Source organism: Pituophis catenifer, unplaced genomic scaffold (assembly GCF_029215685.1).
Source record: "Pituophis catenifer annectens isolate HBS135680 unplaced genomic scaffold, rPitCat1.0.hap2 SCAF_3, whole genome shotgun sequence".
In the NCBI taxonomy this organism is placed as follows: Eukaryota; Metazoa; Chordata; class Lepidosauria; order Squamata; family Colubridae; genus Pituophis; species Pituophis catenifer.
Window position 1 is genome coordinate 159,044,648 of NW_027256883.1, and position 55,057 is coordinate 159,099,704.

Genomic DNA, 55,057 nt, shown 5'->3' on the forward strand with positions numbered 1-55,057 from the left:
ACCTTATGAACATTAGGATGATGGTGCAAGGTAATCCATGTAAAAAAGCTTTTCCACAGTTCCCTTGGTTAAAAATAAAGCATTTCTCTGAATGGTTAAAGCATGATTTTTGGGAAAGTTTACAAGGCTGCTTGAAAACTGATGCCAGCTGTCTTCTCATAAATGCATTGCCATTCCCCAAGAGGCATTGTGTGAGTATGAACACACAAAGTTGTGCACCAGCCTTGTAAAAGAAAGTGCTTTTTTAAGCATTTGGGGGGAAAAAAGTGCATCTACAGTGTAAAGGTTCTATCCCCAAAGGGAAAATTTAATACGTACATAATTTTTACAAACATTTAAAAATAAATCCATAATCCATTCAGGCTGCTGCACATATTCTATCATGTCTCATTAATGTCTCTAGCAGCTCTGGTTTGAGTATTGTGGCTTCAAGAAAACGATAGTAGTAGCATTATCTGTGATCCTGAGCAGTATGGTATTTATTTCTAACTACTGTCCCATACCAATTTCATCTTTTGGTTGTGGGCTTTGGAAGATTTAGAAAACAAACTTTTCACAATCTGAAGAGGCACAGACTTTCCACTAAGGTACAATTTGTTGTGGCAGTCTGGTAACCAAGGCCCATCATTTGAGTCACTCTGTTTATCATTCTTGAGCATCTGGATGTATGCTATTATGTAGCCTGTCATGAAGGCATCAAACCCAGCCCGGTGAATACTCCCTCGTGAACAATTAGATGGTGTTACGTTATCTGTGACAGGCAAAGAGGTCACTGCAGAATCACTCTGTAACTGGGCTTTTGGCTCTGCTCCTTCCCTTCCCATTGCCTTTTCCTGCTGGAAGTCTTTGAATGGTGAAGAAATGATATTCTCATTGTCTGTGGCAATGGCAGCGTTCCCATCAACACTGGTATCAACTGCACTATCGGAAACTAGTTCTTGTTCCACATCCATTGAAGTGTCCCCATTACCAGACACTCTTTCTGCATCTGCACTATCTATAATAGGAGCAATCACGTTACTAGGGCAAGACTGTTTGGAAGGGGAACCTTTTTCCTTATCCCAAGCCAACTTTACATCATTCATGGGGCTGCTCAGTTCAACTTTTGTCGACTCTGCTAAGTTCTTCCGCCGTTTCCATTTCTGTTTTCTTGTCTTCCGCTTCGCTTCTTTCTGATTCTCATCCTCATTAATTATTAGATCAATATTGTGAGATTGTGTACATTTCAACCCATCTGGGCACCAGCCATAAGCCTGTGAAGGAGAATGAGAACTATTAGGATAGATTTAAAAAAATTCTGAGAATTTTGCAATGATTGGAATCCAGTCAACCTTTCCTAGGCAGCAGTACTATGATCACTGATGCTAAATGTCCTCACTTGGATCCCAAGGTAGCTCTTTCCTGAATGAAGCAAAAACTCCAGTTTTGTTCTTTTTTTAAAAAAAAAATAACCTATTTAATTAAAAGAAATCTGACTTCCTTGTAACATATTTTAATGGCCAAAATAACACCGGAAAGTTAGATTGCTGATCTAACAAGATAGACTTCTTTTATCTGGGATAGCTTGTCCTCATAGTCTGCATCTAACATTTGAGGCACTAAAACTGTTATTTCCAATTTGGTTTTATAGATAATATTTAAGATCCTAAAATGTAGCTGAAACACCCAATAAATAATACTTAACCGAAAATGGCTGGCAGATGACAATTTTGTTAGCAATGTCAGTTTGAGCCTGGCTGACATCAGCCACAGAGCAAAACCGGTATTCAACATAGGCATCTATGCTGGCAGGATAGCTGCAGAATTCTATGCTGAGATATGGTTTCTTGGAGTCTTTCAACCTGAAGTTTTCTCGTTTGCTGAAATTCAAGAGCAGTATAATAATAGCAAATGTATGGGGATAATTGGTAATTTTTCAGGATTCACTTTTCTTTTACACAATCATACAAAAAGTTAAGAGAATTGAGAAAAAGAGGTATGGTGGGGAAAAAAATCAATTCAAAACAAATACAGAATTGCCACTGAGATGAAAATAAATACAGAAGGGCTATTGTACAGAAGAATACAGAAGTACAGAACTGCACTATTTGTCTACGGGTAGTTTTACAAATGCTATTGCCAGCTAATTCTCACTAGCATTTTTCCTAATGATCCTTGCCTTTAGTTAGTCAACCAAAAGAAAAAGTTCTTATCGTTCCTATTTCATTGTACCATGCTAAGCACAATTATTCCCGTCTCCTCCTCCCATGTTTTCTAGGACACATGGAAAACACAGAAAGCAGATAGATCTGCAATTCCTGCCATATCTTAGTGTTATTCTGAATCAGTAGAGTCACCAGAGCAGAGAGTGAAAAAAGATTTTAAATTTCAGTTCAGAAGAGTAATAAAGCCAGTGGTAATCATAATTAATGGCTAGTTAATCAACCAAAAATCTAATGTTTTTCCTCCCATATTTTCACAAAAGAAGAAAAACAGTTCTTGAAGAGTTAAAAGCACTACATTCAATTTAAATATTTGCATAAATATTTAAATAGAACATATATATAAATGGAATGATCTGTAAGCTGCTTGAAGACTGATCAATCAGAATAAGGATAATTATCTTCTTAACCTTCAGACTACTTGGTCATATGGATATCAGAAGCTTTTTATATGTAAACAAAAAACAGGAGAGGAGCAATGCAACTCCAACATCTGTTAGGATGTTTACAGCATTTATTTGTTAAATGAATGATACATACCATTTCTTATAGGCATACTCTAGATAAGAAGCTACAAAACGTGCCTCAAATTCTGAGGCATATTTTGTGTCATAGATGCCGGCTGGGAACATCTCTGAAAGATCAGCAGTGAAAGTGCCCAGATTGTCAGGTAAGTGGGCATAGAAGCATTGGTAGAGGAAAACTAAATCAATTAGGCCATTGTGCAGAATGATAGGTTTTCTTGCTCGAATTATTTCCAGGAAAAAAGTACGAATTGTCTGACTCCGATTTTCATTTTCCTGTGAGTAAATAAAATAGAAACAATCTTATTTAGGCATCCCATTATGGAAAGTCCTCTTCTGAGTCCTTTAGATTTGGATAGACAAATGGGATGCCAGAAGTTATCTCTTATAGATCTATTATCAAAAGAAAATACAATCTAATATAAAGTATTGCATAGGCAATGCTTACCATTTGTTAGTTACCAACTAAACCATTCATTGAACCACAACTGCATCCTCTAAATATGGCCTTATCAATCTCACAAAAAAGATTATCATCTATTAGCATCTATTATCATATGAGACCTTTTCATCAAAAAGCTTGGACCTGAGTTGGTTTCTAAACCTAATGTTGAGAATAAACTTTCACCAAGTTATGGAACAAAATATTCTGTGAAATCTACTAGGTAAGAAGTCCAGACCCATTTCCCAGTTTCTTTCTTATATTTCCATCAGATTTAGTCCTTAAATTAAGGAATCCTTATACCTTATCATTGCCCCTATGATAGGGAATGCCTTGAGAATATTGCTTGTTGAAGTCAAAGCCATGTTGCACCAGGAATTGCACTGACTGTGGTTCAATTATATAATCATCCATACACAGCAAGGTCAAGTTGTAGATCTGGGAAAGATATGTGTTCTCTATCTGCAAAATAAAAGCCAATCCAATGAAACGGAGGACCATAATTACTATTGCATTGGGAGTATGATCTGTCTCATACGTACATTTGTATACATTTATATGACATACATATTTATTGTGCAGAGAGAATCTCCAGCACTGATTTCAGCTACAGTAAGCAATCTTAACCGAGGAAGCTGAACACAAAATAAGATATTTGTTAGGTTTCTATGTTTCTGTCTACTATTTCTTTTTTGGATAATTGTCTTAAATTTGGGTTCTCTCTCTTTTATGTGAATACAATAATACTCCAAAAATGCAAACGTTTTATAAACTAATGCTAATGACACCAGGCATCATATTTAAATTTCTAAGGTTTGCCTTCAATTTTATTCTCCGTCAGAGGTAGGATTATCTTGTCCTCACAGAAATATCAACAGAAGGCTAGACACAAAACGAGCACCATACCTTGTCAGGAAGGTGTTTAAAACAAGCAACTCCAAGAGACAAAACAGAGCGTGTTTTAGCAGCATTGCAAACTGCTTTATATCGTTCTTCAATGCACCTGTGAGAAACATTAGGCAATTGAATAAGAAGCAAAGACAGAGAATTTAATCTGTAGAGTGCCTGAAAATCCCTGAAAATAGCATTAGTATTGTCTACATTGGGCTAGATAGCAGCTGCCAATACTCGATATGATTTCTAATCTGATGACAGAATCTTGTCATTAACCTGAATACATCCCCTAACTTTAAACAAGGCAAAGATCCTCCCCAATTCCAAGACTATTAGACCCATGTAGTGATGCCTATAGCTAGCATAGTCTATGTTTTCAGAAAGGCCAATTGCTTAAATTATCAAATCTTAATTCATTAATTCCATCCTATAGCTACTGAATGCTTCTATCTAAAAATCTGACAGACGTATATTCGGTAAGTATTGTGAATAAAATATTTGGCCCAACATTAAGAAATTGATCGTTCAGAATTTGGTATCACCTTGACCATAGTACTTCAGAAGAAAAAGAATGGTACAGTACTTACTGATTCAGCAAACTCTTCCTTGTTCCAAGGCCACTAAGTTCCTATGGATAAAGATAACATTTTCAGTCTTCAGTAGAAGATGCAACTACATAAAATAATTAGGGATAATTTTTACCTTACTCTCAAGGAGTCTGATGCAATTTCCCTTTTCTCTTGTTCCAAAGTTAAAACCAATAAAGAACAATTTTACTTACTGTGTCAACAGCAATAAAGCTAGAAGTTTTGATAGCCAAAAGCATGGATGGCCAGAGCTCCTTGAAATTGTCTTCCTGGACATCAATGACGGGCACCCTTAAAGAGGCCATTATAATACAGCTGTTGGGAACAAGACACATATGATCCATTTATTTTAATAATCCAGTTATTCACTTTGTTTTGGGAAAACCATGGTGAAAAAGTAAAATAAGCAAAAGGTTGCCAACCAATCAATTTAAAGAACTGGTACATTTTCTGTATCTACATCCTCTCTTCCATCAAAGCTCAAAAAAATAAAGTTAACATGTCTGAGTTGCAAGAATCCACACGACCTGCAAAAGATGGCAGAGATACAAGAAACTTTCTTTGCTGCCATCTACCGGTCGTCCGGATTTGTGCAGTACTGTTATGTTAACTAACAAAAAGGGTCATATTGCAATGGCCAATCTCTAAGCGGGAGCAGTCTGCGTTCAGCAGAGCTATCTTCTCTGCGTTCCTGGGTACTAAACTGCCTGGGAAAACCAGATAGGAGAGAAAAATAAAAATAAATCGAATCCCGGAACTTACATTCAATTGTATCAATCCCTGGAAGTTTTCAAATTTTCTATTACCCTTAAAAGCTTAGGAGAACTCATCTGCCGCCGATACCTTAAACTTCCGGCGCGTTGTGAATTCAGGGGTCCTTCCCCTGGTGATGGCGCATTTATGTAGCTGTCTATTTTAAGTGCCTTTCGTTGGATGCCAGCTCAGTTATGTAAGATTATGTAAACAGGAGTCCCATTCAAATTACTATAATTAGCAGAAACATGAGTATTCCAGCTTCCTTAAACCAGATGCTTAAAAAGTTTTTCGTACGAAATGGGGTAAACTGTGGGTCTTTCTGCAGATTTTTTAAAAAAAATTAAACCCAACTTCCGAGGCCATCAGAAATTTTCATTTTGCGGCATGTTAGGGTAAGCGCTACATCCAGCCTACTTTGCAAGCAGACCCCCCCACAAGCCGAGAATAGATGCAAGTATGCATTTTAAAACTATTTTTAGAATATCATATTCGGACTTTCACAAAAATTGCCGAGTGGGAGGAAAGATTTCCCATTGCAGTCTTATCAACAACTCGGTGTTTCTTTAAAAAAAAATAATCAGCGGTATAAGCATAAAATATGTGAACTACAAAATAATATCAAGCCAGGCAATCACACTATACGTAAGCATAAATTGGCATGCTGACAATTGGTTGTTTTTCATCAAAATAAATGAACATCGCTAGCTTAACAAGGTATTAATTCTTTTCCTAACAGGTTTTAGCTGTTAAGATCTTAGTTTTTCAATCAATCACTGGGGAAAAAGAAAAGTGACTTCCACGTAAATGAAACCTGGCGGTATGATGATTTATAAAAACGATCTGGAAAAAGAGTTACTCTCTGCTCCTCCCCAACGCTTCCGCCGAATTAAAACTTCGCGCCTCCAAATCGCAAAACCTGCAGGACAACACAAACTAAATCTCGGGTCCATTTGCTGCTTGAAAGATTAATTGCAGGGCAGCTTGCGAAGAACCCCGTCCCCTGTCTCCATTAGAAACACACCTCTTTGTACACGGAGTAAGAATTACGTTAGAAAGTGTGTTGCCTCCAGTTGTAGGAAAGAAACACGTGAGTACGGTAAAATCCTTAAATTGTCCTTTACTTTCACTTCTGCCCAAAGAGGGACATTTATCGATAAAAGAAAAAAATAACCATTGGAAAGCATAGGCTTTTGTGCTTCCTGCAGTAGAACTGTGGTTGGTGGGCGTTGTGCATCCCTTTCCTTTTCAATCTGCTGTTTGTGTAGTTCGTGGTTTGTTCTGTTTGTGTGCACGGTCAGCCGGTAGCGTTTCCGTGACGGCTCTGGGGCTACAAAGAGCCGTACAGATGAGAGGGAAAGGGGAAAAAAGAAACGTTGTATGCCTCCTTTGAAAGGACGTCTGTTTTCTAATAATTGTTCCATTTTTGAGCGTGTAAGAACAAAACAATCCTCCTACACGGATGTTGTTGGCACGTGGTGAGTGGAGCCGACGGCTTTGTTAGGCATGGAAAGCTAGAATAGTCTGCATTAATTTAGGTTATTGAAGGGAAATCGCACTCTTCGAAAAGTGGCGTTTGGTTGCCACAGGGGAAGATTGCCTGGAGGGGGGGAAAGACCTAATCTTTTATTAGCACTGTGAAGTCACTGTAAAAGCTTTGGAATTTTCACCTCTGGTAGGTGAGTCGTTTCAAGAATAAAAAAAGATTCCCATTTGTAGCCCTGATTTCTCCTTACAGCATATTTTTTGCAGATTGCCCACATTTGTAATTTGTGATTATCTGCTTGCATACTAAATTTGGTACAATCCAGAGTATTTATATAAAGCACAAATTGTTACATTTAGATTTGGAAAGAGTTTGATTTAATTTAATGATAACATACTTTATGCTCTCCTTAGCTTGGCAATGAGTAAACGCCAAACGTCAAAGTGCAGCAATCTGGGAAAATCCAAAAATCATCAAAGAAAGGTGAAAAAAGGACTTGTACTTTACAAAGGTAATAGAACTAAAAGATTTTGGTCAAGAAACAGAAGTATACCAAGAGTAGTACTGTATTTTTCCAAAGTCTTGACTTCTTTTTTGTAATGTGACCAAAACTGGATGCAGTATTCCAGGCGTGTTGTCTGGAATACTGCATCCAGTTTGAGACTTTGGAAAAAGTGCAAAGAAGAGCAACTAAGATGATTAAGGGCCTGGAGGCAAAAACATATGAAGAACGGTTATAGGAATTGGGTATGGCCAGTCTAGAGAAAAGAAGGTCTAGGGGTGACATGATAGCAGTATTCTAGTATTTGAGGGGTTTCCACAAAGAAGAGAGTCAACTTATTTCCAAAGCACCAAGAAGGCAAGAAACAATGGATGGAAACTAACTGAGGAGAGAAGCAACCTGGAATTAAGGAGAAACCTCCTAACAGTGAGGACAATTAATCAGTGGAACAGCTTGCCTTCAGAAGTTGTGAGGTCCTTCTACACTGGAAGTTTTAAAGAAAAGACTGGTTAGCTACCTATCTGAAATGGTATAGAATCTCTTGCTTGAGCAGGGCCTTGGACTAGAAGACCTCCAAAGTCCCTTCCAGCTCTATTCTGATTGATTGTATTGAATAAAATTAAATATAATTCATCTTGGGGTGATCACTCCTAACTTAATCTTTTATTTGATTGTACATTATAATAAATTGGAGAGTGAAATGGTAAAAAATTCAATTCCAGATTGATTGCCCCCTCAATGTAGCCCTAAGAAATGCTAACTTTAAAATGTTAATTTCTCTTTACTACAGAAGTGCCAAGTTCTCAGCCTTTATTTCACACATTCAGTGATGCAGTTGAAATCAGAGACTTCCAGAAGAGACTGCTATCTTGGTACAATAAATGTAAACGAGATCTGCCATGGAGGACACTGGTATGGAAAAATAAGGAATGGTTCAGAAATATTTTGTTTTCTTTAAAATAAGGAGATAATTGTTGCATTGGGTTTTCATTCTGTTGCAGGCTGCAACTGAAACTGATGATGACAAACGAGCATATGCTGGTGAGAGCAATAATTCATCTATTTCATCAAACTATATTAAATGCAAAAAAAAATGTGGTCAATTCTCATCAACAAATGAATTTATTTGTTTGGCGTTTGATTATATGTTGATTTGGGTAGCATGCATTTGATTATATATTATTTTTATTAATATAGTTATTAAGGGGCATATCTCTTTTATCAGGCTTCCTTGATCTAGGTATCTTTAATCAGCACTCTCTGATGCTGCTGTTTCCCCTTTGTGCTTGCAGTGTGGGTATCAGAGATCATGCTCCAACAAACCCAAGTGGCTTCAGTGATTAATTACTACAATCGTTGGATGCAGGTGATGCTGAGCTTCTTTCTTTGTGGCAAATTTGCATTTACATTAACCAGCATTCTGGTTTCTGAATGATTTGTGCATCTGTTCTATTTTGCAGAGCCAGTAAATAAACACCTGTTTTTCTTTGTAATGTAGAAATGGCCAACCTTGCAGGATTTAGCTGAAGCTTCGTTAGAGGTAAAAAGATTTTAAATATGTTTATGAATATGCACACATTTATTAACTGTAAGGGAAAAAGGAAATATATATGTATGACCTTATCCTTCTTGGGTTAATTTGGTTTTTTTTCTCATTTCTGTTTGAGAATAGGAAGTGAATGAACTATGGGCAGGTCTTGGCTACTATTCTCGAGGAAAAAGGCTCCAGGAAGGTGCACATAAGGTACTTTAGTTTAGACCAGGGATGGGTTCTAAATTTTTTTACTATTGGTTCTGTGGGTGTGGCTTGTTTTGTGGGCATGGCTTGATGGTCATGTGACTGGGTAGGCGTGGCCAACTCAATGTCACTCACGTCAAGTGGTGCCCCGCCTGGCCCCTCCCCTCCCAGCCATTCCTTGTCACACCCAGCCTCAACGTATCTATAGTTCTGTAAAAATGTTGTTCACCTTTTTTCAACTTTATTATCTACATACTATAGATGCACTTTCATGGACCACTGAAAGGAGGAAATGGCTCACGTGTTTTGCCCAAGAGTGTGATAGGCAACAGGCTTTTAAGGGGCTGCCAGAAAGAAAAGGGGGGGGCAATGTATTTTCGAAAGCACCAGAAGGCAAAACAAGAAGCAATGGATGGAAACCAAACAAAGAGAGAAGCAACCTAAAACTCCTTCCAGCAGCTGCTTCTTGGCTTGTCAATTTAAAGTGACGGCATCTTTTTTTTTTTTTTCCTTCTTCTTTGCCAAGTGATCTCCTGGCTGAGAAGTGAGTCCTGATTTTTTCTTTCTAGCTGATCAGCTGGGAGTCGGGAGGCAGCAAATAGATTGGGGGCAGGGCCAGGCAGAGGTATTTACCGGTTCTCCGAACTACTCAAAATTTTTACTACCGGTTCGCAAGAACGAGGAGAACCGGTAGCAAACCCTCCACTGGTTTAGACAATATTAATGAGTTACTGGTTGAATGGGTTTGGTGCTTAACTTTGGCAAGAAGATAATTCTATTTATTTGGTTTATAGTCACTTCACAAATTGAGCCTGGGTGGTTAATATAGGATTAAATCCAAGAACAAGCCAACAATAAAGAAAAAAACCCAACCCTTGATTCCACTAGAATTGCATGGCCAATAAATTTAAATAAACAAACAAGAACATCCAAGGCTAAACATTAGTCATTTTCACATTCCACTCATAAATGAGCTCATCCAACACATTGCCCTAGGTCAGGTCTTCAAGTCCCTACATAACTTCAACATGGTTGGGAACATCTTAAAGAACTATTAGTCTTCAACAGTATGTCTGAACCTCTTAGAGATGTGTTTTTTAATAAAAACATTGTATTGAAAATACTATGGATACAGCACAAGCTTCTTGTTAAGTGTATAGTAGACATTCAGTTATTTCTTTCCCTTTGCTTTGATTTCTTTATTCATTGGTCTTTTACAGGTGATGTCACAACTGGCAGGTCATATGCCAAGGACAGCAGAAGAACTGCAGAAGCAGCTGCCAGGGGTAGGGAAGTACACTGCAGGAGCTATTGCATCCATAGCATTTGGCCAGGTAATGATGCCATCATTTTGGGTACTTAACCTTGCTTTAGATGCATATGGAAGATAGCATTGGGCATCTATTTCTCTGTTTTGCAAAAATCATCATTCCCAGCTCTCCAAAGATTTTCTATCTAATTGCCCTTTTGCAGCTTTAGGCTTCTTCTATTTTGATCCCATTTATGTGTTTAGAGACCAAAAAAAAAAAGGCATCTCCCATTGCTGGAAGGGCTCAGTGAAAAGATGAAATATTTTCCAGTAGGATGAAGAAGAACCAGTAAAATGGAGGCTATTCTTGTTGCTTTTATTTTTGAGAAATAATGGCTCTATTCACATAAGTTTTATGATACACATTAGTAATTAGTAATATCGGTGACATCCAATAATTGAAATTCTTTTGACCAATCACAAAATTACTACAAAATTAAAATAATGCAACAATAAAATATAACAAGTCGAACAGGAAAGATCTATCATGAATTTTCATGCACAGACGTAAATATCAATATTTTGATTTTAGCTTGGCTCCTGATGTCTACATCAACTGTAAAATGCCTGGAAGGAAGAACAGACAGTCTTAGCCTAGTACTGAAAATATATCAGTTGCAAACAAGTGTGTTTCCCTGGGGATGGATTTGCATAACCTGGAGGCCCAACTGAAAAGGCCCTCTCCCTTGTAAACAACCTACTTCCCTTCATGGAGGTTGGAGGATTTGAACAGACATTTCTAAGATGACCAAGCAAATCTGTACACAGCCTGAGTGGTACTGTGGTCATGAGTATGTTTAGAAGACTCATTGAAATCTATCTCAAGCGTAAAAGCTTGTTGGATGATTTTTGAGCCAGATGTATCTCAGCCCATTCTCCCTCTTTGTGGGGAATCGTTGAAAGAAAGAATGCTATATGTGTTGAAGGAAGGGTGAGAGACTGATTTATCAAATCAGGGAGAGGCACTTCTTTGACATATACTCTCAAATTGTATTCATACTGTATGGTTTTGTATTTGTTTCTAATTTTAACCCTGTACAGCAGCCCTGTAAGGAAGCTCAGTACTATTATTATCCCTTGTTTTGTAAATAGAGGCCCCAAAGCTGAATGAGTTTAGTTTATTTAGGACTAGTCAAGTAATTACTTGAAAATAGGATTTTAACTGCTTTTTAGTCAATGCACTAAAATTCAGTCCCTTCAAATTCATGAAATTGATTGAAACAGGGTTGTAAGTGCCTTTTGTTATCATTCAGCGTCTGATTTTCTTTCTCATTTGTTCCTGAACACAAGTTTTCTTGTGAACTGGTAGATTTTTCTTCAAAATATACAGGTGACAGGAGTGGTAGATGGAAATGTGACTCGAGTTTTGTGTCGTACAAGAGCCATTGGTGCTGATACTGCCAATTCAGCTGCTGCAGACGCACTCTGGTAAGGAAAGACTTTCATTCCCAAAAGGCACTAAGATCTATAAAGTAATAATTAATACAGTAGAGCGGGGGTGTCAAACTCAATTTCATTGAGGGCTGTATCAGGGTTGTGTTTGACCTCGGGGTGTGTGTGGAGTGGGTGTGGCCAGGGTGGACATGGCCAGCTTGATGTCCCTCATGTCGGGGGCACCTGTGGTGGCCCGAGTGCTCTGCCAGAGAAAACAAACTCCTGAGCTCCGTTTTCAGCTGCGATAGCCTCCTGCAACCCTCTGCCAGCAAAAACTGAGCTCGGGAGGTCCACCTGCGGCCCTCCCGAGCTCCATTTTAGGTTGCAATGGTTTCCTGCAACCCTCCACCTGCAGCCCTCACAAGCTCCATTTTCATTGGCAGAAGCACTGCGGGCCAGTCCTTCTGTCAACTCACAAAAGCATTTCTAATCTGCTCTCGAGTTGCCAATAGAAGCAAGGGGGGAGTACATTCCATGTATACGTTCTTCCAACGGTGAATCTCAGATTACCAAACCCGGGGTGAGAGGCGTATCTGTACATCACACGGGAGTGCCTAGTTGGAGAATGCAATTTATGACACAGACTGAGAGGAGGGGGGAACAGTGTCAAAGGTGGGCCGTAACTTACATGAAGGCAGAGCAAACCTCAAGTGAGTAGATGCCGGCGTTCTGTTCCTAATAAATCATTGGATTCCTTTTGAAACTTGGCTCGAAATTCATGATTTAATTAGGGCATCTGTCAGAACCTTCACACCTTCGCTCTTTCCAGGGCGGCCCCGTGGGCCAGATCTAAGCACCCCACGGGTTGGATCCAGCCCTCGGGCCTTGAGTTTGACACCACTGCAATAGAGAATAAAGTGTTTTGCATGTAAGAAGTCCCTTTGAAGTCAAGAGGACTTAAAGGTCTCTGTCCAGTGTAGCTCACTGGGATTGTTGCTGGATGAGAAATCTCAATTAAAACTGCCTTGAATTCCTGCAGAAGCAGCAAGTTATAAATCACACAAAAATCATTTAGGATTGGATTAAACAGTGTGCTGAGGAATGAATAGAAGCTATAAAGAATGATGTTAGGATACCTAAATATAGTGTTTGCATTGATAGCTGAATTTTCAGGATATATTATTTCCATGTTTTTAAAATTTGTCCACAACTATGAAGTCTAAAAATTCTTATTTAAATAATGAAATGAAAGATTCTTAAAATGATGTGTTTATGTCATCAGATTCTATAGAGGAAGAGAAATTTCTCATTCATTTCTAGATAACTTTGGCTCAATGCAAATATTTGATTTTCCTATGGCTTACAGTGAGATAAATAATTGTTTCTAAACAAAATAGGCTTTTTTCTGTTCTTTATTTAACAGAGGTGCTTATTGGCACATCCTTCCCCATAGCCATTGTCGTGGGCACACCTTAAGTAGGAAGCAAAATAAATCAAGAATTTTATAGTCACAAGATATTGTTGTGATAAAATATCTAATATTTTATTCAAGTATTAGGACATTAATATCTTAGTAATAAGTTTTGTCTGTCATATTAAGATGTTAGACTTTTACAGAATGGAATAAAAAGATAAACAAGATACTTGCTGAGCAACTAGCATTCATTCAGATAGTCCCAAATTTACAACTGCAATTGGGACCAGGACTTCTGCCACTAAGACATTACAGTTGTTAAGGGAATTGTGCCCAATTTTACAAAAAAAAATTGTCATTAAGCAAATTATACAGTTGTTAAATGAATCCCGCTTCCCTCATTGACTTTACTTGTTGAAGCTGGCTGGAAAGGTCACAAATGGTGATCAGGTGACCACAAGATGATGCAACTGTTGTAAATATGTAGTAGTTACCCAAATTGCAAATTGCGACTCTGGGGATGTTGCGAAGGTCATAAGTACAACCAGTTGTAAGTCACTTTTTTCAGTGCTGTTGTAACTTCAAACAGTTGTTAAATGAATGGTTGTAAGGTGAGGACAGCCTATATCAGGTTTTTCTTATAATCCATCCTGGAGTTACTAAAATTAAAAGTGAAGTTGTATAGGATCATATTAATAATTTAGGTCCAAAGTGCTCTAAAATAGTAAACTAATGTCTGACACCAGAGGGAAGATTTGGAGAGGTTTTACAGATGATGGGTAAGGTTAATACAGGTTGTCCTTGACTTACGACCACAATTGAGCCTTAAATTGCTGTTGTTTAGCGATCTTGTTAAGTGACCTTTGCCTCAGTTTATTACCTTTCTTGCCACCATTTTTAAGTGAATTACTGCGGTTGTTAAGATGGAACACCGTTGTTAAGTGAATCTGGCTTCCCCCTTGACTTTGCTTGTCAAAAGGTCACAAAAAGTGGTCACATAACCCCAGGGACACTGCAACTGTCATAAATATGAGTCAGTTGCCAAGCGTCTGAATTTTGATCACATGACCTTAGGGATCCCTGTGATGGTTGTTAAGTGTGAAAAATGGTCTTGAATCAGTGCTGCTATAACCTTGAATGGTCACTAAATGAACTGTTACAAGTCGAGGACGACCTATACCTGCGAAGACTTACCAATGACTGTAATGAATAGAATAGAAAACAGATTACAATGTAATATTTGACACATACATGCTATAAATGATGGCATACATCCTGAAGAAAGAAATTTGGTGGTGTTTTTTGATTTGGGGATTTTGAGGGGAAATCTTGGTTATAATGGTATACTTTTGGTATACTTAAGATTCTGTATACATAACAAAATGCAGTATATAATTTCTCAGGTTTGAAGAGAAAACTAAACATAATTTTTAATGTGGTACTTGTTACTCCACATTTATTTAGTTTCTACTTCATGAAAAAAAATTAATTTAATTATCATCTCAGCCATTCCAGAGAGTGCAGGGTTGTCTCATGTTATACCAAATTGTATGCAATGCAATTTGTGTTATAGCGGGAGATCTTTTGAACAAGTGAACCATATCTTTTTCTAACTTGAATTCCTCTCCTATGGTATATAGCATTAATGAATAACAGTGCTATTGTTCTTAGGGCTTTAGCCCACACTCTGGTTGACCAGACCCATCCAGGTGACTTTAATCAAGCAATGATGGAATTGGGTGCAACTGTGTGTACTCCCAAGACCCCATTATGCATGGAATGTCCAGTGAAACAGCACTGCAGAGCTCTCCATCAAGTAAGGACACCCTGTTTGTTTGAATGCTCCACCCAGATCTGCAAGAATGATATGCGGGAGGCTTTGTTCTTTGTGGGGTGGGGTGCGCTGGCTTTGTATCTTAAACTAATTGTATCCCCTCACTCCTTCCACTTTCCCACGCTATGAAAAGCTTCAAAATTTGAGTCGTTCAGGGTGACCTACCGATTCCAAAGTCAGTCTGCTGGGCCAGTATCTCTTCCGATACAATTTATAAAATTTTGGTCCTTATCGGTGCATTTCAAACACTTTAATCCACATTTATCTTCCGTAAAATGCCCTGCGAAGTGGAGAAAACGTCCTCACACCACCACGGCCATAACCACGCCAACTCCTCTGCTTTAGTATGATTAAAGTTTGTGATGGAGGGGTCCTCAATGGACCGTAACCTTATCTCTTTTACAATCTACTAGAACAAATGAGCCTCACAATGTTCTGTCCCCATCTCACACACGCACACAGTCAGCCAGGGGTTAAATAAAACTTGCAGACAATAAATTCCTTCGATAACAGGATTGGCAGCAACCCAGTAGCTGCTTGCCAAGAACTTTACTCACAGAGAGAGGTGTTCCTCCTCCGTCAGATAAACCAAAACAAATACACAAAGTCAAAGAATTGTCAAGTTCAGTCCATATTAAATCCAAGGCAGGCAGATAATATAGTTTCAGAGATACAATACGACTCGCTAGTTGTTTAGTTTTGTCCGTCACAGAGCCTGAATGGCCACCACACCCCCTTTTATCCCCTGTGGGGTGTGGTCCAGTGACTCAGCTTAATCTCTAGCATGTCTCCTTTTCTGCTGTGTGCACTTGTCTCTCCGGCGCTGGCGTGGATCCAGCCAAGACTTATCTCCGTCACTGTCCGACTGCGACTGATCAGAAATACCTGGCTCCTAGCCAATCTCTTCTCCCTCGGGAGACACCTGAGGCATTACCAGAGAGGAGGGTCCTGGAGAGGGAGGCCTGGCCAACTCCTCTCCTTCACCTTCGGAGTCTTCTCCCTCCGATAAGACGGGCTCGGGGGTCGGAGTCACAACACACAAGCAGTTTACACTAAACTTTTTATTTACATAAAATAAAACAAGATCTCTTCAAAAAGAATATTAGATGTCATTCTTTTTCTTAAGTGTCCTGTCAGCTCTCTGGTGCAATCGCTCTATGTGATTGGTGTTCGGGCTTTTCTTCCTCAGAAGGAAGAGGCTTTAGTGACTTCAGCTCTGCCTCTGATCCCGAAGAGGATGTCTGCTGGCAAGCATCTCCTTTTATACTGTCGCAGTGGCAGTTAGGGGAGAGCATAGAAAAGCCTGGGAGATTCAAAGCCAGGAGCTGCTCTCTGATTGGCTTATTTAATTGTCTAAGCCAAAGGCCATTAATAGGCACAGCAACTGTGAGGGAATTTTTCTCTCACAAAGTTGTAGCCTTATTATTAGGCTAACAGTGCAAGCCTATTCAAAAACACTCAAAAAGTAAATCTAAGATCTTGAAGAGTGACTTATTTCTGAATATATATGCATGCTAGCCTAATAATGTTGCCCTAGTGAGGCTTTGTTATATTTGTATTTATCAGAATGTAAATTATTTTTCACAATCTCTGCCACATAGCAATTCTCCTACAACTCTCTTTTTTTTAAAGTGTTGACTGTTTTCCCCAATCTGGGCATACGCTAGTTGCTTGGAATTCAACTCCCAGAATTCTTAGTAATGGCCATCATCATTTTAGCCATTGTCTATCCACTGCAGGATGAAGGCCTCTTCCGGATGTTTCCAACCAATACGGTCCTGAGCTTTCTTTTGCCAATTGGGCCCACAATACTTGCGGATGTTGTAGATCCATCTTGTTTTAAGTCTCTTTCATGGATGCTTTTTATCAAGTGGGTTCTATGACTGTCTTGGTCCAACTGCCATCAGTTCTTCTTGCTAAGTGACCAGCCCATTTCCATTTCAATTCTTTTACTCTCTTGATGATATCTCATACTTTCGTTTGTTCTCTAATCCATGTGCAGGTTTTTCTGTCTTATCTTGTAGTGCCGAGCATGTATCTTTCCATATCTCTTTGCGCCACTCGTAGCTTTTCTATCGATCGTGAAATTAAGTGTATATGTTTCCCCTGGAAGCTCTAAAAATTGAAATTTGCACCTTTGGAGAGTGCATGTGTGCATTATTTATTTACTACAAAAAACTCTATGAGAAAGGCTGCTGCATAACATAAACCTTGCAGTCCAATTTTTGACTTGGCTTAATCTTGACTTGGAATCATGATTAATTGAACCCTAAAATAGGCAGGTCTTCGTTTCTTTCCAGACACGTCTCTCCCTGTTGTTACCTTCACCCTCTTTCTATACTTTTACCAGTACAAAAAACCTTTATCCTTTGCAGGTGGAAAAGCATCGGTTAAATTCCACCAAGAGACTGTTAGGAAAAACTGCTTCTGAAAGCCTCCCTGTGTTAGATATGGAGGAATGTGGTAAGTGCTAAGAAAGGTTTTATATTACCATGATGATTGTTTACACTGAGAATGAGAATTAAGGTTTTATAAAAGCGAGGAAGACTCTCAGAACTTCATTCCCAACTAACCTCTTTCTCCAGACATTGCTTCATTGTCCTGATGATGCATAAGGAGGGGCAGAATTGTGAACATGCTCTCAAATCAGCTGGTTTAACCCCTCAAGAGAAATAGTATTTTTGTCTTCGTATTACCTTCATTATTAAGGCTTTAACAATGTCCTTGTGGGAAAAAATGGATTGAATGTGTGATATGCTTCTAAACAGCCTACTCGTTTGGAAAGTTTGCATCTTTAAAGTGAGGTTGTCTTTGCTGCAGGGGACATTCAGCTTTCATTTTTGAATGTAATCATGGGATCTGGAGGTCTTGGCAAATGGATAAAAAATAGCATCTTTGTGTAATGCTTATTTTATACTTGTTAATATTGCTATTTTAAATGTATTCTGTTCTAGTCTGTTTATTAATTTAGCTTTCTTGGGAAGGAAGGGTGGGAGGTGAGTTGAACTTTGTCACCATGGGATGGGCAGAGTTGGAGGAACTGTGGTTCTTCTTGCCAAGCCAAGCCTTCCTGTCCTAGATGTCCATGAAACGAGACTATAATGAAGCACTACTCCTGCTACTGTCAGCATTTCAGAGTTTGGCTGATCTCCTGCTGCTTCCTTCTCATTATCAGCTGCTGTCTCAGGGAGCTGTTCCCTCTGCCTGCCTCCTTCAGTACCATGGGAGCCCAGCCTTGGTGTCACTAATTTCCCAAAAAAGACTACCAAGAAGCAGCCCAGAATAGAACACACAGCCACATGCGTGCTACAGAGAAGATGCAGTGATGGGAATCCAGAGTACTTTCTTGTGAGGAGGGCCAGCTCAGGTAACCAGCTGAAGAAGAAACCAAGGAAGGCTAAGCATTATTATTATTATTTTTAATTTGATTTATATGCCGCCCTTCTCCAGAGACTCAGGGCGGCTTACAATGCGTTAAGCAATAGCCTTCATTCTTTTGTATATTTTATACAAAGTCAGCTTATTGCCCCCACAAACTGGGGCCTCATTTCACCTACCTTAGAAAGGATGGAAGGCTGAATCAACCTTGAGCCTTGGAGAGATTCGAACCAGCAGAAATTGCAGGCAGCTGTGTTAATAACAGGGTGCATTAAACCACTGTACTATCAAGGCTCTTATCATTATCATCTAATATTACATCTCCAGTTCTAGTTCTGTAGCAGTTATAGAAATTTGGATCTTGATCATGAAATATCTTTTATCTTTTTTTAAAAAAATAAATTACCAGGAAGGATTGTTTCTCTGAAGGTTTGTAGGGGTTTTTCTTAGGATAAAGAAGCCAATTTTATCTTGGTAACTTTGAATAAGAAACTATAAATATGTGAGCATCTGTAGGCCTGAACCAAGAGCCAGTTTATTTGTATGTCCATTCCAGATACTATCCAGTGGTGTGGGCCCAAGCATCTTTTGATTAATGACATGTTTTTCCACTCTCATTGAGAAAACATTTGAATAACGAAGTTTATTGAATTCCTTTATCTATGTGAGGGAAAGACTGCTTTTAACAGAGAATACTCATTCCTTACATAGTTACTGTAGAAATATCATTTTAGCTGAAACCATTTCAATAGCTTTTTTTTTTTTTTTTTTGAAGCAGAGAGTTCAAATTCACACATGTAACCATTGTGTTATATTAAATTGCACTGATTAGACATTTTCTTGTAGGTCTGCTAGCTGGACTGTGGGAGTTCCCTAGCATCCTCCTTGATCAAGGGCAGGAAAAGCAACAGAAAGTGATTCTGGCAGATTACCTCCTAGCCTCGCTTGGCAATGACTTGGCAGTGAGGCAACTACAGTATGTCGGAGAGGTAATTTGGATCCCAGATAGGAATTGGTAATGTTTTTATAATCAGCCATTGTTAGCCAGTCTTCCAACAAGTTTCTCCCATGTTTTTGCTGTGTCTTGGATCTTCAGCCCAGTTCACTTTGCGGTAGAATTAGCATTAGAAGTTCTATTGCTATTTACAATTATAGTAAAGTTTTAGAGTAGAGTAGGTGCATGGAACCAAGATGAATGTACTACATTTGGAAAATGATTGTTGGATATTGAAATTAGCCAAGGTTGCAAACAGATAGCTACATAGCAGTGAAATTAGTTCCCCCAGAAATGTGGGCAGCAGAATTTAGCAGAATTTATCAGTTTATTGTGTTACTAAGACTTTTAAAACTTGCAAGGTTACAAAAATATTGATCTTAATTCAATTTTAGCCTTATCCAAATTGTTATAAAGTATGGTTCAATGCAGCAGATTTTTTTCCCCCATATCTTTGCTCCTAAATCCAGATAACATGTCCCTGCAGCTCCTTGTCTCAAAGCAGGGAAGAGTAAAGGTTAGAAAAGAAAACTCCTCTCCTTGGGGCATTTAGTTTCTATCTCTACCATTCAGTGTCTTCCTTCTGTCCATCATAATATTGAGTTACAGGATCCATCTACATATCCACCACTCCCTCCCCAGGTGCTCCATATCTTCTCCCACATCCGCCAAACATATCTGATCTATTTTTTGAATGTGGACAAAGATGAGGAAAATTGGAATAGGAATGTGGAACTGCCAGCATCCCGATGGGTGACCAAAACAGAATTTCAGATATCAGCCATCTCCACAGCTATGAAAAAGGTACTGAAAATCTGAGATTTAAACACTTTCATAGTGGATTTTTTGCATTTCTCTAAAAAGTTGTATGTGAGGAATCAATATGTAGGTAAATGTGTTAGATTTGTATTTTGCCTTTCCTGTAGGAATACATTACAATTTATGTAGAATCAGTTGTCCATTTTCTTCTATCCCAACCTCCTCCCTTGAGATACCGATTGGCCCGGAGACATCCAGTGAGATTTATGGCAGAGGGTAGACTTAAAAATTGCAATTGTTTCATTTCATATGAATGCCATTTGCTTCATTGTTCAGACAATGTGCTTCCAAGGAATGTTGATAGAAGACTTCAGTGCACAGAAACAGAAACCATCCTGTCTCCCCACCTCTCTGTGGAATTAGAACCAATTCTATGCAGACACTCAAGCCTGTCAGTGTAACAACTTGGGGCCCCATTGATGTCTCTATGTTGTACAGTAGAGTTGATAGGTTCATGTGTAGCTATGTCAAGATTTCTAATCATAGATACATTTGCAAACATTTAACTGATTTCTCAATATATTCATGCACAATGTATAAGCATCTACAAAATGGAATCAGATGTACAGGGTTCCTGAGAACAGAACTTGCTCTTAGTCCCATATTCTTTTCAGTCTTACTATATATAGGCTGGACATTGCCATATACTATCCACATTAAAAATGGCCCTAGAATTATTTGAGTATATAGTTTCTGTGTTCTTTTTCAGGTCTTCAAAGTTTTTGAAAAATGGAACTGTAGAATCAACGATGCCCAAGTAAGTTTATCTTTTGATAGAACCAAGCAGATTTTGCTCATGCCTTGTTTAGCTTCCTATTCTTAGTCTCTTGCCTCTTTTTAAAGTCCCAAAATTGGTCAGTGAATTGACTTGTGGTTGGCCAAGGTACTAATCACAGTAGTGCTTACAGGATCAGGTAGGAGAGGATGAAATAGGTGACTGTTTGCAGGGTCTTCTCTGTTAAATCTCTACCTGTGTATCATTGTACAGGTTGTGAAGAAGAAGAAACGGGACTCTCTCAGGACCAGCCAATTAAAGCCTGAAGAACAGAGTAGTTCTTCCAAGAAGCTGCTTTCTTTGCATTCATTTCTTAGAACTGGTCTTAATAGCTGATGGCAAGTTCAGGCACAGTATAGAAAAAACATGAAGAGTGTACATCTTTGCACTCCCAGTATTCTGATACAGTATTTTGAAACCTGGGTCAATCATTTTTTTTGAAGGGCTTGTGAATAAGATCCTCTAGGGACATATGTCTGCCCAGTATGGCTAATATGAGATACTGAAGCATAATGCTGTGACATTGTCATCTGATTTCCTACTGATTTACTAAATGTCTTATTAAATAAGCACTGCTCTTAACCTTGCATGCCCAACCACAATTTGAATAGTGCCAAAGAAAGCTACCAACTAGCAGATGTTTTGGGATATGGCACATTGAAAGAATGTGGCAAAGCAGGATAAGTATTATTTTTTAGAGCCAGTTTCTTTTGGGAACAGGTACCTGAATAATCATTGTTTGTCTACACGCTACTTTGTATTGCATGCCATTTTCCTGTATGATCAATTATTTTAATGCTTGGAATGTCTTGTTTTATAACTGGCTTCGCTAATAAAACCTTAATTATTGTTTATTTTTAAAAACTTGTGAGCTTCCATTTTTAGCTGTTTTCTCAAAACTTAGTAAATTGATGAGAATGAGGTTGAAAAGTGAACTGATCCCCCTGATTCTTCAATCAAAATACAGTGTACAGAGTTATAATCCATTCTGTATTTTAAAATGATTTGTTTCACTTGTTCTAGCAAAGAGAAACATGACTCTGCTATCCAAGGCAATATATTCAAGAACCTCCAATATTTGGACAAGTTACCACTTCACTACCACTTTCAATAATATTCAGTAGCATTCAGTAACAGCAAGTGGATGTAGCTGATGCTTCATTAATAGGAGTAACCATTAACTTAATTAAACCATGGATACTTTCCAATAACATCTAAAGAAATGAATTAAGTAAATCTCTTCATATTCAAAGGATTTTGAAATGAGAGCCCTTCTACAGAACAATTTTGGACATATATTAAGATTTATTAGCAATATATTTTGAGAATCACAACATCTATTCAGAGTTCTTCATATTAGATAAAGTTTAAGTCAGGTTCTTTTCACATTTTAGGAGTATAAATAGCATAATAATAGCTACATTCCATCTGTATATAAATGTTCTGATTGTTAAAAAGATGTTCTGATTCATGTGAGAATGGCTAACAGATACACTTGCCTCCTGTTTGTCTAGTTAACACTAAATTTAGAGGATGCAAGAAGGTAAGAACAGAGAGAACTGAATTTCTTCCAATAGTAAGAAAATATGTAGTCCACAGTTTGCTCTTTGTGTCTTCTGAGCTTGGTTGTCTTCATTGAGACTTTTTTCTTACTTAACTTGGTAACTTTCTTCACTAAGAGTACTGTAGTTAAGCAACAGGAAACTTGCACCTTTTCAGATTTGAACTCCATGATCCCAAACACTGGGGGAGTTCTGCAGATAGCAGTCACTTATTCTAATAGAGAGAGCATTTCTCTCTTCCTAGGGAAAATATAACAGCCATTCCCTTAGGCCTTTGTACTTTGTTAAAGAAAAGTCAATTACCAATTCAATAGTTCAACTAGCAGGGCAAAAACCTATGTGCTTTCAAGTGTGATATTGTCATAGGTACATATTTGAATCGAATCAGTCTATATGCTTTGTTCTAATATGGGCATTAATCCTATGTTAACAAATTTGAGGCAGCACTATATTATTTAGCTATAATTTATTAAATTTATTTGCTGCCCATCTTGCAGTTCAAGGCGCCTCTGAGCAAACATAAAGAACATTCTGTCAGGCTTTGTTCTCAAGTAGAGTGGGTCTTTCCTGCTGATCCATATAATCCTGAACAGATTTCCAAAGAGCACGGACATTTCCCTCACCGAAACCTGCAGCCCCATGGCGCTCAATGAGTTCTATGAAGAAGGTCTCTTCTGTAAAAAGAGGTTTAGTGAAGATCTGCATCAGGTATTGCTTCTCAAGCAGGCTAGGGCTACTGTCCTGTCCTTTGTCAGCTATTGTTGCATCAAAAAGGATGCCGTAGTCTTTCAGGAGCTGAAGATCTTGCCCAATTTGCTGCATCTCCTTCTCTTTGCTTTTCTCATTGTAATATGATGCAGGTGGCTTGAAAAAGCTTACTCCTGACTTTGCCATGGCTGCAGCAGTACTTACAATGTCTGTAGTATAAAGAGCCACATGCTGGATGCCAGCTCCTTCATGTTGCTGTAAGAAAGTGTCCACCTGGCCCATCCTTTGCCTTGGCAGTGACTCAGCCAGAACAAATTTACAGTCGGGCTCAGAGGGTGACAATCGATCATCACTGTATTGCATGGCAGTAAGACGAAGGCCCATGTCTTCCCCCTGAATTCGAAAGCCTTCTGCAGCATCATCTTGATGGTGGATGAAGAAGCGCTGGAAACCAAAACAGTTTTTGTACCAGTCCAGCACAGCTTGTGAGCTACCTTGCAGACAGGCATAGGTGATGTGGTCAAAATGTACGGTTTCCTTCTCCTTCTGGAATTTCTTGGGGGAAACTTCAACTTCACAGAAACCAGGCAGGAATGGCCCACCATACTGGGATCGGTCAAGAAGAGTATGGCTGACATTGCCCACAATGGACATCACTACAGAGTAAGTAACAAAGCCATTTTCATCTGCTTCCGTGGTGGGAGGAATAAGGATCTTGCAGCCTTTCTCTTGTAGATTACGGGAGATTCCAGGGACATCCTCTACCTCAAAGCAAATATTGGAAGCTGTACTGACTCTGTACTGCAGGTTCACATCATACAGGATCCCTTTATGCTTATAGCAGTCTGAAGGTAAATCTGAAGATGAAAACTTTTTCTCAGTCAGCTCCCGCTCTTCGTTGACAACAAAAATAGCATCTCCTCTTCGGAAAGCCTGCTGCCTCTTCCTCTCTGTTTCCCGTATAGCAAACAGCTCAAAGCCAAACCTTTGCATCAGGTGACTGGCCAACTGTTGGCCCTGAAGAACATGGAATCCAATGTAACACAACCGCTTCAGAACAGCAGACATTATGAAATTTGTGGTTGGTTAGTTGCAATGACTCCTTTTGCTATTAAATCTACAAAACAAAAAGGAAAAAGTCCAGATCAATATCTTAAGGTAGGAAACTGGGCCCTGATCTATTGCACAAATGAAAGGCCCCCATATTTCATAGGGAGAGACAGTTTGGTGTAGAAACAAAGCCTAGAAACAAAGAGACACGAGTTCTGGTCCCACCTTAGGCACACAGCCAGCTGATTAACCTTGGGCCAATCCTACTCTCTCAGCCCTAGAAGCAGGCCAAGAAAACTGCAAGAACTTGTCCAGGCATTCTGTCCTGCCAAAATCAGCAATTCACTTTCAATTCTTTAAGATGCAGCCACATTCTGTTTTCAAACACAATAAAGAAAACTTATGTCTTAAATTCCTTTTGCTCACTTTGTCGTCCTATCCCAGAATATTCCTCTCAGAAAAGGAGAGGAACAGGACATTCACAGATAACAGAATACACAATTGGTGATACATAGAAACAGCAAAACTATCACAGCAGTTATGAACAAAGTGTCTTGGCTCCTGCTGGGTGAACATTTACACCACTCAGTCCCACCCCCAAGCAGCCAAAGAAATTCATATACAGTGATATGGTGCAGTTTTATATATGACAATATGAGAAACATGGATATTATTATGTAAAGTTTAAGTACACTTTGCCAATTATGTTGTGAAAAGAATTTCAAATTTAAGGGTTTTAACTTGGAGAAAGTAAGGGAAATAATTAAATTTGATTAAGATTAGAGATTAGGGCGAATGGTAATATTGGTTATTAGAAGAAACAAGAAAAAGAAAATAAAAATTAGAGAAAGATTATTATGGCAAAAAGTGGAATATATAAATTGTGTTGGAGACAGCCAAAAATTGTATAAATTTCCAATACTCTGTTCAGAAAAAATGCATTGTTTGTTAGTGTAAAAAAAAAAAACTTTTACAAAAAAAAAAGTACACTTTGCCATGGATCCCGTCAAGAAGGAACATAACAACCAATCATGGATGCCGGCTTTACAAGAAAGAGGGACTTTGAACAATAAGAAGGCAAAAAAAAATTATACAAGTTGGGGGCTGCAAGACAGGAAATCCTAGGTCCTTATCAGTATAACTAGGATTAGTTCTATTATAAGGCAAAGGAAGAGGGAATATTCAGGTCATCGACTGATAGATGAAAAATTGCAATTTTGCAAATTTTTTTGCTAAGGCTGTCCTTGGACTGTGCTGCCAGCTGGTGAGGAGGATTCTATGGAATTAGGCAAATGGATGAAACCGGTTTGGCCTGGTCTCTTCTAAAAGACAGGGAAGAAAAGAATGTAACGTCCATTTTATTAGTTAGGTTCATTTCATTTCTCCACTACTATTTTGAGCCATCTTTCAACTTTACTTCACATTGTATATAAGTGAATATATTTATCTCTATTGGAACCATTTTATTGATCAAAAACTGGTTTTTTTTCCATAGGACGCCATTGCACCCATCCAGAATCAGTCAGACATGATCTCATGCTATATATCTTAAAATAAATATCGGAAGCTGCTCTGACTCTGAACTATAGATTCACATCCTACAGGATTCTTTTATGCAGCTCAGAGCTATGTGATCCCAATGCCCTCATTATTGTTCTGTGGCTGAGCCAATTGATTTCTTGTTCAGATGCATATATCTGAAATGGTACTAAATATAATCCTTCAGACTGAAATGCTGAAACTGTTGAGTTTGTGGGCCAGATGGTTGGTTTGGAAGTTCCTCACATCATGTCACCTCCTGACCTTTTAGACTCATTGAAACACTGATCTTTCACAGCTACCTTCTTGGCCTGAAGCTTCCTCTCCTACAGTTACACTTTCTTCAGATACACCATGAACCAAAAAGTAGACTTTAGTGAGGGCTTGTGGTGATAGTGAAGAATACCACAGTCATCTTCAAGCAGCTCTCCAGGAAGTGGGCAGTGATGCGTGGCTCCGTCCTATCACAGTGCAATAAAATTGTCATTTTAAATATTACTTTTATTTGGTCATATTACTTCCTTTAGAACAGTGGTGAAATCAATTTTTTTTACTACCGGTTTTGTGGGTGTGGCTTGGTGGGCGTGGCAGGGGAAGGATACTGCAAAATCCCCATTCCCTCCCCACTCCTGGGGGAAGGATATTGCAAAATCTCCATTCCCACGCCACTCGGGGGCCAGCCAGAGGTGGTATTTGCTGGTTCTCCAAACTACTCAAAATTTCCGCTACCAGAACCTGTCAGAACCTGCTGGATTTCACCCCTGCTTTAGAGTTATCGTTTCTTTGACTGTTTGAGGAAAACAAGTTCTGGGCTTACTTACAAGTAAGAAATATATACAAACTGCTGCTTTAAAAAGAAGAGTTTTCTCTTTTTAAAAAAACAAACAAACAAGTTTTATTGGTTTTTTCTCCTCTCCCACATTCACCCACATCTTTTTTTTTTTTGAATAGAGCGTTGGTCATTTCTTATCTTTTACAATTAATCGAATTCAAATACATTTTACTCAATTACAATTCTTGCCAAAATCGTTTTCCCCCCTTTTTTCTTTTTTTATCATATCTCAATATTTCTATACTTGCATACATAAACACCATCTTCGTTTGCCCCTAGATTCTAACTTTACTGTTTATTCATATTTATTCTCTTTTATTCTTAAACAATTCATTCTTTATCTTAATGTATTTATATTTGTTTGTTCGGGGTTGCCTTTCTTCCACTTCATCTTTTTTATTGTACAGCAATCTTTCTCCTCAAACCTACCCTCTCCCTCTTCCCTATCCCTTCCTACTTTCTTTCCCCATCCCCATCCTCTTCTTCTCTTCTCTACTTCCCCTTCCCTTCTCCTTCTCCTCCTCTCTTCCCCCCTGTCTTACCTTCTCTCCTACTCTAATTTCCCTTCCCTTCCTTCCTCCCTACTAGAAGAGTTTTCTCGACAAGCATGTTGCCTTTCAAGTTGTTTAGAACGATCGGTGGAAGAGATGAAAGATTAAAACGTGTTGCATTTTAAAATACTTCCCGTACCTGCCCCTTTATCTTTAAAAACAAATCAGGTTTTCTCAAGAGAACAAGTTGCAAAACAAGAGAGGGTCCCCCCCCCCCCTTGCAATAAATCTAAATGGTTATCCAAACCATTCCACTCCCAACTCCTCATTCTCACTCGAAAAAACAAGGATTTCTTTCTTCCTTTTTTTTTTTTTACTCGTACTCTTTTTACACGGCAGCGTAATTATTTCCTCTTTTCGTGCCGCTTCCCCATCGGGCGCCCTGCCGCGTGCTGATTCCATCTGCTGCTGCCCGGCAGAGACTCCCTGCATCCACTCCCTCGCCTCTCACCTGATTTGAACTCCTTATTTCTCCAGTCGTATTTATTATTCTCTCTCCTTCCAGCCGGGAATGAATTTATACCGCGGGGGGAAGAACACCAACACCAACTTTTCCACGACCTTACCCTTAAAAGTAGCAGCTCCGCAGCACGGACGGAAGCGGAAGATGTTCCGAGGATGGGATTGCGCCTAAAGGCAGTTGCACTGCATTTGACAGGATTTGGAGAATCCAGGGCTACCCCGAGCTTTGCCGTTAAGCTTCCGCCCCTCCTTTTCAGATTTCAATTAGAACACAGAAAGAAAACATGAGGCGCTACGTGAGGCAAGGCATGCGGCTCCTCTCTCTTGGAAGAGACTGGCTTGTACTTTTTAAACTTGAAAATTAATTTTAAAAGAATACAGGTGTCTGTATTCCTCCAGGGTTTAAACCAGTGGGGGAATTCAATTTTTTTTTTATTACCGGTTCTGTGGGCGTGGCTTGGTGGGCGTGGCAGGGGAAGGATACTGCAAAATCTCCATTCCCACCCCATTCCAGGGGAAGGATACTGCAAAATCCCCATTCCCACCCCACTCCAGGGGGAGGATACTGCAAAATCTCCATTCCCACCCCACTCTAGGGGAAGGATACTGCAAAAACTCCATTCCCATCCCACTCCAGGGGAAGGATACTGCAAAATCCCCATTCCTTCCCCACTCCTGGGGGAAGGTGTTACGTGTTTCCAAGGATCTTACCCAATGACTCCAACACTAAATGCAGTTGAATCAAAGTTTCTTTATTAATCAGATGTTTCTGTTACAGGTAAACGTCTGGAAGTGGATCTGGATCCCTGGACCATACCTTATATACCTGGGAGGCGGGACCAAGGTAAGGAGGGATCGGGGGAGGTCTAGGGGATGGATGGGGTTAACCCTTACTCTGCCACTGGGAAGTAACGTTAAGCAGTTATATGTAACAGAAGGATATTGCAAAATCTCCATTCCCACCCCACTCTGGGGCCAGCCAGAGGTGGTATTTGCCGGTTCTCCAGAACCTGTCAGAACCTGCTGAATTTCACCCCTGGTTTAAACCTCGGGCAAGGAAGAGAATGATGAAGCCTGAGTGGCGTAGGAGGCTAATGCCTCCTAATGCCTCCTAAGGCAGCATTTAACATCCAGCTGCCTGCAATTACTGCGAGTTCAATTCTCACCAGGCTCAAGGTCGACCCAGCCTTCCATCCTTTCTAAGGTGGGTAAGTTGAGGACCCAGTTTGTGGGGGCAATAAGCTGACTTTGTATAAATATACAAAAGTATGAATGCTATTGCTTAACGCATTGTAAGCCGCCCTGAGTCTTCGGAGAAGGGCGGCATATAAATCAAATAAAAATAAAATAAATAAATAAATAAAATGAATGTTGAGGACTGCCTGATAGCCCACAGTTACTAGATGGCAGCAAAGAGAGATTTTGGTACTCTGTTACCATCTAGTGGTCATTCTCATGATCTGCAGCTGAACCATAGCAATAACAATAGCATATAGACATATATACCGCTTCATAGTTCTTTACAGCCCTCTCTAAGTGGTTTACAGAGTCAGCATATTGCCCACAACAATCTGGGTCTTTGTTTTACTGATCTCGAAAGGATGGAAGGCTGAGTCAACTTTGAGCCACTGAGACTCGACTGCAGGCAGCCAGCAGTCAGCAGAAGTAGCCTGCAGAACTGCATTCTAACCAGAGCACCACCGCGGCTCTTATTATAAATCCTAACACAGGTAGTTCTGGATTTCCAACCATTCAGCTGTTCAAAGTTACAGCAGCATTGAAAAAAAGACTTATGACCACGCCTCACACAACAGTCACAAGCTCCCCACAGTCATGTGATCAAAATTAGAGTGCTTGGCAACAGGTATTTATTTAGACAATTGCAGTGTTCTAGCACCATAGATTGTCATTTGCGATCTTCTCAGCTTCTGACAAGCAGTCAATGAGGGAAGCTGAATTCAATTAATAATCCCATGATTCAATTAATAATTGCAGTGAATCACTTACCAACCATAGAAAAAAGTCAAACAATTGGGCATGATTCACTTAACCAATTGCCTTGCTTAGCAACGGAAATTCTGGTTCCAATTGTGATTATAAATTGAGGGCTATCTGTAACTTTAATCTCAAAATATTCTACTGGTAAACTTGCTAGAGCAAGGCAGAAGCAGGAAAAAAATAAAAATCAGATATCTGGTTGTATTTTTGAAATGCATAGATAAAGGGAAGGTCAGAAATGCTCTTAGTGGCTTCACATCCTAGTCCTAAAGTATTATATTTTAAAGTATAGGTACCATTTATTTTCAGTGATAAGAAAAATCACTGAATGTGTTTTGAGGCATTAGCACTATTACTTCACAAATAAATATATGAGCCTGTTGTTCCTTTAAGAGCAGATGCCACTGCTTTCTTTCATAAATCTCTGGATTATGAGACTTGGTGGTAACATAATTCTGACCCCCTAATCTCCTTTAAGCATTTATTTTTAAATGCACTTTTGGATCTGTTGTTGCTTAATACAGTTCACTCATTATTGCTTTTGACCCTTGATCTTTTTGACTCGTTTTACAGCAAACACTTTCTAGATAATAGGATGCTGGCAATGAGTATTTCGTCTGCAGATGAGAGACCCTAGCATGCACTGAACTGAGTGAGCACATTTGGGGAAAAGCTGAGCTGTGATTATAGTTGTTCCCAAAGTTGAATTTTCAACAACCAGAATCAATGGGGAAGCCATCAGGAGGTTGCAAATGGCAATCATGGGACCACAGGACATTGCCAACTGCACAGGATTTGCCTAAGGATCACAACTGGGACTGCCAGAACTGCCATCATAAATTGACATGGTCCAATGGCATTGCTCCTTAATCCGTGTCGTTTAGTGATGGACTTCCCAATCCCAATTACTGGTGGTAAGGACTTTATTTATTTAAAAGTGTCAATTGACTGAAGCCGGGATGGGTTACAGAAGTTAGTATCTAAGAGCCCCAATAAAATGACAGTAATGGCTTCCTCAATGGCTGTATTCACATAATAATATTCCTCTAGCACTATAAATTATTTCAATTATGTTAAAAATAATTTAGAATGACATACTCTGGGATTTAAACAGGTATATTAAAGATCTATACATGGAGCAGGTTAATGGTGTTGTGCATGCAGTAGCATGTGGAGCATGTCATGCAAACCACAACCAATATTCACTTTATTTGATTTGTATGTTACTGTTCTTCAGTTGAATAGTACCCTAAAAATAAAATAATTGACTTTCAAGGCCAAGTCAGCATGATTGTCTGTACCAACTAGCCATCTTTGGACTGGAATCACACACTGCACTAAACCATAAAGCATTGATTACTGAACTCAGTAGCTGAGTTCACATAGTTTGCTCTGCCAAAACAAAACAAATATTTGAGTATTTCAGGAACTCTAGCTTTAGTATATTTTAGAATCAAGCAGCACTCGGAGTATTAAGAAATGACTTTTCAGTGTAGGATGGTGCCTAGTATAGAGTCACTTCAATTTACTATGAAAATGAGTAGTAAACGTACCAGTTTAGATAGCACAAGCAAATATTCAATATCCGTTCTCCAGATTTGGCCAGATTGGATGTTTCTGAAAAACTGAAGCATGTTCTGAAGCCTGGTATGAAGACAATAGGCTCTGCTGCTTTGGGACTTAGCAAATTGATTTTATTTATTAGATATATCTGTATGCTGATGTAATCTCACTTATCAGAAACCAAAATAAAATTACATCACTAGTACAAGAATAGCAAGAAGATAAAAGATGGCAACTCCTCAAATTGGGAAAAGTCTCTCCAAGGAAGCTCAGTCTTTAGAACTTGTAAAAACCTAACAAACAGGAAACCAGCTTGATCTTCACAGGGAAGCATAATTTCTTTATGCCTAGGTGATGCTGTTTGGGCTCCAAAGGAACTACACTATTCCTTCATTATTAGAAATAGATGGAATTATATCCTGCAATTACAGGATTTTAGAATTATTCAGTATTCCATCTGCCTTTCCAAATGTTTCAGAGGAAGCAAGAACTTGGAATGCAAAGGAAAGGGTATTTTTTATTTATTCATTTTAGAGTTACCCTGTGGTAAGATGGGTGGCCAATAAATTTAATAATATAAAATAAGTTTTCCTGCCCTACAGATTTACTTTTTCATCAGGCAGAGATATTTTTATAATTGCACCTGGAATAAAATGTCCACATGACAATGTTTTGCTAGACAAGCTGCCTTTTCTGAAACATTTATAACAGGTGCCTCCTTTGCTTCATAGTGAGGCTGGTTAACATGTCTTAGCATTTTTCTTCATATATTGGAAAATATTAGGAAGTAGTTGCTGCCCTCCTTCAAAGCTATATTTTCTTACTTACACTGCCTGGTGCTGCACAGTATTTCTTTCACTTCAGTATGTGATGAATCTGAGAGAAAAAACAAGTACAGCTGGGAGGCAGGCAGTGGTAAATACAAAGCCTAATCCTATGAATATCTCCAGGGACACGCCTGTAGTTGGCTCTTCCCCAGATATTTCCTTTCTCCCAACCCCTTCTGGGTGGAGAGATCTGGAATGAAAATTAACCTACACTAGGGGTCAGTGCAGAGTTGGGAGGTTAGACCCATCAGAGCAAACATCAGGAGGGTCCCAGGTTTCTCAGTGGACAGAGCAGAACAGCGGCAAGATTCACCAGGGAAAAGGTAGCGTATGACCTTGTTTGGAATTCTATATATGGAATTTAATTTCTGCAGATGATTAAGGATTTTCTATTGATTCACTGAGAAAGATTACCACTATGAATATGGGGTAGATAGGAGGACCTAAATGAAGAAGTAAAAAAGCATAATTGTGTCCTAGTCGCCATCTTGACTTGCTCCTAAAGGGCACAACTTTGATACGACATCACTTTCCATTAGACTACCTACAGCAGAGGTCTTCTAACTTGGCAGCTTTAAGACTTGTGGACTTCAACTCCAGTTGAAGTACACAAGTCTTAAAGCTGCCAAGTTGGAAGACCTCTGATCTACAGAGATTCTCAATCATCCAGGTTATGGTTGTCCCAAAGATGCTTTTCAAAAGGCAACTGGGCTTTGTTAGTTTTTTGGCTTCATGGATGAGAAACAAAACTTTTTCAAAAGGGGGAAAAAAAGCCTAAGAAAGTCCAGTTGCTTTTTGTAAAGCACTTTTGGGATTTCCATCAGATGACCTCAATGTTTAACAGTGTGACAGATTTTGAATCCTGCATCAAGAAGATATAATAATTTTTTTCATATGTATTTTCTCAGCATGGCATCCTGCCCTTCTCAAGATTATCTTCTTGAATGCAGGAAGAGAGAAAAGAGCATGTTTGAAGGGATGAGGAATGTTAGGCCAATGGTGGGTATTGCAGACAGGTTGTATAGTGTCAGGTAGGTGGGGGAAGGAAAACACTGTAAATGGTTACTGGGTATGTCAACATTGCTGTTTGTAATAGAGCTGCAGTTAATGCTCCGGACATTATGTCTGGCTGATAGTAGTAGAAGACTATTGGCAAAGAAAATTGTTTAATTTGTCCAAAGTAAGAGGATTTACTCTGGTTCTTTCTACGGACAGAACATCTAAATAAATATTGGGTTTTTTATTTGCACTCTGTGGTTGTTCTTCTGTTATTTGTGATGTATCCTAATTTATTTTTTTCATGAAATCAGGACTTCTATTAAGCTAAATATGTGGGACCCAAGTCGATTGCTTAGAGCCCCAGAATTATTTCCTGGAATTCTGAACATCCATTTCACTCAATAGAAATGTATCTTCTAAACTTAACTGTTAATCTTTTTGGACTGTTGCCTTCTGGCAGAAGATACAGAACAATTAAAACTTGGACCACACGTTTTCTGAATAGTTTTTATCCCAGAGCTATAATTGCACTCAACAATGAACTAAAGGGCCACCATCAGTGAGCTGTTGGACAGTATTACTTGGTCTGTTGTGTGGATGTTTGGGTGATTTAGGGGTGGGGAATTGTGGTGGGTGGGAGTGTGTTTGGGGATTATGTGTATTGGACCTGGTCTTTGAGTGTTAAGTGAATTTCGTTGTATGTGTATACTGTGTACACACATACAATGACAATAAAGTTTATTTATTTATTTAAAAGGGACAAATGAGGGAGCTCAGCTTTGATTGAAAGGATACAAGTGAAAATGATAAAAATTTGGGAAGTGCAGCACTGCTTTTTGGCAGACCAGAATTTTGCTTGTCAGCATGTTAATGGGAAATTAATGAAAAAAGCTGCAGAGAATGCATTTGCTGATCTTATCAACTACATCCAACCACCATTTTCTTTCCCTTTCCCTCAACCCATGTAATTTTCCTCTGTATTTTTTGAAACCTCTTTTTTTTGATATGACCAATTGAGTTCATTTCTCACCTTTGTATTCCCATTCTTTTAGCATTCCTCTCCCTCTCTCTTTCCCTTTCTCCCATAGGCGTAGTAGGTGTAGTAGATAAATTAGATATAGTTACATTTCATTTTCTTTTGTTTTATCTCATGTCTTTAATTTCTTTTGAAAACTGTTTCTTATTCTTATTCTGCACTGTGCCCAAAAGGGAATATCACGATGAGTTGATACGGATGTACTAAGGATTTGCAAAACATTCAGTGCATCAGTGGTTTCATGAACAGAGAGCTGGCTTGAGGTAACTCTGAAGTGATAAAAGCTATAGTAGATGAGATAGAAGGTCTGTTGGAATCTTTCCCTCAAACATGAAGGCTGCAACCCTCAATATATTATTAAAGACCACTGCATAATGGGATAGCATTGCTTATTTTCTGTGATGCAAAATAGATTATGGAAAGTGGTTTTTCTGGAAAAGATCCTTAAATCTGCTGTCTTTTTTTGTAGGCTAAAGGGAAGTAGTCAGGATGGGCTACTTGTCCCTGACCACAAAAGCCTTGCTGCTGGGACTGGTGATTGCTGCTACAGTAGCAGAAGGGGTTGTGGTTGAGAACCAAACCAGAATATGCCAACCGGCCCCACTCTGGAAGATAAATGGCATAGACCCAATGGCTGGAATGGAGGGCCAGGTGACAGTGGTAGTCCTTTTGAAGGCCAGCTGACAGTTCTGTCTCAAGCAAGCAGCCAGGTGAGTTCAGCCCATAGAGCAAGGTTGTTTGCTTCAAGAGCTATAAAGTGCCTAAACAGAAACCACATCTTCATCTTGGGCAATGAGGTTTCTGCAGAAAATACTGAAATGAACTCAGCATTAATTAAACTGTTGAAAAGACTGATTCTCCATCAATTCCTGTTCAGCAAAATATAAAATGAGCCCCTGACTGTAATGTGCAAGATGTGATATACAAAGAAGAATAGCCGTAGCTTAATTCATGAATTTCAATACTGCAAAATGTGCATTCAGGTATCTCTAAAAACTTTCAGCTATAATAACAGGCCATTTAATGAGACATAAAATAAAGTGGTGTCTCTTGCTCTACAGATTTTATCCCAAATTATAAAGGCATCCTTCCTAATTTATCCCTCCTAATGCCTCAAGGGATGGGTGACTCAGTGGCTAAGACACCAAGCTTGTCAATCGAAAGTTTGGCAGTTCAGCAGTTCGAATCCCTAGTGCCACATAACAGGGTGAGCTCCCGTTACTTGTCCCAGCTTCTGCCAACCTAGCAGTTCGAAAGCACGTAAAAAATGCAAGTAGAAAAATAGGGACCACCTTGGGTGGGAAGGTAACAGCGTTCTGTTTGCCTTTGGTGTTTAGTTATGCCGGCTACATGGCCATGGAGACATCTTCAGACAGCGCTGGCTCTTCGGCTTTGAAACAGAGATGAGCACTGCCCCCTAGAGTCAGGAACGACTAGCACATATGTGCGAGGGGAGCCTTTACCTTTACCTTTAAATGCCTCAAGATGTCTTGGATATCAACACTCCTAACCAACGATGAGAGTTGCAGTCCAACACATCTGAATTTCCACTATCAGTGATGGAGGGAGGGGAGCTGGGAATTACATCTGTGCATGTCATTTCCTAAATGTTATTTATTGTTCTTTTTACAACCAGCCTTGGCAGCTTGCGAGAGAAATTGTCTGGCGATGGTGTGGCCAATGTCAGTTTCATGATTGTGAATGAAAAAACCCCTTCCTCCAGGGCAATGTATTGGGAGCTCAAACGACATGCTCCCAAAGGCATTCCAGTTTACCAGCAACAAATCCTGGAACCTGATGTCTGGCAAATTCTACAGGGCAACAAGGATGACTTTCTGGTATATGACAGGTTGGTGGTACTTGATACAGGGAAGAATCCATTCAAGTGGATTTGCAGATACAACATGATTATAACACTCTTGGATTCTCTCAAGCCCAGGAGATTCAGGCAATTCAAATGAGTATAAAGATTAAATCCAACCTTAAGCTCTCTACAAGAGTTTGACCAACTAACGGTCAAGAGAAATGTGCGGGAGATAAAAAGGCATTCAAAAGGTGGGCTGGACTTAGATTTCCTGGAGGCATGCAGAGACTCAAGACTAATGCTGTGTTTGGCCCCTCCCTTAGGCTCAGCTTGGTCATCTCCTACATATTCTACAGTGGGGGCTGAAAGGAACTGACTAGGCTAAAACTTAAAAGCAAAACAACTGTCTATAGAGCACGTACAGTAGAGGGAAGCAGGCAAGAGGCATGTTCCTTGACTTTGGAGAGGGACCTTTTCTTCTCATTCTGTCGTTGATAAAAATGTCAGCTCAGCCAAATTATATTCTGCTCATGCATGGATGGACCTTCATGTGTTCTGAAATAAACCTCTTGCACTTTTCTTCCATGGCATCTGGGCTCTGCAGGTGCAGGAAGCTCACTTTCCACATCCAGTTGCCATACAGTTTTCTGCACTTACCATATGTTGAGGCAGCTGTGCGCTACACATCCGGCAAAGATTATTGTGGCCATTGTTCCTGGTATTATCTGAACAGCAGCCAGGAGGTAAGAGTTTAAGTCTTCTCTCTCTCTGCAGTTCTCCCATTTAAGCAGGACATTTCTTATTTGCTCAGCTTATTTTTTGATACTTACCATGTTTCCCCCAAAATAAGACCCTGTCTTATATTTTTTTGAACCCTGAAATAAGCGCTTGGCCTTATTGGCATGCGCTCAAAAGCCCGACTGGGTTTATTATCAGGGGATGTCTTATTTTGGGGAAAACAGGGTAAGAATTCTCCAAGTTTTCTGATTGCACACTTTATACAATGAGGATGAAAGAAATACAGTAAAAGGGAAGGCATGTTTCATATTTTCCTTTGCAGTATACGAGAACAAGCAAGTATTTGGAGTATTTCAATTGTATCTTTAACTGTAATAGGAGGGACGGAGCTGAAGGATCTGAAAGAATAACTTTAGAGTCAAAGACACACAAAGGACCCAGATTTAATTATTTACATCCAGGTCTGTTTCTGATACATATTGGCTGAATCCACACATTGTGTTAAGCTATCCTTTGGTTAACCATGACTGGTGGAAAAAAGCAGTTAACTTGATTTGCACAGCATGCTATGTCAATACCTACTGTGGCTGAGTAGGAGTTATAAATCAGGTTGAAGAGCAGGTAATGATGGTCAAGGCTAAAGGACATGCCAACCTGAAGGTTATCTCTCTGCACATCTGGTCTTTATTTGTCTATCTAACATAGGAAGTAAATATAATAAAACAAAAATGCTTTGGGACGAGAGAAATCTATTAAGTAGTAGATATTTGTATTAAAATGCCAGGGTATTCTTGCACTTCTTGTCCCTCCTTCCTGTGACATGTATTGTGGAACTGCACTTGTATCTTCTGCCATAATGGCCGAGTTCAATTCTGCCAAATCAAAATGTGGTTTCTTTGTGTCTTAGCTTGTTATGCAAATTCAGCCAACTAGGGCATAGTCTACGAAGCAGAGATAAAACAGTTGAGCAAATTGTTTAAATATATTATGTGTAAAATCCATAGTCTTATCACCTAGGTACAAGAATCTTACTTTTTAAAACCACTTTCTTAAAATGAGGAAAATGGCCTTGAGCGAGTCACCAGAAGAATAATTTATATTTGCTAGCTAGATGACTGGTAACGTATTCTGCAAAACTAATTCACTTTGGCAGTTAGTATATTTGTTCACACTAAATATAAACATGCAGCAAGTAGATCCCTTCATTATAATATATGGTATGTCATTTTCTTTCACCCTTAAACTGTGCCATCTGGCTTCATCTTAAGTCCATCTCATAATATATCAGAGCTTATTGCTATTTCACAGGTGAATAACACAGCAAGTACTCCTGTGATGACAACTGAGGCTCCCAGAGACAAAGTGAAGAGCCTGGAAGTTTTGAAAAGCCAGCCTGAAAAGAAAAATCAAGAAGCGCCTAACTTCAAACACGTAGTGCAGAGCCATTCCCATCATGGGGGAATTAACACAGGCCAACCATCCCTCCATTCTCAAAACCCCTCAGTTAACCACCACACAAGTGAATCTCACTAAATGGCTACAGTATGGAAATAAACTCTCAACTGTTAGGATCCCCAAAAACTTACACTAAAAAAAATTAAGCAAGCAATATAAAAATAGCTAAGGAGTAAATTTACACATCTTAGGAAGGAATGGTTCCATGTTTGCTCACAGTAAGAGTATACCAAATTATTTCCAGAGGGACAAACATCATATTAATCTATAATAGGTTTTGTTTCATTGTGGTGTAACCGATAATTAACCTGAATGCGAATGATTTAATGGAAGGGCCGAGCCCATAAATTGAAGAGTTAGACGTTTCAGACATTGTCTCTCAGAAGACTATTTTGTGGAAGCGCAGATTGGTATTTCTCATTACCATACCTATCTTCTAGGCTATGTTTCTCAACCTCAGCAGCTTTAAGATATGTGGACTTGAGCTTCCAGAATTTCCTAGATAGCACTGGCTGCAGTTGGAAGTCCATGTGATGATACCTAGTTTGGTAATGAAACATCTGTAAGAAAACCTTAAAGCACAGAGAGCACCAAGGACACCACAGTTCAATCCTGAGCTACAAATATTATCTTCTATTGATTAATGTACGTCTGTATGCACTTGGTCTTCTGCTGCTGGGAAATCAGTTTTGATTCCCCACCTTTACATTTCCTACTTTTCTGCACTCAATGAAGTATGCAGTGTAACCTAAATATTGTAGTCACTGCAGCCTGAAACTGTTCAGAAAAGTAAGTTAGCTAAAATGGAAAGATGGGATGAGGATCAGAATTAGGATTTGAGGAAGGGTGACAGACTAAGTGAGGGCAATGGAAATAAATTTGGCAAATTAATATCCATGGACCTGGCTAATTTGAGGATTGTGATTTATGTGGTGTTCCTGGGTTCTTGCCAGAATCAAGAGAATAAAATGTAATTAACTGGGTTTACAGAAATGTTACTTGCTTCTATATACATTGCACCGTATGTAGTCAGAAGGTTTGGAGTGAAGCTCAAATAAGTGACAGAACATTATGAGATGAACTGATGAAGAAAGTTTATTCTTGACATATTGGCAAAAGTAATGAAAATGGACACATCGTGTACCGAGTAAAAATAATACTGCATTCTGGTGGAAATAAACTATCTGAAATTACATTTGAAATCTTCATTTTCAATATCTTCATGGATCAGAAGCATTACAAATTAAAGCAAGGTCTTTTATTTAAAACACGTGCACAAATAAATATGACCAAATCAATTTTTGCTTCGGGTACCAAATTTAAAAATTATTCCAGTCATGAGTTCCTATCGAAATCTTCTGATATTCTTCCACTTTAGCTCTTTATGTCTTGTTTGCCTTTACAACAAATTGCACAAAGACCCTGAATTATCTGAGTGTGGTTAACATGATTAGAAAATATTTGCAAAAGCTTAACCTTTAACTGACTTCTTTTCTTGATAACAGCAGTTCACTCAGAAGAAATTTTTTAAAAAACTATCTCTGTCCCCTGGCCCCCTCAATAAGGTGACATACATGTTTTTCCCCTCTGGTTTATTTGCGCAAAAATCCTATGAGTTTGGCTAGACTGACTGATTGCCTCAAGATTAGTTGATTTCATGACTGAACAGAATTTTGAACCAGAGTTTTTCAGCTATTATCTAGCACTATGAACTGCATAGTCAAAGCAGCCAGGACCTCAGCTGCAAATGCATGATTGAAGTCCCACAGTTTTTAAAATTGTGCCAGAGATGCATGTTTTTTTTAAAAAAGCTGGAGCTTCAATAGTCTCAGCCACCTTCTTGCTGTTTTTGACTCCCTGCCTCCCAATGATGTTGCTGTCTAATGATGTTAAGTTAGTAACATAATTGTTAAGTGAATCTGGCTTCTCCATTGTGAAAGTTATCAGTGCCTTGTAGACTTTCAGGGCAAGGAAATACAGGTAATCCTCAATTTACAACAGTTCATTTAGTGACCATTCAAAGTTACACAAAAAAGTGACTTATAATCGTTTTTCACAGTTGCGATCTTTTCAGCATCCCCTTGCATTTTGATCATGTGATCAAAATTCAGACACTTAGCAATTGGTTCATATTTATGACCGTTGCTGTGTCCCAAGGTCATGCAATCCCCTTTTGCAATCCCCTTCTGACAAGCAAAGTCGATGGGGAAGCCAGATTCACTTAACAGTTGGGTTACTAACTTAACAACTGCAGTGATTCATTTAACAAATGTGGCAGGAAAAGTGGTAAAATGGAGCAAAACTCCCTTAACAAATTTCTCAGCAAAATAAATTTTGAGCTCAATTGTGGTCATAAGTCGAGGACTATATGTACTGCCCAATGAGCCTGTTTAACATAATACAATAAGTAACATCTAGCTAGACCTCTTTATTGGAACCCCGTTAGACTGGCTGGAAGAAAATAACATCCTAGTGGAAGAAAAGAGAAGATTTCAACAGGGTTTCAGGGAGTTAGCTTTGTATTCAGTTAAGGAATAATACTCTCCCATTTCATTTAAAAATAGATAGGTAGACCTCAATTTATCTACTTACCTTTACTACTGGTTTGCAATGGGATTGCGCGCGTGCATGAGCGAAGCAAGCACACACGCCTTGCTTCTGTGCATGCATAGAAGCTTCTGCACATGTGCAGATCGCTTCTCATTATGTCAGGGTCAGTGGACGGAGCCTCCCACCAGTTTTACTACCGGTTCTATAGAACTGGTCCAAACCGGGGGTAATCCACCACTGAACTGTTTGCACCTTCCTATGATCACATACTTTCATTTTATGATATTTTTTCTGAAAACCAGGATTTACTTCTGATTTTTGGTAAAACCGGGCCCTAGCAAACCATGGGTTTGTTTAACAACCACTGCAAAATTGGTCACAAAACTTTATAACTGTCACAACTTGAAACCATAATGTGCAGGATCCATTATGGTCATAAATCAAGGACTACTTGTTCTCATTTACCTATGTCAGCTCGCAAAGGAGTTAAACAAGGATGCATTTTGCCCCCAGTATTTTTTAAATTACTACATTAATATAGTAGTAAATGCCACTAGCAAGTTTTACACCCTCAAAACTGACTAGGGGCCAGTAGATATCAGATTAAGAGCCATGGAATCATTGGTCCATTTCTGTAGAGAAGGCTCTTTACGTATTAACTATGTGAAAAAAAAGATCATGCAGTTTGCAAGGCCTTCAAAAAGTTTCACTGGACCTTCAAAGGACACATAATCGAACACTTCCGTCTCCTTGTACCTGAGAGTTGTGCTGTATTATTCAGGGAAACAACATACTTACATTTCTCAGGTTGCTTTGAATGCTCAGAGGAGCTCAGTAGCAGTCCACTCTTTCTTTTGCTCTAGAAGAACCCCAAATATTCCAGCTGCTTTGAAGCTAAGACCTTTTCACAGCATCTCTGTATAGTAGTTAAATCCAGATCTCAACTATGCGGAAACTGGAGAATGTTCAAGCTGGCTTCCTAAGAAATTCAAGTAGGGCTCCTAAGACTGCTGTACATTCAGAGGCAGAGTTTAGAACAAAGGGATGGCAATGCAGGCTTGGATATTGGCTAAAGGCCAAGGATGTCATTAAGAGCGCAATTGGGGCATAACAAATTTAATTTTAAATCAGCATTTCAATTGGTTCAAATTATAAATGCCAAATTTGGGGAGCGAGGGAGTCTTTCTACCACTGCAGTTGAAGATCTTACTATCAGCAATGTCAGAGGGAAAAGCACCTATTCTAAAAGAGTTTGTCCCTACAGAGATGGGAGTCCTGAATCACGGGATAGTATCCTACTGTACTGCAATTTTTCCAGAGAATCCCATCCCGAGAGAATCCAGAGAACCCATAATACAAATACCTCCTCTAAGCACATTTCCACGTCAAACAGAAGAATTCTACATGCAACTTCTTCTGCCAGATAGAGGAAGATCCCAAGCTAAACTGTTGTTCACTTTTGTAGCCTGAAGAATTCACACATTGTTCACAGACAAGTGCAATAGGCTACATATGACTAAGCAGCCTTTTTATTATGCGGGCTACATTGCACTTTGTAGTATTGTAACTTTTCTTCTATTTCTAAATCAGCGAGTCACATAAGGTGTGATTGACTGACTGACTGACTGACTGGCATAAATCATCAGTGATGGTATTCAGCCGGTTCTATGCAGTTTGGTAGTGGCGATGGCAGGAGGCTCCGCCCACCCGCCCGGACATCATGTCTTTTTGATGCTCTGTGCATGCGCAGGTCTTGCACATATGCAGAGGTGGAGCATGTAAGCGAAGCGTGCGCACATGCTCACATTTGCAAACTAGTAGCGAAGGTAAGTGAATACCACCACTGCGATGCATGGCTGTTGTAACCAAAAAGCACCTGTTAAGAGTTCTGTACATGTCCTTTGGATTCTGCTGGACTAAGTAGGCAAGATGCTAAGGTTTTCAAAGTACTTTGCTGCCTGAGACAAAGCATAAAATTGTTCCAATGCTGCCTCCCCCACCCCTCCACTCAGATTAACAAGTAGCATCTTTTGTGAGAAAGATTCTTAGTGATAGCCAGTCAGATCAGGTAAGCAAAAATACTTTGTTCCTACTGAGATACAAACTCAGGAGGAGTGGCTCAAGGAAGTTACCTGCTGCTTTTGTTCTGCTTAAGGCAGTCAGATCCACTGTGGATTTTTGTAGTCCACTGCATTTGGAAAGAGATTATAGAAGGCTGATCTAGTACAGGAACTTTTGTTGCCTTGATAGTTATCAAGTCTTGTATCATGTATCTGTACAGCTTTCAAAAAAATTTCATCTGATATGAGTAACAGGCTTCAAACATCACACTAAATCACACTGTATTACTCATGGTTTTTAATACGGTTCAAGTGGCTGGGTTCCCACATTGCCAAAAGGCATGGTTTAGAGTATCTGAGTCACAAACAGCTGGGTTATCCAGTGTTAGAACTATACAAACCATATTATGGCCTTGAGTGGTGAATCAGTGACACACAGATTTTTCTAGGTTTATTTTTCTGGTAGTTCACTGTTCTGGAGTTGAATTAATGGGATATAAGAGACTTGGGCTATTTAAATGTAATTCTCAACTGTATTTATGAAACTAGGGGAAACTTTAAAAGGGACAGATAATGGTGAATTCTCCCTTTACGTATAGTTTATTTTTCTCTGTTCTTCTCTATGAATTGTTCTCAGATAAGCTCCAGTAATGGAAATAAAATTTGATTTTATGGTCTGAAATCATATCACTCTAAAAATGCAAATACATGCCAATGCTGAATTTATTTTGACTGTAGAGCAGGGAAATGTTGATTGCTTTAGACTGAAATTGCAACCTGCTGCACTTCACATGGTCAGTTATAACCTCAAATAAAAAGTAACTGATGTAACATCGACACCCAAAATAAATCCAGCCTTGTTAAGTTTGCTTTGCTCTAATTCTATTACATCAAAATCTCGCTATATAGTACAAGATTAGCCTTTGTTATCTTTGTTTTGAAGTGCAAGATAGCCTTTAGTATAATTTTTTAAACCATTTGCAGCTTCTTAAAAATAATTCTGGTATTATTCTACATGCTTGTTCAAAGTTCTTTTGAAGACAGGATAATCCAGCATCTTTTTTGTATTCCTGAATTGCTTGAAAAGATACTGAAATTATGGTACTAGGATATTATTTTTTTAAAGAATTCCAAGTTACAATGCCTACTCACTAGATTATTATTGCGCAAAATACATGGTTGCAAAAACTGCTAGTGATAGAATAGCTAATGTAACACTGATTAAAGGAGGCCTTTAGGCTCAATGTCATACTTGCAGCACACTGGACACAAATCTGAAACATTTGTATACAATGCACTGTAATAATCCAACCTACAATTCACAAGTCAGTGTATTGCCTGTATACAGAAAACTCACATAAATTTAAATCAATCAAATGGTGCATGTAAAATAATCTTTGTAATGATATTAGCTTGAAGGTGACAATGGTTGATAGATGACTGAATGAGAAACAAAAGGACAGGTCTAGGCAGTAAGCAAATATTCACATATTAATAAAGTATTGTTCCCCCCTCCACTGGCAAGGAAGAGCATTGCATCTAAAAACGGTGTATCAGAGTGATGGCGAACCTTTTAGACACCGAATGTCCAAACTGTGTGTGTGCACATGCCCAAATTTAAAAGCACGGGTATGCCCAAACGTCTACATGCAGGGTGCCTGCATGAACGTGTGCATGCATTGGCATGCACAAGAGCATGTGCACATGCGCAGCAGAGACCCGAAGAACAGCTGGACAGTGAGGCATCCCAACACCGGCAGCATGGCAAGAGATAAGTTATTTTTCTTTTGTGAGCTTGTTTCATCATTTGCAGGGAAAGAAATGCCACGGAGATCTGACCTGGGGCGATGGCGTACGTGCCAGCAGAGGGCTGCTACTTCTGGCACGCGTGCCATAGGTTTGCCATCACGGGCATATCAGAATCATACAGGCAATCCTCACCAGTAGCAATGAGGGACTGGCAAGTTTGTTGCTAAGCAGCAAAATAATTGTGACATCACATGGTCATGCCCTACCTATATCACTTTCAGCTGTGGTTATCAAGTGAGGCAGTCAAGCAACTTGCAACTTCCTGCCGGCTTTCCCATTGACTTTGCTTGTCAGACACAAGCTGCAAAGGGCACAAAAGGCAGTTGAGATTGCAGGATGCTCCAATAATTGCAAATGTGCATTGACTGTCAAGCTCTTGAATCATTATCATGTGACTTTGGGAGGGTGCAACAGTAGCAACTTTAAGGATTGTTTGCAACTCTTTGTTTTCAATGCCATTGCAAGTTCAAAGTTGCTGAATCAGCAGTCAACAAGCAAGGACTACTATGTTGTATCAGGATTGTTCGTATGTTTTTATTTTCAGAATAATTGATACATTTTCCCAGTTTTTCATAAAAGTTTAACAACAGTACAAAATACAAGAAAAGCCATTTGTTCCACATTTACCAGAGACAGTCACTAATATGCTAACAATTGTCAGCTATGTGCATGAGTACCAGGAGCAAATTCTCTACTTTGGCCAAGGTTAATAGACTAGATAGTTAAAATACGTCATTCTATAATCCCCTTATTCAGATCCACACGATCCAAAATAAAAGACTTATGAAATGAGGCAGTAAACCAATCAGTTCACAACATGGCTACTCTTTAAATAAGAAATGGCAAAGATTGCTCTGTCATATGTTACAGTACACCTTTTTTTTGTACAAAATACAACATATTTATTTCTGTTTGGAGAAATACTCTTTACTCTGCTTGACATCTGGCTTGATAGTGTCACTTCCAGGTTGCCAACCAGCTGGGCACACTAAAGAAAATACATTTTAAGTTATTGGGTCATATTAAAAAAAAAAACTGAGTTGCATGTTCATAACTAGATCAATACCCACAACCTTGCAGAAAAGAAGAATTGCAGTTTACAGTATTATAATTGTATTGATTGGAAAAACCCTGTTGCATAGGGTAATTTGGGCTAATAGAGTTATTCTGACCATAAACTGTAATTTTTAGCAATACTAGAGATTGTATATCATAAGTATCATAGCTTACCATTATTCAGTATGATAGAATTTAGATTTAATTATGTTACTGAATAAGTCACAAGCACCTGAGTTCATACACTACACTTTTCATAAACTGGGACATGTGGAATACCAGATCCATTCTTCAGACACCAAGAATCCCTTCTCATCACAACTGCTAAAAATCAGCAACATGGGCTTCTGATATTTTGAGATGGGAAAGATCAAATTCTAATAGGCCCTAAATATTAATGCTTAAAAATACTCAGAACCTCCTCCAAGGTAGAGGAGAGAGGAATAGAAAAGTTGAGCCTTCTCCAAGTGACATGGAAAACAAGCAGTAAGCTGATATTCTGATAATAAATTTATTTCATTTATTATGCAAATTACCTGTGGCATTCTGTGCTTCTAAACTTTGCACCGATTTTAGGGAATGTAAACTCCAACATATTTTTACAATGAATAAACTTATCCTCAACCTTTAAAGATTTTGTTTTTCATTGGAAGTCACTCCATCAAAGTTAGCCTAAAACTTGTACCACAAATGGATAAATCTTTCGTAAACAAAGTTTATATCTACGCACCCAACCTTATCAGCCTACATCTTAATCATAAAAATACAATCCAGGTGACAGCTGCAATCTATTTTTAATGTAAGGAAAAAGTGCTAAAATTTCTTAAGTATTCATATCTATGTAATTTACATAATTCTAAAAATTATGGGGGTTATGAGGCCAATACATTTTTAAAAAGTACAACTAATCTCACCTTCTCCATTTTTGTCTGTAAACTGAAAAGCTTGAACTAGCCTGAGTGTCTCATCAACTGAACGACCAACAGGCAGATCATTGATTGTGATCTGGCGCAAGATCCCCTTTTCATCAATGATAAAGAGGCCCCTAAAATAGAAAAAAAGGTCATTAAAAAAGTTAGGGGTTGTGCAAACACCAATTCAACTTTCTCTGAATTTATTTTTAGAATACAATTCAAAGCAAATATCAAATATAAGGCACTCATTCCTGCATGTGCTATGTGAAACATGAGCTTCTTGCAGAATTCTTTAGCTTGAATAGTATTAGATAAGAAACAATAGGTGAGATAATGAACCTTGCCTAATATTATTCATCAAACTTGTATAGCTGCCCAACCCTAGAAGGCAGACAACCAATTAAAATCATAATACACTATTTAAAATAACAAACATTGAACCATTTAAAACTGACATTCATTCATCCATCAACCACCCTGTGCCAGAACTGTTTACATCAGTGGTGAAATCTAAAATTTGTTATTACTGGTTCTGTGGGCGTGGCTTGGGGGGGGGGTAATGTGACTGGGTGGGCATGGTCATTTTTTTTTTTTTTACTTTTAAAACCATTTTTTCTACAACCTCTTCGGCGAAGAGGTTGTAAAAAAATGCTTTCAAAAGGCTCTGACAATCCCAGCTGAGTTGCCTGATCGGCAGAGGCTTTTTTTTTTCTTTTACTTTTAAAAGCATTTTTTCCAGCCGAAGAGGTTGTAGAAAAAATGCTTTAAAAAAAAAAAGCCTCTGATGATTGTGCGGCTCAGCTGGGCATTGGGGAGGGAGGCGGGCAGGGATTTTTGCTACCGGTTCTCCGAACCACCCGCCTCCATCGTTACCGGATTGGGCGTTCCGGTCTGAACCAGGAGCATTTCACCCCTGGTTTACATCCTGGCCCCTACGCACCTGGGGGAAAAGCCAGGCTTTCACAGCTTTCCTAAAAGCCAAAAGAATCAGCACCATCTGTATCTTGGGGTTAGGGGGCTGGGGTGAGGCTATTCTATAAAGGCAAGCACAATGACAGAGAATGGGCTGCCCACGAAAAGCATTTGAAAACATCTAGTTCAGAATACAGTAGCAGAGTGTGTGTGTGTAGTGAGTGCATTTGAATACACTTTGGTAATAGTGGTGTTGTGTAACCTGTGCTGCTCTCAGTAGATTTGCAGGTGCAATTCCAGGTGGTGGTTGTCACTTTTAAAAACCTACATGGCCTGCGGCGAGGGTACTTGCAGAACTGCCTATCCCTGATAGTTCCTGCAATGCAGAGGATGGGCATCGATGAGTCCCCCTAGTGAAAGAATGTTGTCTGATGGGGGGGGGGTTCGTCTTAGAAACATGCTATTTACAGCATACTGGAATAGTCACTTGGGAGGTGACTAAGGCATGAGTGACATTAAGCACTACCTCAATTTAGGAAAGGGTACAACTGGCACACAATATATGTGCAAAGATCCCGAAAGATGGAAAAATCCTAGATATGGTGATACATGAGGGACCCTAACATTCACAGTCACTCAGTCTTATTAGGGTTGAGCCAATGTTGATACTTCCCATCTAGCCCACCCCTGCCTGGCCATTGGAAAGCACCCTGAAAGCATCACAGACATTCTGCTTTGTTCTCCCAAACTGGCCAGGACAACCACTGAATAGAAGACAAACAGTATCTTTACATCTAAGATTTATCAAGCGTTTGACAAGTTTACATATATTACATATTACTTGAAAATTATTGGAATATCACTTTTTTTCCTATTATCACTTGTCAGTAGCTTTTTTATATATATATATACTCAAATAGGGTAAAAAGGGGATTAGTAGGCATTCATAGCTTTATCCCGAGAATGTATCTAATTCCCTTTTAAAGTAATCAAAATTGGCAAATAACCTCCTGAGTTTGAAAGTAGTAAATTCCAGTTCCACATAGTGTATAAAGAATTTGAAAAAGAGGCTATATTGAACCCAGTAATGTCACTACAACTCAACCAGCTATGAAAAACATTAGAACATGTTTTATTAGATTTTTGCTCTGCCTTTACTTTTTATCAGTTCAAGGTGGTGTACATATTTAATGCTCTTGCCTCCCATTTTTCACACAATCCCAAGAGAATGACTGGCCTCAAATCACCTAGCTGGCTTTCATGCCTAAAGGAAAAACTACAACTCATTCTTTCAGTTTTTATTTTTTTTCCTGCTGAAACAAACAGAACTCTGAGCAAAGTTTCCTCATATTATAAAGGAATTAGTTTTCATTCCTTATTTACATATATTCCTTACATAACTAATTCTTCCTACAAAGGGAAGCAAGAATTCTTTTAAGTAGGGCCTATCTGAACTTGATAATGTACAGATTCATTGCAACTAGGTCAGGGGTCAGTAACCTGCGACTCTGGAACCGCATGTGGCTCTTTCAACCCTCTGCTGCGGCTCCCTGTCACTCAAAATATGCGTCACAGCCACCAATGTGCGACACCCTCCGGCACACGATTTATTGAGCTTTTCAACCCCCAGTAGGCCAACCATGGATAAATCCAAGAAAAGAAAAGGTTTCAGAAGAAAACAGAACGTTTAATTCAACTACATATGCTAGTTTTGTGGCTGCTCAAGAAACAGTCAGGCACGGGAAGGGTTTTGTGGCTCCCGGTGTTTTCTTTTCTGTGGGAAACGGGTCCAAATGGTTCTTTGAGTGTTTAAGGTTGCAGACCCCTGAACTAGGTAAATGTAACCTTGAAAACAGACTAAATGATGACTGCATTTAAATATAGGCATTGATATCTTAAAACTATGAACTATTGAAGATCAGCAAAATCTTTGTTAACACACCAACAATTCAATGTTAGTGAATTTAATTTAAAAAAATTATCTGAAGGGGGAAATAGGTTATCTGCTTGAAGAATACAAATCAGATGAAGATTGTTACATTACCTGTAAGAAATGCCTTCATCGTCCTTTAGTACACCATAATCCTTAGCAATTACACGTTTTGTGTCAGAAACCAGAGGAATGCGCATACTGCCTAGTCCACCCTGCTTTTTGGGAGTGTTGATCCTTTAAGAAAAGTTCAAGAAATTGGTAGTTTTCCAAATAAATACTTTTAAAATGATCAATCACAACTGAAGCACAAATGTGCAAATATAAAGTATTTTAGCAACTTTAACAATTGTAAAGAGGCAGCGATCCAAAACTATCCTCCTTAGTTTGAGTCTTTTGCAGATTAGCAAATGTCAGTTCCCATTATAGGAATACAGTGGAAACTTTTTTGGTGGTGCAATCCAACTGCCCTTGTGCAATATAAATTGCCACAAAAACGCAACAGTTTCTTGGCGTTACTATGAGATGGCAGAAAAAAATGGCTCCATTTAGTGTAAGTTTTAACAGACTCTAAAATCTTTAAAGCTCCGCATAAGTTTGTGACAGTTATCCAGAGACTTGCTTCTTCTTCACTTATCAGTTTTGCAAGTTATTAAGTAGGGATTAGATTTTATCTCTTCTACATATGAATTGCTTAGTACATGAAATGACATCAGAAATAAGTTAAAGCTTGCTGATGGGCAGTTGTTCATTTCACTTGCACCAATGTCTTCCAACTGTACCTTTTCATTAAGTGTAAACCACACTAAACTCAAAGGTTTTGATTTGAACAGAAACATACAGGTTTCTACCATTATCAGAAAAAGCTCTTTGACAGGATGAAAGCCCCAAAACCAAAGATTCTTACCAGGCTAGATGGCAAAAGTGAGAATCAACAGAAGCACCAATCACCTCACAATTTATCTTCTTGAATTCATCAGAACGGTCACTGAATGAAATAATTTCAGTTGGGCAGACAAAGGTGAAATCAAGTGGATAGAAGAATAATACAACATATTTCCCTAGGAAAAAGTTGAAAAAGGTGGTCAATAGCATGGAAACATTTCTTTTATAGTCAAATTGATATAGTTACAGCAAGATATAATTACTAAGGTTGTGTATGAAATGGAAAGTGTTTTGAAACCAAAACAAACCAATGTTCTACAAGTTCTGCCAGAACCATTTTGGATTTGCCATGGGGTGGCTGAAACAAAACTCAGTGGTCATCCAAGTCTTTGGTTCTGTCCTTATACTTTCACTATCCTTGAGCAATTTCTGCTCTATATTAATGTATTAATCAGAACAAAACAGCCTCATTCCATTCAGAATTTGGACCAAAACTTCCAAAAACATGCATTTTAAGTCAGCCACAGATCATCCAAAAACATGCATGGGATGCTTTTGCACATTCCTAGTACCAAATCCTGTATTCCAAAATTCAAATATTAGAGCAATTTTAAGGCACCTCTGCAGATTTACTCATTGCTAAACAGCACAAAAGATATCTGGTACAACTGAGAATGCTATATAATTATCAAAAGTTCTCCTTACTACTAAGCAGCCATATTTGTGAGTGTTTCATACACAACTCTATAAAACAATAGCGGCCTATACTTAAAACCATGCAAGTTTCAACACAAAAATATCAAACTCCAGATAAGGTAGTGTATTCTTCCTTCACTAACCAATTATGCTACATACTTATCAATTGCCAGCATAATTTAGCTGCTGGCTATCAGCTGTAGTAACTACTTAAGACCAAGATAAGTTAAAGCAAGTGTTATCAATATAGTGCCTCCCCACACACTTCAGTTCTCTGTTATCTCAACATTCAAAAACAATCTAAAGCCATATTTCTTACTAATGTGCTGAAGGTCACAATGTTGCCAGATAACTTAATCTGGATTTATTCAGTGTGCTTCCATTTTCAATTAGTTCCTGGAAGCATCAGGTTCTTGTTTCTCCACTGCCAAACATTTGGCCGAGTCATAATTAGCACAGCATTTTGACTCTGAACAGCCCTTCCAACCACAATTAATATCAAGTAAAAGGGGAAGTGGGTTGTTTTGCTTTTGGGATTATGCTTTTCCTGCCAAAGGCAGTAGAATATTGGCTCTCAGAGATGCTTTCCTGAAATCCAGCCTTGAGACCAAGTATAGTAGACAGGATGAAGTAAACCATATCTTTTTCTTTCCTTCTTTCCTTCCCCCCCCCTCTCTATATATATATACACAATATATATAATATATAGCTTTATTGGACTTACCTTTGTAGTCAGAAAGTTTAATATCTTTGAATTGCCCATCTGGCATTACTGCTGTGGCTTTGAAGTCTGGGGCTGGTTTCCCAATGAAAGCATTTCCGGAGGACATTGTGACTGAAACTTAACAGAGAGAGAAATGATTAGCAAATGTTTTGCTAGGTATCACCTGAAAGAGCATTGATAATGGCCAAGCTATTCAGAACCTCAGAAATTTTAGAAGCTGAAATTTAATGGCCTAAAAAATGGTCTTAAGTTTTTAAAAAATAATTCAAGTTAGAATTCACTTATTACCAATTACCCAAACTACAGATTATATGCTTTTGTTAATACAGATTTCATGAATATAGGACAGCATTTTTTCTACATTTATCAACCATCAACTGGGATGAGAGTATGATCTAACAAACATATTTTATCTGGCTTAATACCTAAAATCAAAACTGTTCTTTATACAGTACACCCTTCTGCTAATCTTATGCAACTATAGATTTTGCAATCCCTAATCTTATCAAGAACAAGTTTCTGGCATATTTACCACAGATTTTGAGACCCAGCAAAAGCTAAGCATTGTAGACAAATAGTATTTGCAGATTCTCCTAACAATACCAATTCAATTTATATGTTCAAGTCATAATCTGCACCAAGTATAGAAAACACAACTAAATCTAAATTAGCTTTACTCAAAATGAACCACTTCAAGCCCCATAATTCTCAGGTGTGGACATATTGGCCAGGAAATAAAATGTATGTAATATATATTACATACATTTTCTTTCCTGGCCAATCATTAGCTTAAATACTAGTACCTGGGGAATTAAGAGTACAATTTGACATAATCCAATGTATAACCAGCTTTTTTTTAAAAGTCCACATTTGCAACCTAGTGTTAGAAGAAATATCCTTCTGGGTTCAGCTCCAAGTGGGGAAAAAGACACTGGAAACATGAAGACTGCTTGGAAAGATGGTTTAATGGTGGACAGGATCACATGGTTTGAGTTCCTGAACAGAAAAAGGGGCCGAGATGCAGCGAGTCCCCGGGTTTTATACCCTCTCTGGCTTTTTGCACATTTGTGCAAGCTAGCCATTTACATTCTAAAACAATATCTGAATATTAAAGCCAGAAAGTTTAAAGAAAAGTCCTAAAGGCAATCTTAAAACAATCCAAGTTCAGATGGGTTTACTCTGAGGGCATAGATTTCGTTTTCCGTTATGTAATTACCGAAAATTGAAACCCTTGAAGAGGAAGTTAGTTTATGAATTGGCTTTCCCCATCCCACGGCTGTTGCAAAGTTTATGTCTCAAATTTCAAAGCGTTCAATGACATTTTTTTTCTCCAATTCAGTTTGGAAAGATTGCAAACCCTTTAAGCACGTTTTACCCTTAACTGCAAGCACGAACGAATGAATTTGCACATCGCCCTAACCTCCGCATTGCTGAAACGTTACGTACCCGGCAAGTGAAACAGGCTAGATTGAAAACAAACCACTCTGGATCTTAAATTAGAGCACAAACAGATCAAAATGCCTAGCAACCCTCAAGGAGCTCTAAGAAGCCCGAGTCGTCCGCTTCTAGCCAGAGCACCCGATCGTCTCTGGCAAAAGAAACTCGCCTTAACGGTCTCCTTGTTTAAATAGCCCATTGTAACCTCCGGCTGATTCAACCGCAACAGCGTTACAAGAAATGCAAAACCTTTAGAGGTGCAATTTAATGTAATGATCTAAGAGGCAGCGCAATCCGTGCCCGCCATACCGTGCAGGTAAACCGTCTTTCGGTTGTTTCAACCAGATTTTTTTCTCTCTCTCTTCCGCCTCCGCCCAGGTTAAGCCACGAGGCACCTGCTGCGAGAAAGCCACGCAAAAACTTCCAGCTAACTCAACATTGCTTTCATTATTTTTTTTTTTTAAAAAGTATCCCTGCTCCTCCAACATGCAATAAAATATCACCGAAAACTAAGGTTTGTCCCCCCCCCTAACTTCCTTGGGGAGAAGCTGTACCACAAATCCAGCCCCGGCTATGAAACGAACCTCCCGCCACCCCGGCTCTCACCCAGCTGCAGTTACCTAAAGAGAATCGAGAACAGACTCTGACGGACTCCACCAGTACAAACTCGAAAAGAAAGGCGAGTTGCCTGCTTTTATACCGTCCGAAATCTCGCGATAGATGTGACGCAAAGCCGGTAATCCTATCGGTTGGCTCCTTTTCCCGTTCTCTTCCCGCCCTTTTGCTAGGAGCTGCAGCGCCAGCATGACTTTGCAGATTTGCTTTTTCCACGGCGCTCGCCTTGGCTGATTGTCTAGCAAAGCATCCGATTTAAAATTCGGAGTGATAAACGAATTAATAGAATTCAGGGCAGTCTGGCCGGCTTTTTGTGCTTTTTTCCTGTTTGGAGGAAAGACCCCCCCCTTCTCCGAATGGTTCTTTTGGCGCCCATATCAAACATTGCTAATATTGCTCATAACAAGTGTTGCTAAGTAATTAGATGTCGCTCCATTACCACCAGCACCTTGTGTAATCAATGTACATCAAAAATGCCAAGTCATGACGAATCGGCCTTTTTCTAAATAAAAAGAGACATTTGTATTCCACATCAGACTCTTGGAAGAAATATCCTTCTGAGTTCAGCTCCAAGTGGAGAAAAAGACACTGGAAATATGGAGACTGCTTGGAAAGATGGTTTAATGGTGGACAAGATCACATGGTTTGAGTTCCTGAACAGAAAAAGGGGCAAGATACAGCGAGTCCCCAGGTTTTATGCTTTCTCTGGCTTTGAACTTCCTGGAGCCCAGAAAGAGTATCCTGATTGGTTGTCAGACTCCCAGTGGGTGGGGGTCTTAGCTAGCCTTGCTGGCTGATGTAATCTTCCCAGGTGCCATGTGGTGAGTTTCTGTTGCTAGATGGGTCCCATTGTGTTAGTTTCTGTTGCTATTGTGTTGCAGATTATGGCCCATTAACAAAGGTGTGTGTGGGGGAGGCAAGAAGCTGCTTTGTCTTTAAAACTTGTTTCTCCATTTCTCATCCAGGGAAATATAATATTCTGCCTTTTTAATATTTCCTAAAATATTTCATTCTTCCAGGAAAGGGGTGAGTGCTAACTTCCTACAAGACCAAAGGTGCCTTCTTTCAAAAGGTAACAGGACTTTCTTGTTTTGCTAGAAGATATTTCACTTCTCATCCAGGAAGCTTGTTCAGTTCAGACTGAATGGTGGAGAATGGAAGGATTTATATTCCTTGCGGTCATGTGGTCCTTAGCCTCCTTTCTGAGAACAGTTGAGGTCTCTTGGAAGTTTATCTCTGCCTTCAGGGTCACCTGAATCCTTCCATTCGCCACCATTCAGTCACAACTGAACAAACTTCTTGGATGAGAAGCGAAATTACT

The 55,057-nt window shown here is 39.0% G+C and overlaps 5 protein-coding genes across 6 annotated transcripts; 2 read left to right on the top strand and 3 right to left on the bottom strand.

Annotated features, from left to right (window-relative positions):
* Positions 1-282: 282 nt before the first annotated feature.
* Positions 283-5,499, bottom strand: TOE1 (target of EGR1, exonuclease). 2 transcript variants are annotated; one of them, XM_070939609.1, is made up of 8 exons: positions 5,411-5,499; positions 4,843-4,963; positions 4,649-4,689; positions 4,074-4,170; positions 3,471-3,629; positions 2,742-3,001; positions 1,685-1,859; positions 283-1,253 (listed from the first exon to the last, which is right to left on the bottom strand). In XM_070939609.1, the coding sequence occupies exons 2-8, from the start codon at positions 4,951-4,953 to the stop codon at positions 486-488; spliced, it is 1,611 nt and encodes a 536-aa protein (XP_070795710.1). In that variant the 5' UTR covers positions 4,954-4,963; positions 5,411-5,499; the 3' UTR covers positions 283-485. The 2 variants fall into 2 exon arrangements, with proteins under 2 accessions (XP_070795710.1, XP_070795709.1); XM_070939608.1 differs by lacking the exon at positions 5,411-5,499 and having other exon boundaries at positions 4,843-4,983.
* A 274-nt stretch (positions 5,500-5,773) lies between these two features.
* Positions 5,774-21,787, top strand: MUTYH (mutY DNA glycosylase). The gene is given in 17 exon segments (XM_070939610.1): positions 5,774-5,795; positions 5,798-5,858; positions 7,301-7,398; positions 8,180-8,301; positions 8,391-8,430; positions 8,682-8,755; positions 8,888-8,929; positions 9,062-9,133; positions 10,348-10,461; positions 11,767-11,864; positions 14,896-15,040; positions 17,434-17,521; positions 18,234-18,425; positions 19,283-19,425; positions 20,073-20,234; positions 20,959-21,006; positions 21,238-21,787. Coding segments are annotated over 17 exon segments (1,629 nt in total). The 5' UTR covers positions 5,774-5,788; the 3' UTR covers positions 21,361-21,787.
* A 1,333-nt stretch (positions 21,788-23,120) lies between these two features.
* Positions 23,121-24,362, bottom strand: HPDL (4-hydroxyphenylpyruvate dioxygenase like). Its single transcript, XM_070939611.1, has one exon. The coding sequence runs from the start codon at positions 24,360-24,362 to the stop codon at positions 23,121-23,123; it is 1,242 nt and encodes a 413-aa protein (XP_070795712.1).
* A 7,991-nt stretch (positions 24,363-32,353) lies between these two features.
* Positions 32,354-39,394, top strand: LOC139315263 (selenoprotein Pb-like). The gene is made up of 5 exons (XM_070941399.1): positions 32,354-32,439; positions 34,621-34,861; positions 35,788-36,000; positions 36,560-36,698; positions 38,002-39,394. Exons 2-5 carry the CDS (start codon positions 34,641-34,643, stop codon positions 38,224-38,226), a joined length of 798 nt encoding a protein of 265 aa, XP_070797500.1. The 5' UTR covers positions 32,354-32,439; positions 34,621-34,640; the 3' UTR covers positions 38,227-39,394.
* Positions 39,395-45,076: 5,682 nt separating this feature from the next.
* PRDX1 (peroxiredoxin 1) lies at positions 45,077-53,774 on the bottom strand. Its single transcript, XM_070941401.1, has 6 exons — positions 53,742-53,774; positions 51,685-51,801; positions 50,287-50,440; positions 49,494-49,616; positions 46,538-46,668; positions 45,077-45,555 (listed from the first exon to the last, which is right to left on the bottom strand). The coding sequence occupies exons 2-6, from the start codon at positions 51,788-51,790 to the stop codon at positions 45,470-45,472; spliced, it is 600 nt and encodes a 199-aa protein (XP_070797502.1). The 5' UTR covers positions 51,791-51,801; positions 53,742-53,774; the 3' UTR covers positions 45,077-45,469.
* Positions 53,775-55,057: the final 1,283 nt, after the last annotated feature.

Coding starts and splice junctions, on each gene's coding strand:
- TOE1 (XM_070939608.1), bottom strand. CDS start 4,983: ATGTGTCTTGTTCCCAACAGCTGTATTATAATGGCCTCTTTAAGGGTG. Junction 1,860..2,741: donor GAGTATGCCTATAAGAAATG/GTATGTATCATT, acceptor CTTGAATTTCAG/CAAACGAGAAAACTTCAGGT. Junction 1,254..1,684: donor TCATCTGCCAGCCATTTTCG/GTTAAGTATTAT, acceptor TCTCCTTCACAG/GCTTATGGCTGGTGCCCAGA.
- PRDX1 (XM_070941401.1), bottom strand. CDS start 51,790: ATGTCCTCCGGAAATGCTTTCATTGGGAAACCAGCCCCAGACTTCAAA. Junction 50,441..51,684: donor TAAACTTTCTGACTACAAAG/GTAAGTCCAATA, acceptor ACTTTTTCCTAG/GGAAATATGTTGTATTATTC. Junction 45,556..46,537: donor TACAGACAAAAATGGAGAAG/GTGAGATTAGTT, acceptor TATTTTCTTTAG/TGTGCCCAGCTGGTTGGCAA.
- HPDL (XM_070939611.1), bottom strand. CDS start 24,362: ATGTCTGCTGTTCTGAAGCGGTTGTGTTACATTGGATTCCATGTTCTT.